The sequence below is a fragment of the Talpa occidentalis genome, unplaced genomic scaffold (assembly GCF_014898055.3).
Source record: "Talpa occidentalis isolate TD23 unplaced genomic scaffold, MPIMG_talOcc4v2.1 talOcc4.14, whole genome shotgun sequence".
Taxonomy (NCBI): Eukaryota; Metazoa; Chordata; class Mammalia; order Eulipotyphla; family Talpidae; genus Talpa; species Talpa occidentalis.
In genome coordinates, this window is record NW_023601433.1 from 58,620,318 (window position 1) to 58,692,406 (window position 72,089).

The following is a 72,089-nucleotide window of genomic DNA, read 5'->3' on the forward strand; positions in this document are numbered from 1 at the left end:
TACGTAAGCCTGATAGATCCCCTGGGTTAGGGTGACAAACCTTTAACCATATTACAGATGGATTTGAATCAGCTGTTCATCTTAAATTCAATAAACATGTATTTAGTAATCCTAAATAACATTTTGAAAAAAGGCATAGTTTCTGCTATCAGATACCAATGTATGTATTACCAAATACCATTGCTAAATAGCAACATTACAACTTTCTGAAGTGATTACCAAAATAATTTTTCATTAACATTACATTCATTAAAATTTCATTCTCTACACATTTAATTTTATAATATTTTTTCACTGTTTTCAATGTTATTAAAGACAGAGTTTATAAGTCAATAATCCAAAAATAGCAAAAAGAGATAGCTGAAGTTTCAACATAACTATATTCTATACTTAAATAACAAATCATTGTATATCTATGGGTAGATACAAATTACAATTATGTCAAGTAAGTGTGTAAGAGCATGTTATGTTTCTCACCACTTTATTTCATTCAACTATTACGTATTTTAGGTCCTATGAAAATGAGATAATTTTTGTTGGCTATCATTGGTCAAATGGGTAATCATAGAGGGATGTTGGAAAAACTATTACTAATTTATTTTTTATTATTTTGGGGATATTTATTTACTATTTGGGGGGTTATAATTTTTTAATTGAGGTAGCATTGGTTTATAGCACTGCATGTGCCTTATATGTACAGGCTCACACTTGTTCAGATATATATTACCGCATCAGCAAAGCAGCCATAATCCTCCTCCATAGTCCATTTGGGTCCCTCCTCTTTTGATACCCAGCTCAGCCTCCCACTGTATTAGTCCCAGTTCTTCATTCATATTTTCATGTATTTGTTTGTTTTTTGGTTTAGTTTTATCTTTTTCCCTTTTTTTGTTTCTTTATATCCCACATGAGTGAAATCATGTAGTATCTATCTTTCTCTTATTGATTTATTTCACTTAACATAATGCCCTTCAGTTCCATCCATGTTGTTCCAAATGGCAAGAGTTCATTTTTCTTTTTTTTTTTTTAATAGAGGCATGCTTTATTTATTTATTTGTTTGTTTGTTTGTTTGTTTGTTTATACATGCACTGAGTACAGTCAGAAGTGCGGGAGGGTGAGAGAATTCACCAGAGCCAGAGCGGGGAGCAGAGCAGGCAGAAGGACCGAAGCACACTGCTGAGGGGAGCAGCGGGCGGCAGGAGAGGTCTGCGCGCCATGTGGGACCCTCCTGTGGTGGCCGGGGAGCAGCCGGGGATCGAACCGGCGCTGCAGAGGCCGCGGGCAGCCTTGCAACCCAGCACTCAACTGCTGTGCCACTGGTGAGGTCCAAGAGTTCATTTTTCTATAGCTGAGTAGTGTTCATTGTATATACGCATACTGCATTTTCTTTATCTACCCATTTGTCATTGGGCATGTAGGCTATTTCCATAACTTGGCTATTGTAAATAATGTTGCAATTAATGTTTTCCTTCAAGTTAGTGTCTTTGCATTTTGTGGGTACTTAGGAGTGGTATTAGTGGATCATATAGTATAACTGTTTTTAATAATTATTAGTGTTATTTCATAGGTTTGTTAGCAAGATAGAATGGTGTCATCTAGATGTTATGTCAGAATTTTACAGGCTATACTATTTTAAACATGCTGGGCTACACTGTTCCAAGGGTTCTTGGTTTCCTATCATTAGCTTATAAAAAATGCCTAATGCATATGCTTTGATTTGCTTGGTATGTCAAGTATAATTTAATCACTTTATCATGTCATAAAAAAGGCCTATGTACCACTATTAACTGAAGTGAGAAATTCTTAATTTTCTAAAATTGGTATCTCCAATATATTGATGAATTCATATTGATTTTCTCTTTATAGATAGTAAACAGTGATTCTTCAGAATATTAATTTTTGTCCTACATATTAGTACTTTTACCAAGTCACTTGAACAAGGAATTTCATGTTTTATATTCTACAGACACATTATCATCCTTATCATAATTGTTACTTCACTCTAGCATTCATTCATTCATCATTTATTCATTTTCAAATTCATTGATTTACTCACACATTCAGAAACATTTTTTTTTTAATTTCTCTGCATACCAAACACCATTCACAACACTGAAAATACAAACCTGGAGCAGATACACATGATCTCTTTCTTCATGAAGTTTATAGTCCACTTTGAAAAACATTATTTAATTCCAGATTTAGAATAGGTGCTATGAATGAGGATGAGAGAAAGTATATGGTATAGTTGACCATATTTATTCTTGAACCACCTACTTTCCTCTCTCCTATGATATTAATTCTCTTCTCCCTTTTCTTTTGCATTTTGAATGATTCTCTGGCTTCTTGACTAGATAATCCTCTCACAATCTATTAAAACATTAAACTTGCCCTGAGTGCTGTTCCAGAATCAATTTAAAGAAATCTGTTCCCCTTCTCAATGTATACTCTCCATGGCTAATCTCATGCATTTCCCTGGGCCTACATTCCGACCATACCCCACAATCCTCAGATCCTTACATCCATATATCCAACTGCTGACTTGCCATTTCCTATGTGTTTTTTCCATTGTTGTTTTTTCCATTGTTGTTTCAAATCCCAGATCTCTAAAAATTGAATTAAAATCTTTTCTCAAATACTTATATTTCTTTTGTATACCCCATCTCTGTATTCCAAATTCTTTTTTGAATCGTGTGCCTTAAAACATAGTGTGTCTGCAAAAGAATTACTGGTTATTAGCCAGAAAGTCAAGTAAGCATCCTAAAAAATATAATAATCAGCTCAAATCATTCGTCAGACAGTGGCACAACTAGTAAAGTTATATTTTTTTGTGTGTATGATGGTTATTAAAATGATAGGAAACCAAAATTGCCAAAGTATTATGATTTGGGTACATTTGTCAAATGCCATTTACTTTGAGTAGGTTATAATACATAAGTTAATTTTTTTTATTTAGAAATCAGTCCCAGTTTGCAGTCCTATAGCTGCTTATGCCATCACAAACATGAAGTCATGAATCATAGGAGATTGTGAATCCTATATTTCAAGTCAGGATATATTGCATAAATTAAAGAAGCTACTATTTACTTGGAAGTTTTGCAAGACCTAGTCAGTTTTTTAAAGTAATAGGTAAATTGAGTTTGTAAGTCTTCTTATTTCCATATTAAGGAAGACTATTAGCAAAGCTTATCCTATTTGATTGATATTAATATAGATTTTTTTAAAGATTTATTTATTTATAAGAATGGGGGTACAGGCCAGAGGTGCGGGGGGGTGAGAGAATTCACCAGAGACAGAGCGGGGAGCAGAACAGGCAGACTTACTGAAAACACTGCTGAGGGGCATAGCAGGTGAGACAGGAGAGATCTAATGCGCCATGTGGGAATCTCCCTGGCGGGCTGGGAACCAAACCCATACTGCAGAGCTGCGGACAACTTCACAGCATTGTGCTCAAACCGCTGCACCACCGGGGAAGGCCCAGATAGTAACATAGATCTTAAAAATGTGTGGCAATTGAAAAAGTTCAATACAAAAATAAGTAAACTTAGAATAAATTCTATAGCATTTCTGGGTTGTAAAATATGTAAAACAAAGAATCTGAGCAAAGATTACAAGATCCTTCTGAAAAGTAATCATCATTAAAAAGAATAACTATAAGAAAGAAAATATCAAAATCAACAAACAACTATGAACCAGAGACACTCTATGGGGGGTGGGGGGTGGGGAAAGGAGGGATTGGGTTCCAAAAAAGGGGGTTGTAATTGTAAGGGGAATATAAAAATAAAATTTAAATAATAATAAAAAAATGACTTATGTTGCAAAAAAAAAAAAAAAAAATCTGTCATTGGAGGGGGCATTCTTGGTGCACTAGGGGTTAAGTCTCAGCACTGCCACTACTCTGGCCTGACTTCAACTCCTGGCCAGGGAGCTAATCTACATGGCACAGCAGCAGACCTCTCCACCTCTCCTATCTTGCCCGCTGTTCCCCTTAGCAGTATATTTCAGTCAGTCTGCCTGTTCTGCTCCTCATTCTGTCACTGGTGAATTCTCTCACCCCTTGCACCTCTAGGCTATGCCCCAGTTCTTGTATGCAAATAAAATAAAATAAAATAAATATAAAAAATTAAAATCTGTCATTGGAAAGCTTACACCACACACCATTAAAAAAAAAATGCATTGCCCCTTTCTCACCAACAAAGTCAATTCTGTGACTTCTTGCTACTTTCTCATCGAAGACTAATGTCTTCATGTACTTGCCACAATAGTCCCTTTGGCAAATGAAAACATTTATGATGGTATTAAGTTTTAATACCAGAAGAGTAGTACATATAACTTTAACGAAGAAAGGATACAGATTCCATCTACCACATTAAAGTTTGGATTTTCTTATTTACTGACTTATTTGTTTTACATTGTCAAAGAAAATTTAATGCTTGGGAAGATTTAGACTTATACTACTGTCTACATTGTTAAAAAATGCATTAAGTCAATTTTTTCTTGCATATATGTAGCATATTGGAAATGATTCTAAATAGAATCATTTCAAAACTTTATGATATTTACCTGAGATTCTAATTGGGGCTACACGAAATAAATATCTCCCTCCACCTACACACCCTTTCCTGTATTAATATGGAATGTGATGCTGGATTTTTGCCAAGAAAGCTTTTGAAAGAGACAGATATTTACCTTGAGTCATAATACCTAACAACATCTATGGTAGACATTTAGAACAGAGTTCAGTTTCAGAAAAAAATATTTTTCCTAATTTATAGAGTTAAGTAAGATATTATTTTTTTTCTAATATGAAAGCCAGTTTTTAATTTTGAAACACATTTCTTCATTGTGCAGAAGATACCCTACTGAATGGGGGAAAGTATTTGTACACTCTATGTCTGATAAGATGTTAATATCCAAAATATATAAAGAACTCATATAACTCAAAACAAAACAAACACACGTACACACACACATAGCCTGATTAAAAGGTGGACAGAAGATTTAAAAAGACTCTTTTCCAAAGAAGACATAAAAATAGCCAAGAGGCAGATGGAAAGATGTTCACCCTCTTTTATTAAGAGGGAAATGCAAATCAAATCAAAACGATACCATCTTGCTCCTCTGAGAATGAGTGTTTTTCAAATGATAGAAACAACAAATGCTATGTGTCTTTTGGGTAGATCCCTAGGAGTGGAATTGCTGGGTCATATGGTAGCTCCATTTTTAGTAGACTGAGGAACCTCCAGGCAGCTTTCCATTGTGGCTGGACCAGTTTGCACTCCCACCAGCAATGTAGGAGAGGTCCTTTTTCTCCACATCCTTGCCAACATTTGTTGTTGCTTCTTTTTTTGATATGTGCCATTCTTACTGGTGTAAGGTGGTACCTCAGTGTGGTTTTGATTTGTAAACATTGATTGAAAAGAACACCTGTACACCTATGTTTATTGCAGCACTATTTACAATAGGTAAAACCTGGAAACAACTCAAATGCCCAAAAACAGATGACTGGATCAAGATGTGGTATTTATACACAATGGAATATTATTCAGCAATCAAAAAAGATAAACTCATGTCATTCGCAGCAACATGGATGGAGCTAGAAGGAATTAGGTTCAGTGAAATAAGCCAGAAGGAAAAAGAAAAAAATATCAGATGGTTTCACTTATAACAGGAATATAGGGGAACCAAATAAGACATCTGTGTAAAAAAAAATAGTAACAGTACAAAACACAACAAAGCAAAACAGACAATTACAAATCAGAGACATCCTGCAGGGGAGGAGGAGGGAGAGGCATCAGAGGGAGGGAGGAAGGAGGACAGGGGACTGTGGTGATGGTGCAGAGGTGCCTTGGGGAAGGAAATTCTATGGGGACTCAACCTGAGGGGGTGGGGGGAAGAAACTATTGTTTAAAAAAATTATTTTTTTTTAAAAAGAAACAAGTGTTAGAGAGGATGTGGTAAGAAGGGAACCCTTATACACTGCTGATGGGAATGTAAGTTGGTGCAGTCTTTATGGAAAGCAGTATGAGGACTCCTCAAAAATTAAAAATAGAAATTCCATATGATGTAGTTATCTCACGTCTAGGTATTTACCCCTTAAATGCAAAAACACTAATTTGAAGAGATGTATGTATTCCCATGTTTATTTTTTTCCATTTTTTGCAGGTTTTTAAAATAACATTTTTTTAAAGATAAAATGTGCACAATAGCAAACTGTAAAGCATAAAAAGATAAGAACAAAGTCACCCATTATAACAAACACTTTAGTGTGACATGTCCTTCCAGGTCCTGTGAGTCTATCTACATAGCTAAGCATCCATTTTTTTATGTAATTAAGAACACACAGTTATGTACCATGCTTTTTCACATACCATGAATATTTACCATTTCAAAGTTCCAAAGCTATAGGAGTTTTATGGTAACTATGAGTATACCACACCAACTCAATCTGGAGGGGGGGAAAAAAAAGTAATCTCCTGTGTTTCTTGGCAACAACAATTTCATAAAAGACAAAAATGGCAATAGGCTTCTAAATAAAGATATTGGCAGAATTACAATTAAAATACTGCTTTCTTTTAATGTTCAATTAAAAATGAGACATAAGGCAACAGAGTACACAAAGTATAATGCTTCCAAGGCAATTCACTATCCAATGAAATATACTATGAAATATCAGCAAGGAAATATGTTTTCACTGAACTACTTAATGTTTTCTTATAGCACTGCCAAGACATGCATGTACATCAATGGTTGGTATCAAGTGTAAATAGAAACTAATTTGCATATATCCCCTCCCTCTATATTTCCTTCTGTCTCTATTGTCAACTTAATGAACAAATCCTGACATGCACTGCTCAGAGATGGTTTAACAAGAGCACCTCCTCAAGTTTCTATTATAACAAAAAGATATTTACAAACTGGTTAATTCATTAGCTCTAGCACTCCCATGTTTATTGTGGCATTATTGACAATAGCCAAGAACAGGAAGCAACATAGATGATGTCTATTACAGATGAATAAAAAAAGGTGTGGTAGATACAGTAGACAAATAGATGGTGGTAGATGGATAGATGACAGATTGATGATAGGAAGATATATATGATAGATACAGATAGATATTACAGGTATACACATACATAAACACACACACACACACACGGAGTTATAGTCAGCTATAAAAGTAAAATGAAATCATTCCATTTGCTACAACATGAATGGACCTAACAGTTATTATACTTAGTGAAATAAGCCAGATGGAGAAAGACAAACACTCATGATTTCATTTGTATGTAGTATGTAGAGAAAACAAACAGATAAACTAAATTTAAGGAAAAATAAATTTTAAGACTATAAGGCTAATTAAGATTACTAGTAGGGAAGGCAGAGGGGAATGAGTAAACTGGGTACAAAGGGACAATTATAAGATGAAGGATAAAATTGGACTTTTAGTGGTGATCTTGATGTAGCATGTACACCTGAAACATATAATATTACAATACTATGTTATTTCAGAACAAAATAAAAAGTAGAATAAATGCTGTAAACAGCTAGATATTTTTTACCTTTCTATTTTCTATATGTGTGTCTAAAGTTTAAGGAAGTAAACAAAGCAAAATGCTAAAACTTTTTAAAACTTTATGTAAACCATTTTTTTTCTATTTTTCCGTATGTTCCAAGTTTAGTACGAGAATAAAATGTTACTTAATCAGCCTAAAAAAGGGAAAAAAATAGAAAACAGCTTTTCAATGTTTTATTCTTCCTCACATCAATGTTTTAAAGATGCTCAGATACTCACTATTCCACACCACCACAGGCAAAATGTTTTGAAAGAACCAAAACAATTTTCAAAGCAGGTTTTATGACTAGAAAGTTAATACTAATCTGCTTATATAAGTTTTTAAACCAAATATTAAAATATTAATTTGCACTTTGATTCTCAACAATTATAGAAATGGATAGGTAACCTAAATAAATTGATTGAAATACAGTGCAGTTATGAGTTGATATTGCAGGAAAATAATTTATATGCACTTAATGATTGGTGAATCCCATTTCCTATAGTTTTCACTTCATGAATGAGTAATTAATATAATCAAACTGGGTCTAAAATTTTAGCAGGGTTAAGCAGAAAAATGCCAGAATTTAGCAGTTAAAATAATGCCATCTTATAGACTTCATAATTATTTTTCATTGTTCCTATCATGGACTAAAATTTATGTCTATACAATTAAAAGTGTTGTAATTAGGTTATCTTTACTGGGAAAATCCATATTAAAATTGAAGCCAGTGAAGACTTGTTAGGAACTTTAAGATATGGAAGTTTAAAAGACAAAGACAATTAAAAGGGCATTTTCTTCTTATCACCAGCTAAAATATGAGGTATAAGAACGGTGTTAGAAATTTCTATATTTAAATATAGGTAATATACATTTACATTATGACATATAATCACACACAAATTTTTGATTGTTGAATATGATACACACACATACACACACACACTCGACGTTCTCAGAAGTCTTTTAAATTATTTATTCCTTTAAAAAGTACTGAATCCTCACAGCCTAACAAATCCCTGCAGCTTCTGTCAGGATGAGAAATAAGGGTCAGAGATTTTGTTTCCTATGAGTGGATCTCATGTCATGTGTTAATGCTTCAAATAGTGGGCCACATATGAAATCTATAGCCATTAACTGAAGAGTCAAAGGAGACTGTTTTGTATGTCACATTTTTAATCCATATTATTTAGCATATTTATCATGCTATTATACTGCAACAATAACATACTTTATTTGTAATTTCCTAAGAGAAGTTAAAGGAGACTTGTATAAGAAATAGCTCACTATTTGTGACTATTCTTCTCTTAGTTACGATAATTCAAATGATTTATTCCACATGATACTTTCAGGAGCAAAAATTATTAATGTGAATGTATTTTTAAGTCTATTCCTAAATATAACTTTTACTATTGACCCAGTTTGTTTATCTACCCTCTACCCAGTTAGCTTCTCTGTACAACATTGACACTATTACCTAAATAGCACAGCACTATATTATTTTTAAATTTATGCTTATCTAGCTTTTTAAACATCCTTGCCTATTTTTTCACAATAACATCCTTGCCTATTTTTTCACAATTTCCCCTCAAGTGTGGTCACCATAGTTTTCCCACTACCAAAGTTCCCACAGTCCTCCACAATGAACTATTGCCCACTTTTGTTTTTTGGCATTTTCCCAAAGTTTTAGAAAAACCTTCCATCTTGTGCTCTAGCTGTCATTCTACAAAATGTTACAAAGGCAGAAGAACTGGCTAAGCAAGTATTTGGAGTCAAAGTGGGAATCTACACACTTTGGAGGTAGGGGGGTGCAGTGAATAAATTGGAACATTTCTTTGTCTTCAACTGAATTAATAAGGAAGTGGTTTGGGAGCATTGCACCAACTAGTGCTCTTTCTTTGGACTATTTCCATTAAAAAGGAATAGAACACATACAATAAAATGAAAATATCAGTTAAAGTGACCATAAGTTATATAGGATAGTGAGAGAGAGAAATTTACAAGTGACCCAGATCTGAAAAATAGAGATTGCGCAGTTATTAAAGACCAAGTGAAATAAAGGAAATTGGAGGGAAATCTGTCCCGAGAAGTAGATTAGGAAAAGTATGGTGTCCATTTAGATAGGGGTCTATTAAATTAGCTTCATAGGTCTGAGGGAAGTCAATAGAAAAAGATCTAGAGAGAAATGTGGTTAACTCAAAGGTTTAACAAACAGATAAAGCTGATCCAATCTCTAGTAGAAACTTATGAATCAATCCACAATTTCTTTCTACAGATAAGTCCAATTCTGGATTTTGACATAACATTGCAAACAATACCAATCCCCTAGGACAACTTTGGTTTTGTATTGTTTACAAATAATCACATACAATTATGGAGTTTAATTAACTAACTCCTTCTTATGTGCAGTACCTGGTACTGAAACATGAGGACACAATAATGAATAAGATGGAGCCTCATCTGTAATAGGTTGCATCTATACGAGAAGACAGATACATAAATTGATTATTTCAATGCAATAGGGTCAGTATAGGTAGATGGAAACATCTCTCTCATCTCCATAAAGAGCATTCATTCCCAAACACACAGGAATCTAGCATCTTTGTAGCTTTTTGTTTCCTCCTTTCTTACCTCCAATTAAAAAGTCATTCATCTGTGTTTTCAACCTTACATCTCTACTTCTTTCTGTCCCCCACTGCAATAACACTGCATCCATGGTTTGACCTACCAGAACAGATTCCTGGTTATTTAGCTTCCAAGCCTGCTGCTATTGCAACTACTTCTCCCCATTGCACCAAGAGAAAGTTCCTTAAAATGTGAACTGGACCTTGTGGTTCCCCACATGTCTCCTCCCCTCTATAGAGGGCTCCCATAGTGACTGGAATAAAATCCAGACTCTTAATCATGTCCTATAAAGTGAGGCATAAGTGGCCTCTAGCATCTACTCCCTTATGTTGTGACTCCGTGCTCTGCTTTCCCATACTGTATCCATCTCCAGCCCTGGAGGACTGGTAATTTCCATAGTTGAGGTAAAATCAGAAACACTTTCCCAGATATACATACAGGTGGTGACCTAGTGTCTGGAAGTCCTTGAGAAAAACAATGCTCTAGTTGGAACATTGTCTTGTGATTTTGTGATCTGAGTGATCTGTCTCTGTGCTCCCTTGGGATGTTCAAACCTTTTAATAGGATTATGAATTTTTCTAGAATTCTACAAGCATTTTACCATGAATACTTTAGCCTTAAGACTTTAAATTTGTATTTATGTGACCCTTTAACCTGAGCCATATGCTTCATGTTTATTTTCATTTTATTGGAAATGACAAGCTCTAAAATAAAGTAAAACTTCACAAATGTTAACTTCATTTATTTAAATTTTTATCATTTTTATCTTTTCTCCCTGCCTAAAGAAAAAAATCATAAAAAATCATAAAAATTAATTTTTTTCATTAGAAACATTTGAATGTCAATGGCCATTAAGTTTTCCTTGGCACAATTGGCATGATATGCTTTACAAATGTATTACACTTACAAATGTTTTATAAAACACCCCCACCTTCATGGCCTTCTATATTCTATACTCACAATGTCTTTTCTATATTTTGAGACTGTTTTATGGCTCCTATTTTGACTGTTTATTGCTTTGCAGAACTTTCCACTGGGAATAAATATCTTTTTGAAACTATGTTTTCTACTTTCACATTATCAGTGAAAATTTGCAAAGGCCATGCAATACCATGCCATTAAAGAAAGAGAAAAAAAAAAACAAGAAAAATGCTCAAGGATATTGATTTGGTTTTCTTAGTCATATTTGTCCCATAGCTCCTTAACTACCCTTGATAGGATGATACTTGTTTTGCTATTTCCTTTAAAAAGTTAAAAAAAAAAAGCTACATATTTTAAAGAGAAGATCTTTATTAATTACCAGGACCCATAAATAAAAAGATTCTATATACTGATGAAGCCATTTCATAACAAAAACAAGCAAACATAAACAAACAAAAAACCCAAAACCCACATACTTGGAAAATGGTTCCAGAGTACTATAGATCACAGGTTAAATGTGAGACTACAAATAAATGTCCTTATGGGATGTTTAGCTGCCTTGGCATTGTATATTAGGCATACCTTCCTAGCATCTTGCATCAAAAAATTTATTTGGTGTGGCTGTCCTTACACTACACTCTGAATTATTTCCATAATTCAGGCAATATACAATATAACAATAAGCCAGTCCACATACTATCATAAACAGATGTGTGACCCATAAACAGAAATGTTCTTCATATCCCAGACATCATTATGATATAGGTTCATGTCTAAAGATTTGGCCTCAATTATATTAATGATACTGTGCCAAGGAATCTGTTATATTAAGTAGATTCATTTTGGATTAGGACAAATGCATACTAACACTATTTGATTTTTATCATGGAAAATGTGGCATGTGTTTAGAAATTAGAATTCAATCAGTTGGGAAAAGTCAAAGAGTTTTTATGCTTTTATCTGCACCACAGTCATTTTTCCTTCAATAATTTCATTATTTAATTGCAGGATTAAGTTATTCACATAGAAATTTGACTTTATTGATTATATGTTTTCAAGTTATAATCTGTAATGGACTATTTATTTTTACTCCACAGCTTGGGATTAGATATGCTTTGACATGGATTTATAGTACCAGGCATGGATTCCTGACTTTTTCAAATTGGTTAGCCTGAAAAATCTCAATGAGTGTCATAAAAATTTCCATGAACAAAGTACTTCTTCTCCATTTGCATTTTTTAAATAATATTTAAATAATGTAACATTGATTTAAAACATTATACATGATTCAGAAGTACAGGAGCTCACGCTCCAGGTGTATTTCCACACAGACCATAACTTCTCATTATAAGAAAGACATGGAAGTTAAAAGGAATAGTGTGAGAGAATGCACCAAAGAGCAGAGAGGAGACAACACACTTTTTTAAAATCATTATTTAAAATTAACTTGTTAGTCATTTATATATCTGTATAACTTGGGGATTACATTTTCACTCTTCCACATGTACACAAACTTCTTTCACCACCCTGACCCCAAAACCTCCCGGGCCAGTGCCCTATCTTCAAATAAGGGAAGATTTGAGACCCCTTGGATAAAACACATTCATTTCTAAACAGCATTTGCCCACATGATTTGACCAGAATAACAAGGCAGAAATACCTAGCTAGAAGAATGGGAGATGATCATGAACTCTCTCCCTGAAAGGACTTTGGCTCCTGGTAGAAATAGTCAAAATTAAAAGGGAACTGCCCACAGTGGATTATTGTGATCACAGAGAACAAGCCTTTACATAGGAGTGGCTTTCTATTATTGAAGAGAATGCTTTCTCTGCTTTTCACTCTCATTCCCCTAATTTGTTATTCAAGATCCAGTATCTTGTTGATATGTGGGTTTGAGGTAAGGTTCCAGGAGTCTTGGTCACACAGCAGAATCATATTACCACAGAGAGATAAAGATCAGTCCAAGTCTGTGTGTCAGCTTCTATGGTTCTGTTATCTTTCTAACTGTGGAAAGGTGTGTTAGACCCACACAAATAGAGTCAAAGAGAATAAAATTATAATGTTAGAAATTTGCCAACTCTAAGGATAGTTTAAGTGGAATAAGGAAAAGATTTAGTCCTATTTAAAATTCTCCCTGAAATTTAGTAAATTTTAAATATATCTTGTGTGTAAGAAAATACATCTGTGGGCAGGTATTAGAAATTTTCAGTTTCCACTTCATACTCTGATAGAAGAATTAAGATTTTGAATTCAATTTTCAAAAGACCACCTTGTGACTCAGGGAAAAACATTTAGATTCTCAGTGTTTTGGGTCTGCAATTTCTAAATTAGACTGGATAAGGATTGAAGCCTAGCAACTAAACTACCATGTCCAATAATGTAGGGACTGGTGTTCAGATTCATAATATATGTTGTTAATAAACTAAGACTTTTCTCATCCGATTCATACATCCATCATATTTTCAACTTCCAAGGCAAGAGACCACAGAGTGCGTAAAATATCACTGACAGGGAGGAGGAGTTGGAGGCTGTATATAGAAAATATGGGTTGCACATTTTCTTTCCTATTTCTTAAATATATATTCCTATTGCTTAAATATATATATATATATATATATATTTATATTTACCACAATATTATCTATACATATTATTTTGGTGAAGTGCTTTACTTTTTCTCACAACATTATTTTTTGGACAGTATTTTATTTCTTCCTTCAGGTGTAGTCCCTGCAGCTTTCCTACCACCACAGCACCCATGATCCATCACCACAGTCCCTTGTGCTCTTCCATCCCCCGTCTGCCCTGCAGGGCGTCTCAGATCTACATGGTCAGCTTGCAAGTTTTGTCTTGTTTCTGGCCCTTTGTTTGTTTTCTCTATGTCTCACATATAAGTGAAACCACCTGATTTTTATCTTTTTCCTTCTGACTTATTTCGCTTAGCATAATCCCTTCAAGCTCCATCCATGATGCCACAAAAAACATGAGCTTATCTTTTTGATTGCTCAGAAGTTTTGGCTACTAGGGCAGCACATATACTAAAACTGGAATGATACAGAGATGGTTTCATTTTTTCATCTCTACTTAACCTTATAATTTAATAGAAAGGGCTTTGAACCCACAATAGTTATAAAGCATATTATCATTGTCTACTCACACAGTTTATATAAATGAATGGCTATACAGTGATTAATATTGTTATTTGAAAAGATATTAGATGGGCATTCAATAATAACACAAACCATATTGTTGAAGATAAGACTTATTTCCTTGGGGATTTTAGTATTTCACCTCTGTTTTATCACTTCTTACAATTTACAATAACTGTTTCATTATTTGTACTGTCTATCAACCTGGAGCTCTTAGAGGCCAGGGCCTGTTTTTTGTTTTTTGTTTGTTTGTTTGTTTGTTTTTTTGGTAATCCTAGGCCTTTACATAGTATCTAGTATAGAGTAGGTGCTCAAATAACACTGAGTGGTTGAAAAGATAAAATCAAAATAAAGATCAGAGTTATTTAATGTTTTGAACAGCTTTTTTAAATAATGCCATAATGCCATACTTTCATTTAAAGAAGCAATCTTTTCACATATCACTTGACTTCCCAGTTTCAGAAGTACAGACATCAAAATACTAGGTAAAAGGTAAATTCTAATTTACCTAATTTGTGTAAGTAAATTACACAAATTTGTGTAAATTCTAATCTGTGTAAGTTAGAAAGTAAATAGTTATCTTACAGAGAGCCTGCTCTATCAAGATTTCTGACCTAACTTGAAAGGCAAAGTTGCTACATATATTTAGATTAATTGTTGACAGGCAAACCAAGTACAGGAGGTTTGAACTGATTATTATTGCTTAACATTGTGTGCTAACATTGGTTTTGGTACCCCTAAGACCTCCCACCCCCAGTTTTGGCTATCATGGAAGGACAGAGTTATTGAATTCCAAGTATTTAAGTATATGTACAAAATCTAGGGAAAGCATACAATTGTAGCATCTGCTCTCGAAAAGCAGTAGCTCCAAAGAGTTAGCAGAGAAACAAAGAGCTAATTCTTTACTATTCTGCTCACTTACAAATAAAGCCCTAACTTCTCATCTTTGTAATTAAGAAGTTTTAAAATTTCACCCCTCTTTAACTTTCATGCTAACCCAATTCTATTGCCTAAAAACCCATTTTCAAATTAAATTATTTGCTGTACCTATACCTAAATTTCCAAGTTTAGAGCTGTTTGGCTTTATCTGTTTGGTGTGGAATTCTTTACTGTTTTCACCTGGCCAAACTTTTCTCATTTTTCTTAAATCAGCAACAACTTCATTCCCACTAGCCCTCATGAAAGAAATCTGCTCCCATCTGAATATAGAAAACATTCTGTATGTTCTTCTCTATTAGCATGAACATGCTCTGCACTTCATTATCACCTGCCTAATCTAGAGTACATCTTCCTGATGTGGCAGTAACTCTTTGAGGCAGGTAGCAACTATTTGTAAATTAAACAAGGGCTCCCAAGCTATGCTGATTTATGTGTATGATTGTTATATGACAATATTGTTATACAAATAATTGTTATTTAATTGTAATATAATAGTTATATAATTATATATCCTATAAACAATATATTAGTAAACATATAGTAATATATAATGGAGATATTAGAAATCGTCAAGGAATAATTGAAAATACATTTAAAAACTAATATAGAATGAGAATATTGTAACATTTAAAGATATAACACAAAAATTAAAGCAAATGCAAATATGTAATTATTGCTGTAGCTCAATAGTAGAAATACCCATAATTATGTAATAAAAATGGCAATAAAGAAAGATAAGAAGATAAATGTCCATTACATAGAGATAAATGATGAATAAATAAGGAAGTCCAGAAGACTTCATGAAAAATAAGTCTTCAGTGACTTTATACATAAAAGGCATTGCTTTTAATCTTACGTACAGTATTCACCACCAGCACAGTTTATACAAACTTTGAGAACAATGTAACTAAGTACATAGTAGATTGTTAATTTTATCACACAAAGAACTAACCAGAATGGTAGGTTTTAGTACAATAATTTTTTCCAACGGGAATTTCCTCCTTGTTTCTATTATTGTTTTTGGTTTTGACTCCTGCTAAAAATTATAATGTTCTTACTACATATCATTTCATAAGTATTAGTACATTATTTATGTCATTTATTAAATATTTAATTATTTTTCTAGAATATGCTCAATATGCTGAATATTCATAGATTTAAAATTAACCAAGTTGGTTTTGTAGAGAAAAAAGATCAATGCAAAATAGTTGTATAATATTTTTATAGCTATGCCTTGTGCAAGATCACCAAGATATACTGAATTTTTTGAAGGGAAGTAAGATGATAAGATAGTGAGCTAGAAAAGTCAACAACTTAAAAATGTCTTTTGAGTAATAGAAATATGCAAGTCTCTCTAACCAACATACAGGGGTTACAGAAGAAATTCCAGTTATGTACTAAAGTTTACATATTTTCAAATGTAAAAGTACAGATGAATGCTATTAATAAGTGTGCTTTATCTTGTTCCATCAGAAACATAATATCTTATCATAGAAACCATGTTAAAATTCATAACCATTTTGTGTTACTTTCACAATGCTCAAATAGATCACACTTTTAAAAAATAACAGTCTTTAAAATCAGTTTTTTAAAAAGATGAAGTTTGGTGATGTACTTGAATTATTTATTCTTAGCTTTTCAGAAAATTGTGATAAAATATTTGATATATTTATCTGAAATTCTTAGGCAATTTCAATCTAGAAATCCAATACAACACAAATATTATTATGTGTGTTAAATATACATATACTCACATACAGCCAAAAAATATGTAAGGAGTTGGCAATTTTGTGGGAAACAGACAAAGAATGTAAAAATGCAACATGGATGCTTCATCTGAAAAAGCCTATGGAAAAGTACATCACTTAAATTATTGGACATTTTTGTCAGCCTAGTCAAATATGTATTTAAAAGCATTTGTTTAATGCTTTTAATTTTTTAGTAACTTTTAAAATTAAGGTAACACTGGTTTACAAAGTCCACTGAGCTCCCTCCTCTTTTTCCTCTCCAACTCCTGGCTTATCCCTTGGCATTCTCAATTGTACAGTAAGATTTCTAGGGTTTTTTTTTTTTGTTGTTGTTGTTGGGCATTGTCTGACTCTTTGTTTTGTTACTCTATATTCTGTTTATGAGTTTAAATAAATGTCTTATTGTTCCATTTTGATAGGGTATATATGAAAGCATAAAACTCCATTTACATATATCTTGTTCATTCCTGCCACAGTAATGAAGATTTATCTTTTAAGGAATTTAAAAGTTAGATAGCTAATAGACTTTATTATCGTCTGTTAGTATGTCCTCATGGACTGAACCAACAACAAACTTAAAATACTGATTGTACTTTAGGAATAGCACCAAAAATATTTTTCATCACACCTTTTATTTAATATAATTTCAAATATCTATAAATAGGGCAACTTCTTTGAATTATTAAAAAAATAAAAAAAGCATTTTACTCACACAAAAAGGGGAGAAAAGGCAGACAGACAACCTAAAAGTTAATATGTGGGGTTTAATTCTGTAACGAGACCATGGCAGAAAGCAAAAGAACTTTGCATGTCCTAGAATTTTCTGGATTGTTTATGTTTCGTGTGTAAAGGCTATACTCTGCTGTTTCCACAGTGAATTCAGAGTTTCTGTGAGCCTGAACTATGATTTTGAATAATAATTACATTAAATTGTATAAGAAGAATAGTGCAGTAGATTGAACCACGGGGTCTCTCTGTTTTAACTCTTACTTTTCTTTCCATGAAAACCATGAGACTATGAATTGAACCATCTATTTAAGAACCCATGAGATCATGAAGCAACACAAATCCACATCAAACTCTCAGCCACAAGCATACTGAAACCTGGGAGTAAATAAAAATGTATAGAAGTGACTGATCATCTTTCCATATTGTGTACACTCACAGTTCTATCCATTCAGTCATGTACCCAACAAAGTTCAAGGAGAAACAACTCTCTAAACCCTGGGAGATCTACTCAACTTTCCTATTTGTGGGGGAACCTCATAAGTCTATGCGAAAACATATTTTCAATACCAGATGGAGAATGCAAACAATAGCAACCACTTCTGAGATGTGTCCTGTATGGACAGAGAAATCACTGAGCTGGAATTAAATAGTAAACATACACCTGTGTATCTGTGAATGATTTTACATACATATAACTTCTAAAATCTCTAAGGTAAATCTGCATGGTTCAATTAAAAAGAAAAGAGGAAAAGGGGAGCATAAGATGAAGAAAGGGAGGAGAGGGAAGGAGAAGTGAGGAGAGAAATGTAAGTGATTTGATCTTGACCTTGATTGTAATTATTTCCTCGGATATGAAACACGTGAGTGCAATTTATTTATTAGGTAGAGTGAAAGAAAGAGTAAGAGATACTGACTAAGCTGAAGAAATATATGGTGCATAGATGTAGGCTGAAAAATGAGTTTATCAGTTGACAGGACAATGTCAAGGATGATGGGGTTTGCTTGGTCAAAGCCTGTTACCAGGTCTGAGTCACCAGTGAAGGCACAGTCACTATAGACTTGTTTCCTTCTCTAATTTTCAAAAGAGGAGGAAGAAGCAGGTGCTCAAATTGACACATCTCTTCATTGTTTCTTTTACTTTCAGACAAGTAATTTCAGTGTATTTGGGGGAATTCTTGTATTCTTAGGAATTTGCTATTCACCAACTTGAATAAATTAATGAGCTTACTGCTCAAATGCTCCTCTCATTTTTCCCTTTCCACATAGAAGGGCTATCCAAAGTTATTAAATCACCTTAAACGTATGGTAAACAGTATTTTTTCTTAGATTTATCAAGCCCTACTAGTTTGGTTCAGGTTCATATTCCCAGATCCTGGACTTACCTATACTCAATTGCTTGACAAATATTTCGGTGCCTATTTTTTCTATTGTTCATGCATTAAATTGGTTTCTTCAAACAAATGATAAGTGCTTTGTGCTTTTTAAATCAAATTTCATTGATTGACCACACATTTGTATAACTATATAATTTTGGGAATACAATTTCGCACCTCCACATTTGCACATGATTCGCTAACCCACTATTAAAATCCAGTGCCACCACCTTATCACATAACACACTTTTTCCTCTTCTCCTTTGTCTCACCCCTCCCCTTTGGTAAGGACTCTATTTTTCACAGCATCTCAGAGTTATTTTTCTTGTGTTTTTTCCAATTTGGGTTTTCATTATCATTTATATTCTATAAGTGGTTGAAACCATTCAGTAAGCATCTTTACTCTCTGACTTTAAACTATTTGAAACTCAAAATCATATCTTAAACTCCAATTTTTTGCAATTCAGTTTGACAACTGACTACTGAACATCCACAGTTTCTGAGTCTTGCCATTATTGCTGACTATAACTACTTTACATAGATAAACAAATGATTTTGCTTTATTTCCCATAATTCCTAACCACAACGTTTCCTTGGCATTTTGCAAATGTACTGGAGAGAAATGTTTGCCTAATTCATACAGCAAATTGCCATACTAAGTTCTCTTTGATGTCTTAATAATCAATCTTCGATGGATCATAATAAAATACACCCTAAAGAAGCTTCCCCAGATAAGAGGTAATGATATGAGCGACCTTAACTCTCAAACTATTCTTAAACATCACATGTCTAATAGGAGTATCTGCTGGGAACATTAGGAAATGAACAAAGATAAGCTTTGCTATTCCAGATCCAGATTAATGGCTATACCGACAAAGAACATCTGAGTATATGAGTTATTGCTGTTATATTTTATATGAATATTTTTCCTCTTTATAACATTTTCTGCATAAAGTATGGATTTTCTAACTTTTCAATATATTTTTCTAGTATGGGTTTAGAGTTATATCTTGTTAGCCAAGCTACCAAAGTCATCCTTATGTCATAGACTATCTTAACTAGTCAAATAATGAATAGGGAGATGAAAAATAAAGAAGACGATCAACTTTAGCTGCAATTATTTTTTCGGAAAGCAGTCAAATTTTGTTTCTATCCAACAAATATGTGTCCACAGTCTCTGACAAACTGGTACTATCTATCAGGCTATATATAAAAAAAAAGTATATGTATCAGGTTCTGTATAACAGCAAAGTATGTAGCCACGCAGTCTGGGTTTCTATCCAGACAATCAATTACTTACTGTGTGACATTGGGAAGACTGCCTTAATCTCTCTGTGTCATTCTCTCACCTGAAAAGAAACATTAGGCAACTTTAATTACTTTATGTGCACATAAAGATTATAGCTTGCTTGGCTCAAATTGAATGCTACAATGCATTTTCTAATATTATTGTCATTTACACAGACCTATTAAATTATCTTCCTGAAATGGGTTAATAACAGATTCTCAAGAAAGTCTTTAAGAAAATAGATTTGTCTTGATTTCAAATGTAGAAATTCATGGCATCCTTGTTGACTAGCTAATTATCACATTCTGGCTCGAAATATGTCTTGGTTTTCAGTGATGAGGCTGAGAAAATTTGTCAGTGACTTAGTTATCAGGATTATATGATAGATACATGTCCTTCAAACTTGATTTTCTTTTCTGTTCTACATTATAGATTAAATTGATAACATATTTGATCCATGAAAGAAAGCATTTCATTTTGCTTTGGCTCACAAGCTTTATTTTTTTTAATATATATGAATGTAAGAATGATATTAGTTGGTTGACATTTAAAGGCCCTATTTGATATTAGCATAAAAGAATAAATTTTATTAAGGGCATTATATTTCTATAGGTTAAACCAGATAATTAAAAGTAAAATAAAAATTACATTGAATTATATATTGGCTTCAATTGTAACATTTTATATTTCTTCCACAAAGCACCATATTGTTGGCATCGAATTAAAATTTCATCTAGGGTAAATACATCATTTTCTTTTATCTTACTTCCTGAGACAGTTTCCCAGGTAATTATAGGCATTAAGACATCAGGAGGTAGGATGATTCAATAATGACTGTGCCTTGTACACAAAAATTGATGCTGACTTCTTAAGAGAACAATGGTTTATACATATATATACATAATTATTTAGGTATAATATCTTAATCATATGTAAAATCATACATATATACTGTCTTAATTCTTCATGTCTCAATGGCCTACATATAGAAAGTGTGAAATATTTTAAATATCATCAATTATAGGAAAACAATTTTTTTTAAGAGTCGCTCTCCCTTTTTTTTTTTTAAGATTTATTTATTTTTATTCATTTATTTATACAAGCATTGGGTACAGTCAGAAGCGAGGGAGGGTGAGAAAATTCACCAGAGCCAGAGCGGGGAGCAGAGCAGGCAGAAGGACCGATGTACACTGCTGAGGGGAGCAGCAGGTGGCAGGAGAGGTCTGCGCGCCATGCGGGACCCTCCTCTGGTGGCTGGGGAGGAGCCAGGGATCGAACCGGCGCTGCAGAGGCTGGGGGCATCTTCGCAACCCAGCGCTCAACCGCCGCGCCACCGGGGAGGCCCGGAAAACAATTTTTTTAACCCACCTTTAGTAAATATGAACTGATGTCAATGTGATTTGCTCTAATTTCATCTTATTTATGAAGGATCACTTCATCTATATGTGTTACATGTAAATACATTTTTCTGAAATGCTTCTAACTGAATACACATTCCCTGAATGTTTGTCTTTTTATATTTATTGCAATTTTATGAGTACTTAGGACACATGCTTCCAATTTCGTTGGAACAATATGGATTTTTTGAGGTTAAATGATGTGTCTATGGCCATATATGCTCAGAAGTGCTGGGCAAAGTTATCATTAACACTTATCATTATCATTTCAACAGAGTTTCATGTATTATTTATGAATATGATCATTTCATATCTTTTGTCCATGACACGAAGACTCTACTAAGTGAATCACAAAGAATAGATCTTTATTTTCTACATTGAATAATATAATTAGAATAGGAAACAGAGAATATATATTGGTATAATTTTTGTAAAACACAAACATTTTAAAATAAATTTTATTTTATTAAAATTTCAAAAACACACTAGCAAAATGATATGTATTTGTTGATAGAGCAATCAAATATTTATGTAAAATGATGTTCATTACAACTTACTAAGAGCAAAATATTATATTCACATTCAAATGAATAGTTGCATGGAAGTTCACAATATTCTAAGTATAAACTCTTTACAAAAACATGTAAAATATTTATATTTTAATAACATATATAAATTATATATGAATGTGTGTGTAAATGTGTGTACAGAATCAGACCAAATATTTGGCAGTGAATATCTAGGAGTGAGTTGACTAGTAGAAGACAGAGGATACAGAAAACTTTACATCTTTGGTGTACATGCTGTATAGTGTTTGGATTTCCACAAATATTCACATATTATAATTGAACAGAAATAAAAATCCAAACACAAAAATACTTACGTATATTAGATAATGTAATTTTCAGGGTTGTGATACCTTGAAAAAAAGTCAGATTGACTTTTCCATGTGAATACTCTGTATCACGTGAATGGGAGTACACAATGGGGAGCTCTGACCAGTATAAGGTCATCTCTATGCTAAATTCCATAATCAATGAAACAAATACTACATTCTAGTTACAACAAAAAATGTAACTCATAGCATTTGGGAGACAGTGCCAGATACACAGTCAACCAATCTCAGGTTCATTTCATCCTCAGAACTTCATCTCCATTTTCCTGAGACTTTAAATTGAATAATGGACTGACTGTGTGTGAACAAAATGCATGCATTTCTTTTATATGTTTTAAATAGCAATGCAATCTGGGGAGACCCTGGTGAAGGAGCAGGGGGGCAGGACAGCAGCCGGGGAATGAGTGTTGTATGAGATAGGGACTTAATGAGATAAGAGAATATGTATTTTTGTGAAGGGAAAAAACTTCATAACATTTTTCATATGAAACATACACAAGAATAATGGAATAGATTATATCTTATGAAATGTGGCCTACAGTAAGTTACTGTTGCATGTCTTCCTTCCATAGAAAAGGAATGAATTGGAGACATTCACTTATAATGAAAATTGTCTGTATTTTTCTCAATTGAGAGAGTTCATTGAGACTTCATAGAGTAGGTTTATTACATATTACATGGGAAGGAAAAAACACATTTTTTGTTCCAATAACAATCTTTTATCAGACACAACAATGCACCTCCACAGCATTTGTATCAAAAAGAAGCTGCTGCAGATCGAAATTGTCAAAGTGGAGTTGCTTTTCAAAGTATCCTGTAGCAGCAGCTTTCAGCAAATGAAGCAAGGGCAAATTTGGGGGGAGAATGAAGCATTTCCTTCTTCCACCACCTACTATGGTGCAGCTTCTCTTGTTTGTTTGTTTGTGTTGCTGTTACTGCTCCCCTTCTGCTCCCACCCGCACCACCAATAGTTGATGAAAAAGAAGGAAAAGGACAGAGAAAAAAATTGCAAACATTCTGCTTTTAGTGGTCATGCTCGGGAGGCGTTGAAAAAAATAGTAGTCAGCAGATACATAATGATATGACAGATGCTGCCCATTAACTATTATTCTGTAGTAGCAAGAATCCTGGAAGTTAACATTTTATTGCAACCTGTCATCTCACCCACATTTTCAAGTTGGCCTCAAGTTTTCTAGGCTCCACTTCTCAAACAATTCTCATGTTTCTTCTTTTGAGTTGCTCTATACAATTCTGCAAATGGCTTATAAAAACTTTTTTTTTTTTCATAAAAACTGTCCTGTCAACTTTTCCCAACACTTCACCTCAAAAAATACCCAGAAATGGGATGGTGTTTCTTTTAAAACCATCCCTTCACTGATGTTGAAACTTAGTTTACATTGATTCCTCCTTGGTAATATTAACATATTATAGATTTCAGTTTATTTGCATACTTTTGTTTGTTGACAGAATTACTATGAAGTATTCTCTGCATTATTACCTTTGCCTAAGAAATATTTTCTGATTTCCTTTTTGTTCAGGGATTCTCTAGGAGACCTGGTTCAAATGCAAGCACTTGAAAAGTTATTTTGCTGTTTACTTTTGATATCTGGGATTACATTCATACCACATGGATTGTAAATGCTCTACTTAGTAGAATTTATTGAAATATACTTGAAGCTAGTTACATGAACAATTCTTATAGATCTTCCCTAGCTCTCAGAATGTATTTTCTTTGTTTCTTTGGAGTCATGCTTCATATGTAAATATTTATTATATTGCATTTATTGGTTGTATTATTTAAATCTTCTGTGCCCTCACCGGTTTTTTAAAATTGTTCTTTGATTAAAAAAACATGCATCTTTCTCTCTAATTTCAAAGTTAAATTCTCCATATATCACTAGGATAGCTTTCAGGTGCATTTTGCTTTATGTTCAATGCAGAAGAGTGTATGATTTCATTGTCATGGTGAGTCGTGGTTATTATTGGTCCTGTTTAATGCTTTCAGGCATGAGTTCTACTGTATCCCTTTAATATTCTGCCAGTCAATATATATTATCTACATTTTCTAATATAACTTATACAAATCCTTACTTAAAACTTTGATGGGGACTTCTGTTACAGAAAATTGACTTAATTGTTATCTTGGATTAGAGCACACTGAAATTATCTTTTTTTAATAATCAATAAATCAACAAAAACTACAAAACTAGCAGACAAAATAAAAATTCCTTTCCCTCAACATTTACGTGTTCTTCCTACTTGTCTCCGCACAAGAAAGCATGATACTAAATCTGTATTTTTTTTTCCCTTGCTTCCCTTTCTACATACTGGTAATATATTAATATGTACTGCTTAAAGATATTTTTTAAAAAATATGTATTTTTACATTTATAAAAAGATATATATTGTGTTTTAGAAATATGTGGTTTATATTGCTAAAATTCATCTCTTTTTTTTGCTGCTTTAGTTTATTTATTTTGTTGTATAATATTCTATTTAGTAAATGTCCCACAGTTTGTTATTCTCCTGTGTGGGGTAATTGTATTGGTCTTTTTTTTCCTTGCTATTTGAGCAATACTAATGCATTCTCGTACACATTAATAATTGATCTTGAACATTTAAATAAGCATGGGATTTCTTGATGGTGATGTGAAATTTTAACTTTAGAAATACCATAACCACACATTTTCCAAAAGGACTACAAATTTTCACATCTGTGTACTGCATTCTCTTTAACACTAGGTATTATAAAATTTGTTTGTCTTCCCAAACACAAAGGGTTAAACATTTAATATATTATGGTCTTGATTTGCATATCTATGGGTATTAATTAAAATATTTTCTATATTCATTGTCTGTATGTATTTTCATCTCCTATGATAACATGTCTCTTCCCAATTATTTTTAGATTATTTGCACACTGTTTATTGTTCTCTTCAAATAAATTTATATATTTCAGTTGGATCTATCAGCTACCTTTCGTTACTGGAACTCTTAACTAGGTTGAAATTTTCCTTGTCCTATTAATTGTTGCTGATTCCCTCATCATCCACATAGGTCAGGCCATTTGCCTTTGTCCAGCAGGGGAATGACATCATGTGGTAGAAAGCATAACCGTTTTGATAGCTATGGACTGATGAAGAAGTAACTGGGAAAACATCTCCTCTGTGCTTTGTTATGGAAATGAGGATTCTTAACTTTCACATTCTCCTGGAGCAAGTGTCTGTCTTTGCCCAAAAAACAAACAAAAGAACAACACACATGGGAGTGATTCGGTCAATCAGTGTTCATTCCTCTGTGGTTTTGCTGTGATCAGGAAATTCAGAGTCCCACACATGATAACACAGCTAATGTGTTGGGGAAATGAGACTCTTCACTAGGAAGACCAGCCATCTTAGAGGTTGCCATAAAGTTCCCTGTGCTACCGGTAAAACTAAGTTAGGGAGGAAATAAGATTTCAATGTTCCTCAGAATGTTATGGAAAAACCTCAAAACTTAATTGGGAGGGTTAAAAAACACTAGATTTTCATGAAACAAAAGGAAAATTTACTACTTTCCTCTTATGCCAACTCATCATTATTTCACTTACATCTTTTCTTCATTCCAGGTCTGGCCTCTTAAGAATGCAAATTCTCTTTACATTTTATCTTTGTCCTATAATACCGATTCCTTAAGGCCAAGAGTTTTATCTGTGAATATATTATATACAAGACTGATCACAGAGCTAGGGCTAATTAGTGGTTTTATATCATCATTATCATTACCATTTTAAGTGTAGGTGTATATCAAGCTGACAATTCAAATTTATTGGGTAAATAAATGGAGAATATTTATTCATTTTACAAAGGAGTTCTGCCCAAGGCTTATTAAATCAAACATTCTTTAAAATTGCATCAATGTGGCATAGTCCTTTTCAGGAATAAGCATAATTTTATAAGGTACAAAATGCATTCTAAACCAGAGGAAAAAGGAATAAAAGTTTCCTTGCTGTATTTCCCTTATAAACACACATCCAAGTAGGATGTGGCTATGCTGCCTCTTGAGCATTCTCCCACCTTCACAATTTGATGGATCAAGAAACTTCACCCATCAGCAGCAACACTCACAGGCTGGTTTCCTACTCTGATATGCATCCTTATTTTGCTGTAATTACTTGAAATTAAATAAAAAATGCTTTTCAATGATGAAAATCTTAAGGTATAAATTATAGATTGGGAAACATTGTATCTGAATTCAGAGTACTGAAGATAACATATTTTTCTTTCAGCAAAATATTTTTTCTTCTTATTTAGTTTTATCCTTGAGATTTTCTAGTCTCCCTTTTACATCCATTGTCATAAGAGATCCTAGATAATTCTTGACTGGATTTGGAAATTCCCATTGTGGTTTCTTCCGTTGATGTTGTTTTTGTGGTTTTCAAAATTTAGCAATCATTTGATCAAACATAGACACCTTCTATTGCAACAAGCACAATTATATTGTATTATTAAGAAAAAAAAAAACACCACTAATCATAAATGTGAGTTACCAGTGATTCTAAGATATACCTATTTCATAGATGTTGAATTGTGAAGATATGTGTGATATACAACCAATGAACTATGGAATTAAATATCTTTTGACTTGACTTGGGACATCTTTCATGTGTATAGGGAACAAAGTTAATCCTGAGAATCTATGTCCTTGGAAATTATATTTCCACTTCTTGATAATAGTGTTGGATTTTTTAAAATAGCAACTTCTCTCTTTTTCCATTTTTCAAGCCAGCCCTTACTAGGCCTCAGAATTACTCAAAGGCTAAACTGTCACCTTAGTCCAGACTGCAGTAACAGAAATACTACAGACTGGGTGACTTATGAACAATAGAACTTAACTTACAGTATAAACAACATTCTATCAGAGACTGGAATTTGGTACTCAGGGTGCCATCATGGTTAGATTCTGATATGGGTCCCCTTCCAGATTCTAGACTTCCAACTACTCCTTATATATCCTCACATGGCAGAGAGAGGAAACCAGCTCACTTGTGAGCCTTTTGAAAGCACCAGCGCACTCATGAGGTGTCACCTCATCTAACTCAGTTACTTCCCATAGGTCCCACCTCTTATACCATCACACTTGGGTAAAGTGTTTTAACATATGAATTTGGGGGATGAGGGAACACAAAAATTCAGGCTATAACAATGGACAGCAATCATTAGATCAAATTTAGACACTTTCTATTGCAACAAGCACACTTTTGTCATTAAGGAAAAAAAAAAACACCACATAATCATAAATATGAGATTCCACTGATTCTTCATAGAAGCCTAGGATTTTCTGTGAATCATTTTAGTTCTTCTAGCATGCAAGTTGGAAAGCACTGTGTACTTTACCTAGGCTGCTCTTCAGAGAGTCACTTATTGCCCACAGCCCTCTATTTGCTCTTCCCCTCAAGTCAAATCAAAGCTATTGTGGCTTTTTCACCTCAGTTCCTACATTGTTGACCTGCATTCGCACATCGGGATCAACTCTTCTCTAGAGTAGCACTTGAAACTTCCAACACTCCCAGCAATGCCTGGTCATGCATTTGTAGATTTCAAATAACCAGAAGACACAAGGCCAGCATAATCTGAATAATGCTTGGCCCACACCCACCAATGTGGGATTCTGAACTAATGACAGGACTCCACATTAATAAGATACATAAAAATCTCACTGCTTTACACACTTTCAGATTCTCAGATCAAGTCTCCTAGAATAATATGCAATGTTTTATGTTTAGTGTGGATTCAAAACTCAACTGCCAATAAATAATATGCTTGCACAAGCTGAGCTGATATGACATATGTACTTCATTGTTGTAATATAACTGTGCCTCTTCTCCTTATTTTCTATCCTGGCCTCTATGACACGAGGTAGAAAAAATAAAAAAGAAACACTGGCAACTGAAGCAATTATTCCTTTGTTCCTCATTCCAGGATCAATAGACTGGGACATTTAGTGAACATGAGTTTCATTGAAAACGATGTTTGTCACTCTCATTTGGAACTCATAAAATGTAGTAGAAGGAATATGTGATTTAGTGCTGGAAGCCCTGGTTTGAGACTGGGAATTATCACTTACTAGTTGTAAAGCCTTAGATGAGCCTTCTAATCTCCTTGAGACTCAGTCTCTCCTTTATAAAATTAAAGTCAATAACTTCCTTATATGTGTCATTCTAGTATGAAGGAGGATCAAAACAAAAACAGAACAGTAAAGATTAAAAAATTACTGCGAACTTTAAAATAATATGCATGTGCAGAGGAAAAGGAATAATCATTTAAATAGAAACCACCTATTTGAATAATTATTTAAATAGAAACATCACATGATGTCCATTCTCAACACCCTTTCTCCCAACTTTTGAATTTACCAACCTTCATGTGGGTAGTAGAGCATGGACACATCAGATTCAAACAGTAGCCCTGAGAAGCTAAGTCTAAGTTAGAAATGGATGTTAAAAATGGTGGAAATGCCTGGATGTACAATTCAGACCTGAAGCTTGCAGTTCAAGACTGAGATGAAATAAGTGTCCTTCCTCCATGCACATCCCTGCCACCACTCTTAATTGTGAAATCCACTTCAATCTTATGTTTTCTGTAACTAGAACAGTAAAATCACACTGTTCCTGCATGAAGTGATCTCACATCTAATACAGGATCATTGTATGTTTGTACTCATTTTCATCCACATTTTTCTGTAAAATCTATTTGTACGTAGGAAATGCCCACTCTTCCATTGAGTGATTGCTTAGGGATGGTTTATCCTATTTGTGTTATATACACAGGAAAACTTGAATTTTATAAACTAAAAGAGAATCTGCTGTTTGGGTAAGAAATCTGTTCAACTAAATACAGATTTTATACCTTCTTTTAAATTCCAAACTGAGCTCTTCCTTCTCAATTTTTCAAAAGCCAAGAAGCACTGATTTTGAACAAACCTGTGAATGCAGCACATATCTCTATTATTAAAGGCAAACAGCACCTTCCTATTACAATAGGAATATGAGCCATCAGCTCTCAATCTGATCTGGTCCTAATTCAATTAAATCATTACATTCTTGTCTTTCACTGATTTTTCCGGCCAACAGAAAACCATGGAATGAATGTGTTAAATGGCCATTTTTAAATAGTGTGTGCATTTATGGGGGGGGGACACAATTTAATGCTAAAAAGGAGAATAAATTGCTGATCTCTCTCTCTTTTTTTTTTTTTTTTAACAAATGGCTGGGAGGGTTGTAATGTATTAGATTTTTTTTCCAGAGGTAATCTTAGATGTGGAGTGAATGAAGTGAAGTCTGTTATCAATCCATAACATCTGCCGCAGTGTCAAGTGATGAAATGGGCGACCCCAGAGCCCAAGACAGCTGGGACGGCTTTCTTAATGCAGGAGGGTATTGTGCAAACAAACAGACACTGATACGGTCTATGGTTGTCACAATTATTCAGGCTGGTGATACATCTTCCCGTATTAGCTGCTCGAGCAGTCCTATTTCTTTTAAAAGTAAACTACTGTATAACAATCACTACCCTGGCCTGTGAGTCAGTGGGTACAAATAGAATAAATACCCTGGAAATAAAAAATAAATATAAATTAAAATTTATCACCAGAGCAATAACCTGAAAACCAGATACAAGATGAAACAAAACGAGACAAAACACAGAGCAAAAGCAGGGGAAGGGAAATGCAAACAAAAACCAAGGCACTAATTAAAAAAATGAATTAATTAACAATTTTCTTTGAGCTTGATAGTATTAGGAGTTCAAGTGAAAGATAGAATTTTAATTTTAATTCATGCTTCTTCACAGGTTTATGTTCAGCATGATGGGAATAAGTATTAAAAATGGTAACGCCTAAGTTTTAGGCATGGAAAAGATTCTACAAAATTTAGAAAAGTAATATTTCCAGAATTCATTATTATTTACATACATTTATATCTGAAGGAGCTACTGAGTGTAATTACAAATGGAATTTTGATTTCATCTAGTCAAGCTTTTGGTGGATAAGGAAATATTTTGAATCTAACTGGAAATTTTGCAGACTGCTTATGACTTTGAGTTCAGGTATTATGCAATGCAGCTTCAAATACAGATCCTGGTTTTTGAATAAACAATCTAGAACCAACTGCAAAAATAGTTACATTTGAGTTCTCTTCACTTGCATTAAGACTCATAGAAAAACTGTTTTCATGAGATTTTAAATCCCATCAAGTCTCATCTAATTGGGCAGATGTGAAAATTAGTAAAAGAGGTAAGGATTTTCCTTGCAGACCTTTTATTTTTAGTTCTGTGATATTCCACATCACATTACATTGTGTCTTTCTGTTACCAATTTACCTCTGGTAGAATTAGAGGTAAGCCAGTTTCAGTTTTTGTTAAAAAGATGTATACCTGAAAACCAAATAAAAGTGTAAAATTATATACAAGTTACTGATGTTTGACAGAGATACATTGGTTCTTAAAAATCAAGATAACAATCCTCAAATATCCATATATATTTTACTCAAAAATTTTCTAGGTATATACTAATGAATTTTGTAGCATATGTTCATTCATGAAAAAGTCAAGCTCAAGTATCAAAAAAGCTCCAAAGTGCCAAAATCGGTGCTTCTATAAGGAATAGTTCAAACCTTATTCATCATTGTATCTGTCTGAACACATGACACTAAGCTTGGCAAACAGTGCATATCACTGAATGCTGCTTCAGTTGATGTATATTTTGTTAGCTTTGAAGATGCCAAAATAAACTCAATTATGTCAGAAGTAGATATAAATGAGAATACTTCCTCTCTGACAGTGGGACATTTTTGTTAACTCATTCATTCATTCAGCAAACATTTGCTGAGCATATCCTACATGACTCGCTTAATTCAAAATGTTAAGGATAAAACAGTGAATAAGACAAATAGTCGCTGCCCTTAGGAAGCTTACATTTTCTCAGATGGTGTCAACTTCGTAATCATGAGTATTACAAAGAGAAACTCAGTAAGCCATATCTATTTATATAAAAGAAACTAAACCTAGTTCAGAAGGTAGTGTGAAACCATAGATGATTCCCTAAGGAACTGACCCTAAAGATAAGGTCCATAAAGAAGGCAGGACTTAAAAATGCAAAGGGCCAGGACACAGGATTTAATTCTAGACAGAGAGAAAAGCAAAAACAAGAAAGAAGATGGCAGATTCACAAATAAAAAAAAAAAATCAGCTGTAACTGAAGAATAAAGGTATAGAAATACAGGAGAACAAGGAGACAAGACACATGGAGAGAGGAGTGGTTATATAACATCAAACTAAAAAGACAGACCTGTCATCATGCCCAGGGACTTAAAAATAGGAGTAATAGTCAAGATACATGATAATCACTAGAGCATAGTTACCAGTCATTTAGAGATAATCCCTACATGGAACTCAAATTTGAAACACCCCCCCCCAAAAAAAAGGATCAGCGTGGCAGTGATTGCTATATATATGAGTGTAGATTACAGAACAAAAGTTTGGGTCCCTAAATGATAATCTAGAGGCAAATAGCCTAACTGGTCTGGTCTCATTACCTCAAAACTGTTTTGCGTGCAACAAATATACACTTAGCATGTTTAAAACACTGTATCGGTGGGTCTCTTTGATAAGGGGACTTAGCTTTACCCAAACTAAGTAACATATAGTCATCTATAGGGCATGCATAAATGTGTTTATCCAGTAAAGATCTTGTCTATCTTATGTACACTACTATTCTCTGTGCTTTAAACATTACCAGTGGGGTTGGGCATTCAATAAAACTTTCTCAAATAAATGAATGAATGCTGAGTCATTGGAAATCAATTGTGTACAAAAAACTATGCTGGATCCTATTGTGGGACAACTTTAGGGATATTAGATGAGGTTCCTTAAGTCATAAAGCCTTAGACTGTAGTAGGGAAAAATACATATTTTACAAACTGTCATAATAATACATATGAGAAAAATCACAAGTACTGCAAATACAAGAAAGAGAAGGAGTTTGTTATCTATGTGGTGAATCCACCACAGTCTTCTCTGAACATGTAATAAATGAATTGGACATTGCAGAAAACATTGTATATCAGCAAGTCAAATTCAAGAGTCAAGAGGAAGTTCATGGCTGATAAACAAAACAGCATATTCAAAGATATTGAGATGGACACATTCAAGATAGTAAGTAATATTGAAATTGTAAATATTTTCCCCAAAACATTTATAATGGATGTTTCTTTATCATCTGTGATACACAGATGTGGTTCCATTTTGTGGATCACTCTACAGGAGGACTGAATCTACTAATCTTTAATTTTTTGTTTAATTGTACTTATTTTTTTTATCATTATCATTATCTGAGGTAATATTGGGGCACCCCATATGGTATTACCAGCATAGTACACCCACTCCCAACTCACCCATAATCTACCCTTGTACTCCCTCCCTCTTTATTCTTTCTCCACCTACAGCCCCCCCCCGCCCCCCATCAACTCCCTCTCCTTGGTGCTTTAGTTATGTATCCACTATCATGGGTTAGTTTTTCAGCTTATGTTTATTTTTGAAGTCCTTTCTGATCATAATGGTAGAAGTGATAGAATTCCATAATTTAGCATCTTTCTCAAATAATGATTTATTTAAAAGTTCCAGAAGGAGATATCCACAGATTACTATAGATGTTGATGAGTATAAAGTTAGAAAACAAGATGCTCAGGATTTAGGTTTAATTTTTTTAACTAACTTAACTGATTATTTGAATGGTTGTGTTGAGATGCCTATGTTTATCACCCTCTTGAGTTTGCTGTCCAGTTGCATTTTAGGATAGAAGACGGTAAGATGATGGAACAGATACATTAATGCAAGTGATGCCTGTTAAGTTGTGAGAGGTCCAGTGCTAAATGAAGGTGATACAAAAATAAAATATAGTCCTGGATTCTGAGAAAACATCATCTGTATATAGAGTTGTTCCACTAGAAATAATTTTTTACTGAGCTATTTACACACAAATCAATGTGTAGAGATCTTTCATCCTAGAAAGGTCTAATATAAACCAAAAACTCTTAATTTAACAAGTTCCAAGTTCTATACATATTTTATATTTCTTTTGTGTAGAAGCTTTCAAAAGTATAATTTGCAGAATTTGGGAAATTAACATTAACAGAAAATATTGTCAATTGGTTTCTCTCAACTTCTCTCCCTCCCTCCCTTACTGTTAACTCCCTTACTTTCTTTCTTATGCTTTGAATCCTATACTTCTTTTGTGGAAAGGCTAAGTGATATTTTTGAAAAAGAGATCCTCAAGACCAAAACATTCTAGAAGTTTCTTTTATATTTGTAATATTTTAATGATATACTACTTTTTTGACTGATACTTTGTTTTATTTTTTTAAAGAGCTATTTGTTTATGCACATAAGAACTGGGGCATAGGCCAGAGGTGTGGGGAATGAGAGGATTCACTAGAGATAGTGGGGAACAGAACAGGCAGACCAACTGAAATACACTGCTGAGAGGAGCTATGGGAGAGTCAGGAGAGGTCTGCTGCGCCATGTGGGTATCCCCCTGGCCAGGGAGCGAACTCATGCAGCAGTGGCTATGGACAGCTCCGTAGGTTGCGTCCTAACCCCTTGCACCACCAGGGAGGCCCCTAATATGTTACTTTTTTTTTTACATACTAATGCCTTACATCATAAAACATATAATTCATTTTAAATGCCTTTTCAAATGGACTGGATGAAAATGAAATTTGTTATGTCAAAGTATCTCAACTAGGCTTGATAATTTTTAAAAGACAAATTTAGCTTTTTATATTTTTTATTCATATCACTGAACTTCTTTATCAAGTTTTATTGAAAAATAACTGATATACATCCTAAGTGTAAAGCATATGGTATGATGGTTTCATTTACATATTGTGAAATGATTGCCACAATAAATTCAGCTAATATCCACTATCTCATATAGATAGAACAAAAAAAAAAGAGAGGAAAAAAATTCTCCCTGTGATTACCACTCTTAAGATATCCTATCTGTTACAAGGTAACATTAAATTGTAGTCATCATGTTGTAAATTACATCTTATTTATCTTATAACTGGAAGGTTGTACCTTTTGACCACTTTTCTCCAATTCCCCCTCCCTCACTTTCTGCCTGTATTAACCATGTTGGTTCTCTTTATCTACAAATTTTGAATTTGCTTTTTTAAGTTTCCACATATAAGTGCAATAATACATTGCTTATCTTTCTTTGTTTGACCCATTTAAGTTATAGTATAAGGCCCTCAAGTTCCAGGCATGTTGTTGCAAGAAGTCGGATTTCCTTGTTGTGTTTTTTTGTTGATAGCTGAATAATATTCCATTGTATATGTATGCCACAACCTCTTTATACATTCATCCATCAATGTTCACTTAAGTTGTTTCCACATCTTGACTATTATAAATAATGCTTCTGTGGACATGATTTGTTGTTTTTGTTTCCTTCTAATATGTTCTCAGAAGGGGATTTTTAGAGCACATGTCAGTTCTATTTTTAATTTTCCGAGAATCCTCCATATTGTTTTTTTTTTTTTAAGATTTATTTATTTATATAAGCACTGGGTACAGTCAGAAGCATGGGAGGGTGAGAGAATTCACCAGAGCCAGAGCAGGGAGCAGAACAGGCAGAAGGACCAAAGTATACTGCTGAGGGGAGCAGCGGGCGTGGCAGGAGAGGTCTGCGCATCATGTGGGACCCTCGCCCGTGGCCGGGGATTGAACCTGTGCTGCAGAGGTTGCGGGGCAGCCCAGTGCTCAATTTGCAGCCCAGCGCTCAACTGCTGCGCCACCGGGGAGGCCCCATTTTTTTTATAGTACTGCACCATATATGATTTAGAGGTACAGGTTCATATCTCTTTAGCTGAGTTACTACACCATACTCACCACTGAAATACGGGCAGTCCTTTACCATTGTCCATTGTGCTATTTTTCAAATTGTGATTGAGAATCATTGAGTGGTTAAACCAATTCTGTAGATTAAACCTACTTTTATTTTCAGTGAAAGTCAACTTATTATAATAAAACAGAACAGTGTGAAAAATATCAGACTGCATTACCCAGAGAAAGTGTAAGCTTTGCTTTGTGAAACATTTTTAACATGATTGTGTATTCTGAGTTAGGATATAAATCTTGAGAAACAATGATTTCATAATCATGCCTCATTTAGGCCCTGGTAACTGATGGTAGATGGAGAATAGAATTACTTTTCCTATACAGAGTTAGCATAGCAATGTAACTGCTACAAATGTCAATCACATGTTAAAGGTCTCCTCCTGGGTGTGCAATGATAATGGAAGCCACAATGTAGTTGCTATTCTTTGAAGTGGCTTAGGTAGGTGATTTCTCCACTGATGTTTTTTTAAATACATGACCAACTCTGCCACTGTCTGAAATATATTTATTTATATTTATTGCTTGAAACTGAGCATAAATTTGCCTTTTTTCTCCCAAGGAAAAAAGAGACCAAACTGTATTGGTAAGAGAGTGAAGTCTATTTTGTTCCATCTATTGTCATGAAATATTTCATGGTGCCATCTAAATGGGTTGTTTTTTCAGCCTTTTATCATGGACAATTTTGTCAACATCAATAATTAGTTATTCAGAGCATTCAGCTTTTGCTGGAATTAAGCAAACTCTCAGTTAAACACCTGTTTTAAACACTGAGGTCAAACTCTATATACAAACAGGTTCTCCAACCAAAATCTGCTCTTCTCTCTTTGGTTGGCTTTAACTAAAAGTTGCCTTAACTATATTCTTATTTTTTCTGAATACATTTGTGGTTTGAAAATAATTTTGTCTATTTAAAAAGTTATTTTGAGGCAGAAAAGAAGTGAGATTCCTACTTTTTTTTTCTGTCTCATCAATTGCCCTCATATTTCATTGTTAGACATAATTATAACATCATTTAGGTCTCAATAAAATGCCCACATTTCTAAGTCATGATAACAATCCACTGATAAAGTATTTTGATTAGTCACAGACAGCTTTTGTAGATGTCAGCTTGTATTCACTGCTGGCATCTTTTAAGCAATTCAGTTCTTCAGTAACTTCATGTACTTCTTCAGTTAATTACCACTCTTACTGTCAGCCCAGAGATTGAGTTGAGCTGATATATGTCACTCCCCTTTTAGGATGCTAAAGATGATTCCACAAATTCTGAAGGTAGAAGTTGTGATGCTTGTAGAAGTGTCTATAGCTATTTCCTATTTGCATGAGGAAGGCCAGATAGTCACATACTTTCTACTTTGTTTAGAGATCCTCAGTCCCCTTTACCAAAAACTTTGTCTCCATCAAACTAACATAGCTACAAATGGAAACCTATGAGAAATTTACTCCTGAAAATTGGACATTTTTTGCAGGAATTACCCAAGAATAAAATTACTTCAAAAAAGATTAGCATTCATTAATCATTATCATCTCAAGAAGATTGTGTTCCTTTTCTTTAAAGAGTAAAACATGTTTATAGGAAGAGGAAGGTCTCGACTCCTATTCTAGATGGGCCATTTTCTAGGTATGGTACCGGTAAAGTCACCTACTTTTCCCATCCACTCTTACTCAAGAGTAAATTGGACAGATAGAAGACAGGTGCAGAAAGAGAAACAGTATTGTGTTGGGAAAAAGAACACAGACCCTGGAACAACACTGTCTGGGTTCAGATCGCACCAAACCACGGCTGAGTGAATGACCTCACTGTGCTCACCACCTCATCTGTAATAAGGGAATTATAATGATAGAAAATAACTATGAATAGGTGATTGTAAAGGACAAATGCATTAATACATGGGAGGCACTTAGAACAGTACTGAGCACAGAGTAAACACAACAGAACTACTGGAGATTACTGATTCTGCTTTGGAAGCTGAAAATGCAACAATCATGTAGTAGACCTTATGACACTTGGACATTCACAGTGTCCTGTGAAAATGAAGCCTTCCTCGTAAGTTTTGATGGAACATGTATGAAGGGAATAGGTCCAATACATGACAAGAACATCTAGGTGATAATATAATGGGGGCACTCTGAGTTCCTGAAAGTAGCAAAAAATAGTTCAGTAAAGAGCAAGGATTTGCACTACAATGGCAGAGAGGGCTGAGAAAATGTTGAGAAGTATATACACTTGACAATTTTGAAATTTCAAATTTGAGTTGGCTCACATTTTAGTTGCTGCTTTCTCATATGTAATGAACAATGCATCAGGCCATAATGAAAACACTTTTGAAGACTGAAAGATTTTCAACACCTTACGTGTATATTTATCTTCTTGAGTCACATTTTAGCCTACTCCATCCTACCAGGAATAGTTCTGATAAATGAAGCCTGTAAATCATATGCATTTTTTAAAATAACCTACCAGAAATTATACAAATAAATTTAAGTTTTTCTTCAAAGCAAATACCTTCATTTAATAACTAAAAATTATTATAAATTGATGGTAAGCAAAAAATATAACTTATAACACTGCCATTGATCCAAATATTTTTAGAAATTTTACTTGAATTACTTTGAGTTAGTTTTGAGTGACATGAAGAAATCAGTCCTATTAATTTTATAGTTACGCTTCTTCATTGCATATTTACCAGTTGGATTTCCTATCCTGAGGGTTTCTAGGATGAAATTAAGACAACCAACCTAATTCCTTTTACACCTGTTATAAAAGCACCTTATTTCCCCCAAAGAATTTATTTAAATCAATGATCAAACAACTCTTTCTGTACAGGTTCACATAATGAAAAGTTCAGGTTTTGTGGACCATCCTACCTCTGTCATAATTACTCAGCTTGGCAGCTGGAGCTTGAAAGCAGTCAGAGACAACATATAAATGGATGGGCATAGTGATGTTCCAATAAAACTCTGTTTACAAAAAGAGGTGGTGGGCAGAGTTTAGCCTTTTGGTTGCAGTATTCAGCCTCTGATTTGACCCCTCAGATATTGATGAGAACAACTCTCTTTTTGTTCAGAATAAGGACTGAAGGATGATATAACGTAGTACTAGGCACATGGCAGACAATCAACTCACCTTTTTACTCTCCTAGTGGTTGCAACATATTGGAATCACATGAGCATGGACCCAGAAGATCGTTCAAGTTTTGGCAGCAACTAGCTGTGCAATTCTCTAAGCATCGTATCTCTCATTTGTGAAATAGGACCATCTTTTATCACTGTATGGGACACTAGAAATCGTAAGTATGGCAGAGTATGAAAATTCTGGCCACAGAGAAGGTACCAAAACAATGACAATGTTTCAAACTCTCTCTAAAGATTTCCATTTCAAAAGGTTGTCTGAAATCTTTATATCCCAAACAGCAGATAGATCACTCTTGTTATTTCTCCTCAACAGTAGCATATTTTGGAATTCTCAATTGTTTATTTGCTAGAAATTAAGTAGCATTTCTTTCTCGGGCCTCACAGAACTTTAGAACTGAAACCAACTGTCAAGATCAGCCATCATTCTCATTTTACAGATAAAGAAACTGAGCCTCCTAGAGATTAAATGACATTCCTAAAGTCACTTAGCAACTCAGGAGAAGGGTTCAGACCAGGACTCCATGCACATGATTCTCTGTCCAGCATTTTCATACTATAAAACTCACCCTACTTCAGTGGTTTTCATACTCAGTGAGGCTGGAAGGAAGTTCTGCCCTCTGGGCCATCTGGCTATGCAAATACACACTTCCTACCGCAGAGGACAAGATGTGGCCAATCACAGAGAAGAAAGTTCAGTGAAAGGAGAGGATTTCTCTTTGCACCCCTACTTTATCAAGTCAGACATTTAAAAGATAGACTGGCTGACCTCCATTGCTTGAGACAGGTTTCAGTGACATCACGGAATGTGTGCACTTGCATTCTGTAGGGCTGCACCCTATAGAGCCCATGACACTCTACACACTGTTCTTCCCTGCTGATATAACTTAGAAAATGTCACTGCACAAACCATGTGGCATATATGGCATTTGGAACACATTGAACAATGGTATGACATTTTGAGCTGCTGAAAGCCGAGCCACATGGTGTCTATACTGTCCGGATCGTAAATAACATCCCTCTCTTGTTCTGCCCTCCCCTATTGATTCTCAACCCTCCTTTCTTCTATTACTAACTGAAAAAATATTTTCTTCCTTCCTAAATGAAGTTCCTTGACTGGAATTTCATTAACATGAAATCCCATCTTCTTCATAGCATTTGAATACATTCTCTTTTTGTTTTGCTTCTCTCTTTTTTTATCACTACTTTTCCTATAAAGATAAATGTATGAATTGAGGAGCTCTTCATATAATTTTCCAAACAAAGAAAACTCCTTTTACTAGGATTAGAATCTTTACCATTTACACACACAAGCACACACACACACACATGCATACACGTCATATATGACATGTTTTTGTCATTGCCAGTATTCTCTAAAAGTTTATTATATATGCTACACATGCTAAGGGCCATCTCTGTAAGAGATTTTGGGAGAATGATTTTAAAAATGTTGTGTCTGTACATTTTCTTATTGCTAGGCAATTTAATTAAACTGGTAAAATTTAGCTTCCTTGCTAATTGAAATGGCTGTTAAAGTGCAGTTTTAAAGTATATTTATTTTTACAAGTATTTAATTTTATGCCAATTTGCTTTCTGGCCATCTTTCACATTGGTTTTTCTTTGGATTAAAATAATCTGGCAATTACATACCTCATAAAAATCATATGTATAGTCATGTATATTTGTAAGGAGCAATGAATATACTTTCCCTTTCTCATTTATGCTTTAAAGAATCTTTAGTATTCTAAGCACAACTGTTAATTGATGAGTGATTGAGGAATCAGTAGACTAAGGAACCATGTAGACCCTATATTAGTTATACATCACAGCATATTTTCCCTCTATATCTGTCTGAAAATTTCAAGTTAGAAAGTATGCAGATGATATTGAATCACTTGTGGTATGGCCAAGCTGCCACTTCATCACAGACTCTCATCCCAACACCACATTTTCCATTAGGATGTTTCCATCAGGATCAAGTTCCTCTTCAGGGATAAGAACTGCTCATCTTGTCTTCCTGTTCTTCATAAAGGCAGCTTGAAAGAGCCCATAATCAGCAGAGTTATCAGTAGCTGATTTAGTTCCTTCTAAATGTATTGGTAAAAGAAAGACCTGGGGGTCATTTTAGCCACTCATTCCTGATACTCCCTGTCGCAACATGCTCCCCCATCTCTGTACTAGAGTACTTAATATGCATGTATCCGGTACCAGTTCAAATAAATTGAGCAGTTTCAAGATTGTACTCTGCCCTAGAATTCAAAATCAAGATTTTAATTATGTGTAACAGAGTACAGAATGAAAAAGCAGACCACTTACTGAGTTAAATCAGTAAAACATCAACAATAAAAATACATTACTTAAAGCATCCAAATAATAAAGTTGGAAGATTTGGGGTTTGATTATCAATAATAATTCAATTGAAATTGACTCTGTAAAACTTTTAAGCATACAAGAATACAAAGTACAAGAATAATTAATTTTCAGGAATTTGTTCATTATCTAAAGTTATTTTCCCCACTGTACTTTAAACTATAATCTTAAAATTGTCTGCAATCCAAATCTATGAAACCCCAGCTATTTAGTGCCAATAGCTACATTTTAATACTTTTTGCTGTATTAATTTGTGAAAAATCATCTCTTATTTGCAATTTATGCAGCATTTTGCTTTGTTTCATTAATCTGTGTTAAAACATATTAAACACTTATTTTAGTGTAAATTCTTCTATGTTGAGGTATAATTTTATATGAAAATACTTGTATATCAACTCTTGATCTAAAATAAAACTACATGCATTTACATTTATGCTAAAGTTTTGGAAGCACTTTGGAATTCAACTAGAATGATAGAGATTTAAAAACAGGAAATTTTGGAAAATAAATCTTACTATTAATAGTTCATGAAAGCCCTAATCTAATGCTGTAAAGGATGATGGCATGAAGCAAAGGCAAGCAGCTATTGCAATTTAAAATTATATTTCCATTAGCACTTTGTAAAGAATCTGTTTTTATCTGACTTGCTAATAAGACAAAAGTTTCTGAAAGAGCAGACTTTGAAAATATTTGTGAAACAATAAAGAAGTAAAAGAAAAAAGAACAATCTGAAAGTCAATAGGTGCTAAAAAGAAAAAAAAAGTGAACATTATAAAACACCTTTTCAAAGGACTTCTAATGTACAATATTTAAATACAAACAGTAACTAGTGTTACACCAGCTGCTCTCAGGTTTGCAAAATATATCAAAGTACAGCATATTGGAATGAGTCCTGAGTTTCCATTTACTTTATCTATCCAGACACATCAATTCTTTTTACTCCAGCCTGATAAAGTGGAACTGCAGCAGACAAATGAGCTAGTGGAGCTGACATAATGTGTTTGTCACAAAGAAGCGCTGGATAAAAAAGCATGACTTTGATCCTCAATGAGGTTACTATTTTACAGTACCATGAATTTAATTCTAACTTGATGCCTTAAGTCACCGTCCACTCTTTATTGGCCAAAGTTTATTCCCATCTCATCAACAACTTAACTCCTACCATCCTCATACAAGTAAAACTCTAACCTAAAACCCCAAAAGAAAAAAAAAAAGATGGAAATTTACAAGCAAAGGTTTACTAATAATCTTTGTAACATGATAAAAACTACCCTGAGTTAGATATTAGAGCTTAACTAGCAGGCTAATAACTACTGTTCATAAACCCAAGGTGTGAGGTGGTAATTTTAATGGAAGCTTGATTTGTACTTCAATGATGATACATAAAAGATGACAGAAAATTATTGCTTTGTGAATTACATAAATATATAAATGTGATTTTTGAACATTTCAGACATGAAAAAGCTATTCATTTTTCATAAACACTTGAATATATTCAAGATTAAACTTTTGGTTTGAGTTCTGAATGACATGAAACATTTCTCTATTTCATCACTGGGCTCCTTTATCCAAGTAAATTAATTCAGCAGCTTTTCTTTAGCCCATCAGACAAATAAAAATGCCATAGGTGGAATCTATCATTGGTGGAGAGGCATAGGGAAATACAGAACTATGGGCTCCTAGTGACCAGTCTTCCCTGCAGATGAGTAAACACTGACTTGAACACTTGCAATAGGGAGCAAGAGTCTCTCTCTGACACACAGTATTGCAGCTTCACAGATTTCTTTCTTTTTATTTTTTTATAGTTTGTGGATCATTAGCCCAACAAATGAAGAAATGAAATGTGATAAATAAAAATTGGTACTGTGAATGCAAATCAATAAATTAATCCCAGTCTGGCCATAAAGTACATGTTAACATAATGGGATGCAAGCAGGAGAAAAATATTGTCCCTGCCAGAAATCTTTAACAATCAAATGTTTGGCAGAAATGTTATAAAAAATTTATAACACTGTCAAAGTTCTACCTTGGGTTAATTGCTACTAAGATAATTGAAATTTATGCCTGTTCATGCTCTTTTAATTAATATTTTTATGGTATTTTTGAAGATTAAGTATTAATGATAGACAGAGATTTAAAACACACATTTTCATCTTTTCCCACAATATCTTGAATTACAGTCACACTTTTGGCCATCAAAATAAGAAAAAAAAAAACCCTGTACTCTGTAAATCCATGCACAATCTCAGTTTCTTCATCTTTGGACAAACTTATATTAACAAGGATACAGAGGGAATTGGACTAAATTTACTATGGAGAGGAGACTTAACAGCTCTGAGACAAAAAAGTCTGGACATGTAAAAAATGTCATTTCATTCTTGCTTTTTCTGAAGGAACAACTGGTAAGCTTTGGTTAGCTGAGAATTACTTTAAAGTTGAATTTATATGCCACACCATGAGCAAGGGATGCCACCATTCCCCACAGACATTACCAGCTTGCAAACTGATGTCGAGGACCAAGATGACCACTAGTACATATCCAAGTGCCCCAGAGTAAGTCCTAGAAGGCACCAAAGATGGAGGTGAGAGGTAACCAGGTACTAAACACCTGTGCTTTCTGAGCGCCCCGCAGCATTTTGACCAAAGATGTTGTGATTGCCCATGGGGTAGAACAATGAAGCAACAAAGCCAGTAAGAGCTGAAGCAAGTTGAAAGATGATTCAGGATAACAAGCTTCATGCTAGGTTCATGCTCTAGGGGACCGTACTAATGCCCAAATTTCTGTCTGACTGGGTGAGCGGGGCCCTATCAAATGGATTACTCCCAGCTTTTCATGCTGTGTCATCTCTGTCCCCTCTCAAGCAGCAAAAACATTCTCTTGGTAAAGGCTATGGTCAGTAAATAAAGCTTCTCTGGGACTATAGCTGGTGAAATTGCTCTTAAAATTTTAACACAACACTGTGGTGTTAATTATCAAGTAGCAATAATCAAACTACTGTGCTCATAAAACTTGATCTGTCAGTATTATTGTACTTTTGTAAAATATGGAATTGAAATCAAGAAAGAGTATAAAACTTTTTTATAGTCACTCAGTAAGTGGCAGAATTAGGACACAGGTCTCTTATACAGGTTTCAGTGTATTTCTAATGTACCCCACTGTCCCACTGCCACTGCCATTGTCATATTTGATAGTTATCAGTAATGACAAATTACTAGACATAGAGTTAGTGAGGTTGATAGAATACAAACCGCAAAGGGAACCTGAAAATGGTAGAGAAACTTAGTTCTCTTTATGGTTATGTTACTGGTGAGACTCAACACAGCAAAATAACAAATCTCAGATATGAAAAGTTAAGAGAAGCTACTTGCTCATTTCACTCATTTTCTTACAAGTAGAATACTGCATGATTAGAAACATCCTTTTTAAAAAATTGAGAAGTTTGTGGACTTATCAAATAAGAAAATAACATCTATGTTTTTTTCAATTTATTTATGTAGTCATTGAGAATTATAATTAGACTTAGATTAAATTAATGGCTCTTCAAAAGATAACTGAAAATAAAAAGTACTCACCTGTTAAAGCTTCAAGTCCAGGGAAACGTGTATTAAATAAATGCGTCTTTGAATTCATTTAACTGTTTTAAAGTGAAGCCTGACATCCTGTGGTGTCCCCAAATAATACCTGTTTATTTGAAAATAGAAATTTTTAATTTGATTGTTATGCTTGGATTGACAATTCTCCACATATGATTAGAAAACATTTCCTAGAATGCAGTCACAGTAGTTAGCAATTACGGGGATTAATATGTTGAACCTTAATTCTATGAGTCAGATTATATTGATAATTGTGATCAGAGTTTATCTAGGCAATTAAAAGTAAGGTCCCTTTTCTAATACTATCCTCAAAGCTTATGTGAAGGGAATGCTTTACAGATACAATTGTCACCCAGTAAAATACTTTACTGTATTAGTTACAAAACTCAGTATTCATAGGTTTCCCAGCACGGTCCACACTGACATAAGTGATTCCAGTGAGGGTTCACCATTGTCATTCAGGTTCCCAAATCAGAAAAGATGGTGCACTGTAGTTGTGGTGTCACTAATGAGGCATGAATGATGAGAAGTGCCTTGTAAACAAAGGCATAGGCATTGTATAAAGACCCTGGAAGAATCAGGCCTGCATCAGTGTCAGTCTTATATGAATAAATAGAAATGGCAGGTGCCTGACTCTGCACCCAGATGACATCAAACTCTACAGCAAAGTACACTCTATATTCAGCCAAAGCATTCTGATTGCCATTTCACACCAATAATGAGATACGTACAGTAAATATCCATTCTAATTTTCCTTGAAGATAATGTTATGCTACAAACAACATCACTTTCAGCCTATTCAATATACTTCTTTGTTGTATTCTCTTCTTAAGATTCTTTCATAGGATTATGTATCAGAAACATATCAACATCTTACACTAAAATCAATAGGTGCAATTTAAAGTTTTTTAAAATGTTGAACTATCATGAAATATGCCTACTTTCGAAATCTGCTAATTATACATAGAATTTCATTGAAAACAGAGATTATCACACAGGGTTAGTTCTCACGTGCTTGACTACTTAACAGGGCAGGCTGTCATAAATCCTTAGGGATTTCCTTTAAGAAAAGATGCGTTGATTATTAAAAAAAAAAAATTGTGGCAGACAGTGACATCTTGTGGAAGAAGCAATCATGAAAAATAAGGTTTTTTTTTTTTTTTTCTAAAAATTCATATAAAAGCAAACTTTACCACATAAATGTATTAGGTTAGCAATTTTTTTTCTTTCTTGAATTGGTTAATTATATGTGCTTAGAAATGATGTTTATGTGGAGGTTAGGTTTCAAGGCAAGCTCACAAAACCCTACCTACCTTGCAATGAGATTATGAAATGTGGTTTGATTTCAAAAACCTTAATTATAGAGTCTTAGAGCTGAATCGCATTTTGTTCCTATCTGGCCCTGTAACATATGAGGAAACTGAGGCCCCAAGTCATTAGGAAACTTCACAACAGTCAGGGCTGTATAATGATAATTTAAGGCTAGAATGAATACCTCAGATTCTTTAGGACATATTCTACTGTATGATGAATAGCTCATCCTGGAGGATTTTGCAATTATGTGGCATTTAAACCCCATAGATAGCAATGTTTCTTTGATAAAATGAAGTCAAAGTTCCAGAGTGTAATGCTGACATTTTGAGTCTGTGGTCTTATCTGACATTGCATCCTGGGTAGAGACAGTAAATTTCTCTCATCAATTCAACTAATGCTAGGAAAAAGGTTCCATTTCTTATTCACTGGTGGTGATTCCCACAGAAGCTGGCTAAAGCCAAGTGGGAATTAGAAGAATTTAAAGGGAAAATGAAATGAATTTTCCTTCTGTGAAGAGTGTGGTAACTAAGGTTTCATCAAGTTAGAAACACACAGATTGTGTTTGCCACCTGGCCATCTGTTCTCTGAAGATGGCATCCAGGAAAACAAAAGAGAACACACTTCTGGAGGAATTGACCCATTGAGTATCGATTGCTCCACTATGATGTTTGGACTTTTCTAAGCAAATGCCAATTTTTTTTTTGATGGCTCAGGTGAATCAAAAAATATTCCCATACTCTAACAAGTCATTGGGTATGAAAAAGATCGTATCTTAATTTTAACATATCCTTTCTTTCCCCAAAACTCCATTGTATTTCCACAACTTGTTTTATTCTGACTTGGACATCATCAATCTGGAACAATCATTTTACCAAAATTCTCACCGTTCTCTTATTTTCCAAATTCAATTATTAAATCCCATTGAAGTCTTATACTCTGTTTTCCTCTTAAAGTAACAGTCATTATCAATATACATATTTGATACAATCACTCCAATGGTGCATTTTCTCAAAGATGGTGCCAAAAGTAATGTTATTGGGCTCCCCACCAAACCAAGATGAAGCCAAAGCAAAAGACTTGAAAGCCACAAAAGCAGTGATAAAAGGTACCCACAGTATAAAATAAAAGAAGATCCACACATCACCCACTTTCCAGTAGCCTAAGATGTGATGGCTCTGAAGGCCCCAAATGCCCTTGGAAGAGCACCCCAGGAGAAACAAGTTCGACCACTATGCCATTTTCAAATCCCTCTGACCACCAAGTAAGTCATAGAAATCTAGATGATAACAACAAACTTCTCTTCACTGTGGATTCAGGGCCAATAAGTCCCCTACCAATATACTCTACGACACTGGCGTGGCCAACATCAACACCCTGATCAGACCTGCAGGGAAGAGGAAGGCATGTGTTTGACTGGCTCTTGACTATGGTGTTGCAAGCGACAACAAAATTGGGATCATCTATACTGAGTCCTACTAGCTAATTCTAAATATATGTTTTTTTACCATTAAAAACAAATCCCAATGACAATTTCAAAGAAATAAAGCAAACATTATTGAAATTTGTATGGACCACAAAAGATCCAAAATAGCTAAAGTAATTCTAAAAAACAGAAGAGAGGTATTATGCTCCCACACTTCAAACTATACTACAAAGAGTATGTTATTTGAATAAAAAAATAAACCCATAACTCAATGGAAGAGAACTGAGAGCTGACAGTTAATTTACAAGAAAGGAGGCAAGAATATAAATGGAGGAAGCAAAGCCTCTTAAACACAAAGTATAGGGAAAACGGGAGAGCTATGTGCAAAAGAATGAAACTGTACCATACCATAAACAAGAATTATTCATAATGGATCAAAATTTTGGACATTAGATTTGAAATTATAAAATACATACAAGAAAACACTCCATGACATGGTTTCATGGATGGCTTTGGGGGTTTTATTATAATTGCAAGGGAAATAAAAGGAAATAATAAATAAACATAAATAAACAATGAATAACTAATTAAATAAATAGGACTTCATTGAATTTAAAAGATTCTGCTCAGCTAAAGAAAAAAAAATCATTAAATAAAAAGACACCCTACTGATTGGGAGAAAATATTTACACATGATATATATCCAAGATGTACAAGGGGCTAATATCCAAGTTGTGCAAGAACTCAATAAAAAGAAAACAAAAAACATAATAATAATAATAATAATAATAAATGACAAAAGTGCTAAATAAAACTTCATCAGAGAAGACATATAGATGGTCATTAGGCACTTCATCACTTATTGTTAGGGAACTTTACCCCTATGTTTATTGCAGCACTATTTATAATAGATAAAATCTGGAAACAACACAAATGCCCAAAAATAGATGACTGGATCAAGAAGATGTGGTATTTATACACAATGGAATATTACTCAGCAATCAAAAAGATAAACTCATGCCATTCACAGCAACGTGTATGGAACTAGAAGGATTTATGCTCAGTGAAATAAGTCAGAATGAAAAAGAAAAATATCGGATGGTTTCACTTATAGGAGGAATATAGGGGAATCAAATAAGACATCAGTGGAAAAATAACAATAACAATACAAAACACAACAAAACAAAAACAGACAATTATAAACCAGAGACATCCTACAGGGAGGAGGAGAGAAAGGGATCAGAGGGAGGGAGGAGCACAGGGGACTGAGGTGATGGTGCACAGGTGCATTGGTGAAGGACTACACCTGAGAGGGGGCGGGAAGCAAATATTGTTTAAAAAGGAACAATGATGTAAAAAAATAAATTAAAAATAATTGATTTTTAAATAAAAAAAAAAACACAAAGAGATAATACCACAAACCCATAAGAATGGCTCATATCAAGAAGACCAGAAATAATGTATTGGATGTTGAAAAAAAGGAAATCTCTTACACTGTTGGTAGGAGTGTAGACTGGTCAAGCCACTATGAAAAACAGTAGGGAAATTTCTCAAAATATTAAAGGTAGATCTGCTATATGATTCAGCAATTCCTCTCTGGTATCTATACAAATAATACACAAATCCTAATTCAAAGGGATATATACACCCTTATGGTCAATACAGACCTATTTATAGTAGCCAAGGTATGGAAACAACCTAAGTGTTCAATAAGATTAAGAAGATATGCTGTATATACACAATGAAATATACTCAATTACAAAACCAAACAAACCAAGTCATGAAATCTTGCCATTTGGGTGAAACTGGAGGGGATGATACTAAGCAAAATTAATCAGACGATGAAAGACAATGCTGGGTGATTTCACTCATATGTGGAATATTGAGAAACAAAACAAAAGAACAAAATTAACCAAAACAAACCTTGAAATATTACCAGAATGGGGTGGGGAGCAAAGGATGAAGGGTTTCCCGTGCACTTTAGTGGAAGATTATGAGCGCTTTGGTGATAGACAGGTTGTAATACATGTGAAGAAGTGTGAACTTAATACTTCTAAAATTCATACAAGGTTCAAACCAACATCACTTCAATACAAACAGTTTAATTAATATATGCAAAATAAAATAGAAAATTGGCTTTTAATTTTCTATTCAAAGGGTTTTCTAGGATCATGACCACATTCAGTAACTCACATATGGTGAATGAATGTGTGACAACGGTAAGACACTCTCTTTCCAGGGCTTTCCATTGCATTAGGCAAGGCTTTGCTGCATCTGCACCTTAGTTTAACTTCTCTCTTTGCCTAATACCTGTTTACTCCTCTTCTTTGTAAGTAGTAAAATTTTTGTGGAAGAGTTCAATCCACAGTTGAAAATTCACAGAGCAACCATTAAAACCAGATTTAAATGTGGCCTGTACTGGTCTGCTTAGGAACCAAATCCTGCATACCTGAACAACTCGCCTCACCTTTACAAGTTTAGACTTGCACATGCTCCTAATTCAATCTTATTTCTGTACGGAGGGAATTTACAGAAATATGTTTTCAGGTGACTCAGGTTTAGGCCAGTCTGACTACTTACCAGGGCTGCTCTGTCCTCAATACTTAGCTCTAACAAGTAAATGTTTGTTTTTTTTTTTTCCACCCCATAACAGCTTTCTGACCTTTGCAAAACAAGGGCAATATTTTAAGTCCATGTTGTGTTCCAACATGATGGATTACTATTTTATACATGTGAGACCAATATTTCTCTAGTATTGTTGTCCTGTATGCTTAATGTTGTTATTCCTTAGGACAGAATTACTGTTGTCAATTCCAGGGAGGTTGGAATCCATAAACCAGGTCCAGCCATCCCACAGCTGAACTCATACCATATTCATATTGTTTCTTTTGAATTCTGATCTCCCATTGCCCTGAAGCATTCACCTTGGACTTCCTTCATCTAGGATTTCCCCTACTATCAGCCTGACTTCAAGTCATCCATAAAATTCAACTAGATTAATTCCATTTTCCCATTCACTGATGGATGCATTCATGATAAGGTGCTGCTACTTCCCACCCTGTGCCACCCCAAATCTGACAAGCACTCTCCCTTCACTTTCGTTCTTCTCTTTTTCACCACTAAAAGAATACATTTCTCTCTCAGTGACCACACTATAACTTGGCCAACATATTTCTTTTAAAGGCTGTTGTGATGTTTTTTGCTTTGCATTTCCATAGAGCGGCAGAGACCTCTACTGGATATTCAGGTTAAACTCCTAAAATGTTCATAAGGGGTTTTATTCTGAATCCTGAATGCAAAACTGAAAATTCATAGAAAATAAAAAGAAAATAAAGAAAGGGTAGATCACAGGTAAATGGACAATTTCTAGATAATATAAACAAATGTACACCCTGGGGAAAAAAAATGAATGCTTACTCAATTTCCCTTTTTTTGATACAATAAAATTTAAACTTACAGTGAGAATTACTAATGAAGTTTTTGATGCATAGCAGATGGCTATAAGAGTCAATTTTTAAAAATTTCAAGAACAAAATATACTTCAGCCAGTATTGGGTATTCCAATTAGGTGAGTTCTTTCTTGAGATTTAGCTATTGATAATTTAAAAATTAAAAAGAATAAAAAAAATATTCCTGAAGGGCCTCCCTGGTGGTGCAGGCGGTTGAGTGCAGTGCTGTGAAGCTGTCCACAGCCTCTGCAGTGCCGGTTCGATCCTGGCTGGCCATGGAGATACCATATGGCGCGGCAGACCTCTCCTGTCTCTCCAGCCCGCTGCTCCCCTCAGCAGTGTATTTCAGTCAGTCTGCCTGTTCTGTTCCCCACTCTGTCTCTGGTGAATCCTCTCACCCTCCCGCATATCTGGCCTGTACCCCGGTTCTTGTATAAATAAATAAATCCTTGAAAAAAAAAAGACCTTAAAAAATATTCCTGGATCTATGGATATCTTCTCTGCCTTCAGATTTTAATACAAACTAGTAAGTGGTGCTGTAAGATCCTGTACTTGAAGTAGCACTTTATGTAGGGGTGGGAGGAGGGGGAGAGGGTAAGAGAGAGAGAAGGGGTGGGGAACCGCTTTAAAAACAGCAGGAACACTGGAGTACCTGAAATGTGCTGAGTGTCAGATTCACATAGTGAGTTTAAAGTTGGTATCCAGGGCCTCTGTGGTGGCCTAGGGGTTAAGTCTCAGTACTATCACCTCTATGGCCTGAGTTTGGGCAGCAGACCTCTTCTGTCTCGCCCGCTCTCCCCTTAGCAGTGTATTTCAGTAAATCCACCTGTTCTGCTCCCCACTTTGTCTGTTGAGTTATTTCACTCCCCGCACCTCTGGCCTACACCCCAGTTCTTCTACACACACACACACACACACACACACATACACACACAAATAAAGTTATCCAGTCTTGTTGTCTAGGTAGGTATCTAGTTTAACTCTACCCCTTACTTACTATGGTGTACTCATTCTTAGAATAGGGATCAGGGATATTAAATGACATAAGATAAATGAAACATGGAAAAAGAGGAATACTTATTTAGAACCCCAACCAAAATAAAATCATAGTCAATATAATAATACTGGAGCCTATTCAAACTTTTATCACAAATCAGTTGGATATAGGACAAAACGGAGAGGTATAGCTGTCACTTTTGATTTGACTGTTATTTATATGATATTTATTTATTCAAACAATAGTTTTGATTTCAAAGAAAAGGACTGATTACCTTCCATGTTGCCCAGGGCAAGGTGTAAGCTGGTTCTCTGGGATAATTCAAATTTCTGAACCACATTTGACTGCTAAAATAAATTCTGTCTAAAAATCTAGAGAGATCTATAAAGAACAGGGAACTGGATTAAAAAAAATATATAGTACTTAATAATGACCAGTATAAGCAGAACTTTGTGAGATGGCTACTATGCTTTTCCCAAAAGTCTTCATGAATATAATACTGGAACAGACTGTTTCAAAGATAAATAACACTGAACATTTCATTAAAACAGTACTCCATTTCCATATAACTTCATAACACTGAAAGCTATCCCATATTCTATCCACATAAGTGTGTCTGAGTTTTGCAAAACAAATTATTATCTACACAGTACAGGGGTAAATGCTGAGATTGGAACTGGGCTTTAATTACTCTTATTCTGTCTTGTCTGCTACACCTCATTGCTTGATTCGATAGAGAAACACTCAGATAAAGCTACCAATTAAGGGACTAAGGCCCTGTAAAACAGTTTCTCCAATCAATGTGGGGGTGGGGAGAAGTGGACAGACAAGCTGCTCCATTTGCCCTTTGACAAATGCCCACTGATTCTCAGTTCAATCAAATCTAGTCCCAGGGAAAAAGATAGCAAGAACAACTATGGTGCAATAAATGGGAAGGCACAGAACTGCCAACAGGAAGTAAAAACCGGGGATAATTGTTTTTATATTGACTAGAAATATACTTGCTTTGACATCTTCCTGATTGTGTCAAGATGAGGATTTGCAGCTGAACTTGGGATTGACTAGTCACAGGATGGTTTTCAGAGCCTCTATTCCCATCTGTAGATTATTTCTTGGTGTGCCAATATTTATTCTGTTGCTGGAGGAATTTCTTGTAGCTAGTTGTCTCCGTTTGATGCTTATCAGGAAGGATTTGGGCCAGCCTTGTACTTGCAGGGCTCAGGAGAGTAACTTTCATCTTTCTGCTCTCAGACAAGCCATCACAGAGCACATCCAGGACTGCTCATTGCAAAGGTTTCTGTTCTTCACACTGTCTCGTTTTTGGCAGTTGAGATATAACCTGCAAGGGAAACTCAAAAGATTATTTGAAGACATCAATGCTCTCTAATATTGAGGTATTTACTGTTGAAGCCTAACAATCTTGTGGAAAAAGAGTGACTGTCATGCTTTTGACACTCTTAACCCTTTAAGACTGAATGTAAGCATAATGCAAAATAGTTTATGCAACTTTCTAGTAAGTCCCAAGACTGGAAAATCGGAGCAGAGCTTGGTAAAGACCTCCAGAAACAGGAATCCAAATGATGAATTGTGAAACTGCATTTCATCAATATATCAAATGATTGCTAACAGAGTTGGACCCTGTACATTAATTATTAGAATTAGCATTGTGTAGTGGCAACAGACTTGTAGTGCAAAACTGTTTGGATCTGTTTGTTCTCTGCTATTTATTAGATGAATGATTTAACTTCAATTTAAGAATCTGAAAATTGAAATGGAATGTTATTATTATAAGCCAAGGCCTTGTCCTTAATCCTTCCACACTATATTTAAGAAGATAAACCATTGTGACTATTTTACAGGTCCAGTAGTTGATAAGAGGATGAGAGCTATATATTTAAATGCTAGGCCTATATAAATGCTAAACATATGTAATTAGATTACACTGTACTTCAAAAAAACATTTTTCATTCATTTAGCAAATATTGGTTAGGCACTTATTAAACTTTTAGGTACCTAATTCAACAATTAGGTACTGTACGGAACACTAAGATATTGTGAGAAAATAGATCAAACTTGTGACTTCATGGAGTATAAAATGTACAAAGGGAAAGATAATTCTGTCTAAGAAATTACCTGTTGAATTCTTCGTTTAGAAAAAATTGTTTCTCTATTTTCAGAGGTTCTCAATACACTGAATGAGAAGAAACACATTAGATTCTGAGAGGACCTTTGGAATTTTTAAAGGCATAGACTGCATCTCCAGAATTCAGAATGATATTTAGAGGAAAGTTGGCCAGTTAAACAATACTGCCAATATGACCTCATAGCAATTATTACTCTCTGGTAATGTAACTGGTAATGACCTCATAGCAATTAGATAATTAGATAATTAGATAAGCAATTATTACTCTCTGGTAATGTAACAAAGTTTGCCCTGCAGACACAAATCTGCTCAATGAAATGCATATTAACTGAGAATATGTGGATCTATTCATCTAAGATAGTAAATTATGATAAATGTAAAAAAGTCCAATAAAATGGGATAAGTTCCAAATTTCCTTTCATTTAATTTTGCTAACAAGGCAAAAAAAAAAAAAAGTATTTGAAACTTAAAAACACTTGGGTCAAAATTTTTCTCTAATATTCTTTCTGGTACTTTTGTCAGAGTCTCCCTTTTGTAATCAAGAGCATATTCTTGATTGAAAATGTCTCTGGCTTCTTTTGAGATGAACTAAAAGAATTTACATGTGAATCATTCAGAAACACTAATGCAATTCTGCAGAAGACCTTTATAACTATACCTTTTCTTGACTTTTATGGAATAAAGAGACTTATAAAATTCATATTCCAAGGAAATCAATGCAATATTTTCAAGCAACCATTCACCATTCAACCATTCACCATTCTTTTTAGTCAAGCTTAATCATTCTTTTTTATCTCCTTTCTTACTTTCCCTGTGAATCTATGCATTTCATTTGTTAGGTAAGACTGAAGTTAGGAGAAATTGAAAGACACTACTAGGAATAACTATTGGTTCCTTTAAATGCTTCCAATTTTCTTTGTCAAAATCTAAATTATGGCTTTTCTAAAGAAAGGAGTTTTAGATTTTCCCTTTACATTGATATGAATTGGTCACAACAATTCTTTGCCGAGAATAAACATGCCTTACTATTCTGTGCCATGGGGTGCATCTATGCGTTCAACATGTGCCATTTACTCAAAACTCAGTGTATATATTTTATTCTATAAAACATAGACTATATTAACCCTTTGTCTTGAAAAAAACATTGCTCTTTAATGTTCTAAGTAAAATCAGATGTTTAAAAATGTACATTTATTATCCAAAAGTTATATTGTGAAGACTGGTAGCTTAATAAATATTGCTCTTTAATTTATCAACTAAGCAATACAGGGTTTTATGTTCAGTTTCTTTTAGCCATACAAGGGCGCACAAGAAGCAATTACCCCCCACCTTCAAATCTTTCCATACATGGCTTTTTCACTTAATTTCATGTTTTTTTTTTTAAATTATAAATAACATCTTTTTAAACTCTTGTATTACTTCAATAGTAAGAACAAGGAATAAATAAACCTGGAGGTGACACAGAACTTTCTCTTGCTCTGGATATCATCAAACCTTTCAGCCCTCTGAGTCACTCAAGAAAGGAACGTGTCTGAACCATATGCAATGTGTCATATATTCTGTCTCCAAAATATATAGAGACACACAAATTGTTGTATATTTGTCTTAGCGGCAGGAGATGTGAGTAGTTATTACTTGCCCATTATCTTAGAGGTGATATCCATTCATACCCAAGCCCACTGAGCATTTAAAACCTGTTTTAACTGACAGGTCTTTGAAATTTCATGCTGTTGTCTGCCACCTTCTGGAATGTATCTACTAAATTAGGTTTTCCAGGGCACTCACCACTTTCTACTCATCAAGTGCAATTAGCATAAAGTTCTGGGGAGAGTGATACAGTGTAATATTCCTTAGCATGGTAACATGCTCAAGATTGCCAAGACCATATTGTGACAGAGTGCAAGAGTTAACATAGCCAAATGGAAAAGAGTTAATTCACAATGCTCTGCAAAGTACAGTGCTTGTTCTTTTTTGCAGGTGGGAATGAAGAACTCATTCACCTGAGCAATTAATTGCATGTGAAGTATTATGAGCTGTATGGAATAGAGTAACTAGTTGTAGTGAGGGCTATCACCTCTAGTGGTTCCGGGTAGCCTACCATCATTGGCCAAATTCTAATTGCTTTTAATAGGGTCCAGATAGTATATTAAATGGGAATATTATAAGCATCATCATCCCAGATTGTATCACTTATTTTTGTGTAATGCTGATAACTGATGCAATAAACTATGTCTTTGGAGATGTAAAATCACTTCTATTTAGAGTGGGATGGGTACAGGGCTTATTTGTGGACATCCATTTGGTTATATTAAAATAATGTTTTAAACTTTTTTTTGTTATTCAACTTTTTACTCATCTTCACTTATTTACTTTTTATCCAGGCTAATTAAGCTACATACAAGGAAGCTACCCAACAGAAATGAAATAAAAAGGATAATGATGAATATAAACCAATGACAAATCATGTTAAAATATGGTATAAGGAAGTTAAGGTTTAGTAAAAATACAGTTAAGATCAATAATGTATAATGTAGAATCCAGAAGAAATGCACACACTTAGAGTAATAAGCACAGGAAAATAACACAGCAGACCAAATTCATGCGAGCAAGGTAATAACTTATGTTTAGAATTCTAAGATGAACTGGGAAAGGGAGACTAATGAAAAGCAGCACATCTGGAGCCAGAATACCACAAACCATGCAACAAGCAGACCCTCAAGGATAAGACTGTGCACATAAATAATCTCAGATTAGTAAACGGCTCTGTCAAAATATGTCAGCAGCAGTTTTGTGACCAAATCAGGGACATAGAACAACCTAGAGTCATGGTTAGATGGAAAGTCAGGGATTCAGTTCTAAATGTAAGATGTTGCAAACTTGGGAGCAAGTTGACGGCTAGGCAAAGAGTAAGAACAGAATCAACTCAGGAGAAGTGTGTGTGAGTGTGTGTGTGCATGCACGCACACACACGTGCATGCAACCATGTGTGGAGCAGAGTAGAATGCATATTGCAGAAATAAGGAATAGAGCCCATGAATGAAAATTAGAATTGCAGATGAGTTATCTAAATAGTAATCTAAAAATAATGATGTTTCTATTCTTTTTTCATTAAAGAGGAGGTAATTTTCCCATCAAGAATAAAACTTTAGGGCCTCCCCGGTGGCGCAGCGGTTGAGCGCTGGGTTGCGAAGCTGCCCGCGGGCTCTGCGGCGCCGGTTCGATCCCCGGCTGCTCCCCGGCCACTGGAGGAGGGTCCCACATGGCGCGCAGACCTCTCCTGCCGCCCGCTGCTCCCCTCAGCAGTGTACTTGGGTCCTTCTGCCTGCTCTGCTCCCTGCTCTGGCTCTGGTGAATTCTCTCACCCTCCCATGCTTCTGACTATACCCAGTGCTTGTATAAATAAATAAATAAATAAATAAATAAATAAATAAATAAATAAATAAATAAATCTTAAAAAAAAAAAGAATAAAACTTTATACTAAAGAGAGATTTTTCTTTCTATAATAATCAAATATATGTTTCATATGATACATGTTCACAAAAGTTAGCTTATCCATGATTTTCCCATTCAGGAAAATACATAATCTCTCCTTCTTGAATATAATCAGGAGATTGAGAGTAGTTGCCAGAGGCTTATATATACCTCATTAACTTCTTCATCCAATGACATTTGTCAAGTCAGACAAATCCTCCTATTTAGAAATAAGAAGCTTGACATGTGATAGGATGACAGCAATATGTGCTTATTAAACAGCATTTCACAAAAATGGTGAATTGATAGTTCCCTAATGTCATGAAACTCCATATTTCCTATGAATTTCCTTCTCAGAATACAGAGAAATTAAATTTTCTTGCTTTCTTGCTTTTATTTTTTTTAGCAAGTGTGTAGCTGATGATCTAGCTCAGGGATCCATGGTAAAAAAAACAATCAATTGATTAGAAGATTTTGCAAATTAGGCACCTGTGTATCTTCTAGAATGTACAATTTAGGTTGCTTCTAGAGCAAGGTAAAAATACAAAGAAAAATAACACTGGCCATCTCAAATGCAGCATCACTGAACAACCTATTTTCTGCTGTCAACCACGTGGGAGGTCTGGGAGCAGTCTTGGAGACAGCACGTCTTCACAAAGAGAGGTGCCAACTAGATAGAAGTATTTCTTTTATTTTATTATCTTGGTCCAGGTTCCAAGTGCATGACTTCAATAATAGAAGCAGAATAACCCTTCTTGGAAAACGGTGAATCAAAATATCTAAGATTCAATAAGCTCAGTTTCCAGAGTCTTTAGAGGTAGAAGTTTATGTTTACAGTGTTATCACAATAGCTCCAAGATGATAAAGTAACTATAAAAACTCTTAATGTTAGAGCTGCATTTATAGTTTTTAATCCTTTGGTGACATAATAAAGGATAGTGAAATTAGTTACCATTGTCTTCTTCCTCTCTACACTTTGATTATTCCAGCATTGAAGATGAATGTTTTATCATCTACACAGAATATAGATGGATTTATTTTACTTAATATGAGATTATCTTGACGTAGGATTTAAACTTCACAAGTATTCTGAATATTCATGTTTGTATATTCCTTGTCAATATGTATTTTTTCATTATGAAATGGGTTATTAGTAGCAAATAGTTCATAGATATATTAATATTAAATGAGCACAGTGCTTAGAAGATAATAAAAATATATAACTGTGAGATAAAAAAATGAAATAAAATTTTTTCCTTTATTTTCCTGTAGTACTCTATTTTATTGTTGTCATGCTCACAATTAAAGATTAGCCAAATAGATCTTAAAATACTTTCAGGAATTTTGGTAAAATACTAACTAAACATAAACTTCCGCAAAAACACCAAGATATTTGAATAACATACCACCTCAACTTTTGGCATCATAAAGCAATTCTTTCTGAATAATTTCAGTAATCTTCACTCTTGCAAATACATTCTAAGATTTAATAATCAGTTTTATATGTTGGCTTGCATCTGACTTGTGTGTTTATTAAGTCCTAATTCTCCTTCTCTCTTCAATTTTATTTTGCTACAATGAATGTTTGACACATTTTTCCCCTAAGAAATCATTATTGGTGAAAAAATACTTGATTCCCTACAAGTATTTGATGTTTTTAACCTCCTACTTCATTGATAATTTGGAGGAATAAAATTTCCCATTTTAAATGGCTTTTCTTATAATTAAAAAAAGTCAATTAACTTGTTATAGGCGGATTTTCAGTTGAGAAATCTGATGCTGACTATTCTGATATTTCCCCTACATTTTTTGAGTTCAGAAGTTATAGCAATATATGTGTAGGTAATGTTCTTCATATTTTTTTATTTTCCTTCACTTTTAGTTTATAGAAATTGTCCTGCAGTATATTTTTGATTTAACTGTATTTACACAATTCCTCCCATTCCACTGTTCCTGTCAGTCATCTGAGACACGTGGATCAGGTCATTTGGGGATAATAAGCTGACTAATTTGATCAAAAAAGGCATTCTATGATTACACTCATCCATAAAATAAAAGCAAAATGGGTAAATACCTGTAGAAATATTACAAGTATTATATATATTTTCCATAATAAACATAATAATATGAATCTTACAATCCTTCTTTGAAAATTGGGTGAGATAAACTGTGTGATGGAGTTTTGCAATATATAATAATGTACACTGCACTGCACCAGAATATTCTAATTTAGTTATGTATACTTAAAATATGGCAGTTCCTTCTTTTCTCCACTAGATGGCGGTGAAGTATATCAGCTTATCAAGATGCTTAACCTTATATAAATGCTAAAAATAAGCCTAAAACTAAGTCATTATTATTTAACATGGCTTCAATGAGCCAGAAGGCAAACTGCAAAAGACTTTATAAAAAAATTTTGACTGTCCATGGGAAATAACATAATAGTTCTGAGCTTAATTGCTTCTCAAATGCATCCATTCTCTCCTTCAAAAACTGGGTGTTCAAATGTTTATCTCTCCTTTTAAAAAGTAGCTTATTAACTTAAAATTTACATGTCATGAATTTCACCCAGTTAATGTATTTATTTTATTTACAGAGCTGTTCAATTATGACAATAATCTAATTTTATATTATTTTTATCAGTTCCAAAATAATCTTTGTACTAATTGACAGTCACTTCCCATTGTTCATTCCATTAATTCATTCCTTCCTCCATTCAAACCCCAACTCAGGACAACTACTAATCAACTTTCCTTCTTGATAGCATTTCCTATTTAGACAACTGTCCATTCTTTTTTTTTTTTTTAAGATTTAGTTTATTTATTTATTCATACAAGAACTGTGGTCTAGGCCAGAGGTGCAGAGAGTCAGAGGATCCATCAGAGACAGAGTAGGGAACAGAACAGGCAGATCTACTGAAATACACTGCTGAGGGGAGCAGGGGGGTCTGCTGAGGGGAGCAGTAGAGGTCTGCTGCACCATGTGAGTAGCTCCCTGACCAGGGATTGAACTCATGCCACAGCAGTTGGCCATAGCTTGATAGCACTGAGACTTTCACCCCTGTGCCACCAAGGAGGCTCCAGATTTCCAATTTTTAACCAGAGTGTATGGAGTTGACTCTCTTTTACATAAACCAATATATGACAAGAATATGATTAGTGTGAGTTCTCACTCACTTATTCATTATACACACCTATAAAACATTTCTGCACTGATTCTTTGCCAAAGTTGTAGACTTTTTGTCTTATTGAAACTCAGTATAAACTCCTTTGAATTATAAGAAGAAACCATACAGCTAGGTTCTGAATTCTTATTAATTATGTGTTTCGGACAGGTAGACTCCAATGCAAATTTGTGCTCCAAACAACTGTACTAATAATAATCAATATTTATTGAAAACATAGTATACACTTAGTAATGGTCTAAGAACTTCATGTGTTAACATATTTTAATGTGTAGCCAAATTTTAATACAATGATATGAATCTGAGAATGCTTCTTTGAATGAAATAATGTTAATGAGTTTTGAAAGTTGTAATAAATATTCCCATTCTTTAATTTTAACAATGATAAAACTGAGGTACATGTTTAACCTATCTAGGAACTAGAAGAGTCTATAATTCAAATTCTGGTCATTTGTTTCAAAGTCTCAAAATACAATAATATAAACTCATGTAATTTCATGAAGTATATAGTGTGTCATTTTTACTAAGTGTTGCAATTTAAATCTTAGTATGCCAACTGAAATATTGTAGATACTCAATAAATATTTTTAGAATAAATACATATTTTTATTTTATAAACATTCAATTTTGAAGAATGCTGCAATTTATCTTATTTTTATCTCTTATTTCTCACAGCACTCTTTCTCAGAACTATCTGGGAGCTCAGTGGGGAACAATGGTTGCCTTAAATGGGAAATTTGGAAAGTTATTTTATGTTTAAATTCCTTGAAAAAATTATTTCTTTACACAAAACATAATTAGATTGCAAAAAAGGACTATTGACTAGTTTCTCTAACCAGTACATGTTCTTCTGAAATGCTTAAGATATATCTTAGTGCTCAAAGTCTCAGAAGGGAGAAATCAGAAAACAGTTAAAATGCAGCATGACAGTCCCAACTTACTTGCCAAGAGAGGGAACATTCCAATAGGGAAGAGAAGGTGAACTATGGCATATGGATTTGAAAGTCTTTCTAAAAATAATGCCACCTGAACAGAATTATGAAAGACAAAGAGAAGTCACTTTAAGGATGGTAAGAGATTTCAAGGTCACTTAGATTTATAACATCTGTGAAGACTCAAGAATAGCTGAAGCATAGTTTGGGAGTGGGTTTTAGCAAAGCATAGAGATGTAACTGAGGTTGGAAAGACAGAATAATCCAGGTCATGGTGGGCTTTTTATGCTATGATTATATCAACAAAGAACTCATCTATAGACTTCAAACAGAGGAGAGATGTAATCAAATGCATTTTTCAGAAAGACTGTCTAGGTGGCAGTTTGGAGAATAAAATGAAGGAACTGATGGTGGAAGTATGGCTAATCAAGGTATTGTTGTATTTCGAGGAGAAAACATCAAGATTTGAACCAAAATATAAACTTGGAGAAATAATTCTGACTCAGAAGAAAGATTGTAAGTATGATTAACTCAATTTTATGACTCATTCAATATGAGATAAGAAAGAAAATGGGGAATCACAGCTAACAGCCAAAGGTTTTACTTATTCAACTGGGCAGAAAGTGATAGCATTTACTGATATGGGGAATGCAAAAGAAGGAACAGGTTATAGAAGTACTGAGTGGAATAAATTTGAGGTTCCAATGGGATATCCAAGTGGAGAAATCCTATTAGAAATTTGATATAAGGCTAGGGCAGCAGAAGATAAATTTGAGCTAAATATAAACTTCTCAGAGATATTAGCATATAGACTATAACAGAATCAATGAGTATATAAAGCCTGTTTGAATATTTTTGTCCACCCATCATTCTGGAAAACTCCTTGACATTATATAAATCTTGGTTCTATTGTTCCCTCTACTGTGAAGTCCCTCATGCATCTTTCAGCAGGCACAGATCCAAAATTGTATGATGTCCATCCAATTTGACATTCTCCAGACAGCAGTCATCACTTCAATTGGACCTGTTCAGTTATGTATGTATGTGTCTAGCTTTTTGTATTTGTTTTTACAGATTTTATTTATTTATACAAGCACTGGGGTATAGGCCAGAGGTGCAGGAGGGTGAGAGAATTCACCAGAGACAGAGAGGGGAGCAGAACAGGCAGACTGATGAAATACACTGCTGAGGGGAGTAGTGGGCACAACAGGAGAGGTCTGCTGTACCATGTGGGTATCTCCCTGGCCAGCTGGGAATTGAACTGGCACTGTAGAGGCTGCAGACAGCTTTACAGTGCTGCACTCAACCCGCTGCACCACTGGGGAGGCCTGCTTTTTGTATTTGTATCTCCAAGACTTTTTAAGCTTAGCAATGTTTCAAGCACATAGTGTATTCAGAAAACAAATCTAGAACTAATCTTTCTGAATCAACTCTAGATGTTTGTCATTTATTAGTATGATAAAATGTAACACTGTGAAAGTTAGAGTCCACATTCTATATTTTTGGCACATGAACTTGTATGATGCCCTAAATAGTGTAAAATATCTTGTTTTAAAATCAGTAGTCCCTAAAATCCTGAGATATCTAAACTGTCAAAGGAAATCAGCAGCTTTTGAATACTGAATGAAAATGTTTATGTCAACAATTGATTTTCTTACTTGCCCCTTTACATTTTGTTTTTTGTGGATTATTATAAGGCTCTCAGGCACTGTTTCCAATAATTTGAAATAATGTTAGTATAATTGCTTAGATCATTGTTTATTATCACATCTTTCTATTGAGAAATCTTTGCAATAAACTAAGTCCTTAAAATATTGCCAGCTGCTCCTGAAATATAGCACTTAGGAGGCCTCATGATATATTAACTGTTTTATGGTTGCTGGCAAGAATTCAGAATAAACTAGATGTAATTTTAATAAGGAGTTGAGAGACTTAATCATTTTTATTTGCTGTATTAGGAAAGACTAATGATTATGAACTGAACTGACAACTGTGATATTTAATATAGCAAATATTAGAAGAATTATTTTAAAATTCCCTTACATAAGGAAATCTCTACAGTTACTTAAGAAGTATGTTGTGAGTTGAGAGGCCCCAATTTATCTGACACTCTTGCCATTTGCATTGAAAAACTGCTTTGAAATTCTTAGATGTTAATTTTCAAGTTACAAGTTTCAGATATTTCATATCACAGTAGCTATATGATGTATTTACTTTAGTAATGGTCCTTTAAACTCACTCAGATTATTTGTGTTTTTGTTACATATTTTTCTTTCTTGTCCTCTTAGGGTAGATGAAATATCAAACATACTTAATTCTCTCTATCTTTTTCAATACTGCTGACAGTGTATCTGCATGGTAACATGATTTTGTATATTCTGTCAATTTGCAGTAAGGTTCATGTTTTCATGTCACTCCTATATCACCTATGGACAATGTTCCCCCTATGAAGTAGTAATAGTAGAGGTGAGGGGATCAGAAATAATATACAACACTTTTCTGCATCTTTAAGGTGTTTGTCTGAGGCCAGGCAGGAAACAACTGGACTGCTCATATATAATTACTAGAAATCTATTCAAAAATGTTTGGTAGGATTTAAGGAAGTTGGTTTTGATGATGAACTATCCAGGGAAGCCATTATGATCTCTGAACAGAGAGGTACAAGTGGAGGAAGTAGTAACTGCAGAAGATGGATTCATTTTTGGAGCTATGGCTCAGCAGCAGAGGAACTGGGGAAGTAATTACCCCAACTTCCTTTTTCCCCCATCCCTTGTTCTGCTGACACAATTGACTGAATCCAAGCTGATTACAAACTAGCTTTGTAATCAACCTGATGATAAAGTAGCTTCAATGATGTAATGCACTGATGCTTTAATAAATTATTATGCGACTTTTTATTTATACCCATTTGCTATTTTAAAAATACATAAATATCTACTATTAAGACAAAAGGAAATATCTCCATAAATCAAAGTGCTGTCAGATTGAGCCTAAGTTGCATTTTTTTTTTTTTTAACAATTAGGTCTCATGAAGGTGAAGTGAAGTGACACTCAACCTCTACTAGCATCATCACACCATCTTCGTCAATGTTTAAACACATCATTGCTAAAATAATTTAATATAAAACATAGTCATTAAAAAGTCAAATTATTCAAGAATATATCAATACTAAGCATGGTCAAAATATTTTGCTAAATAAAAATATGATGTAGGGAACAGTATATAAATATGGAACATCTATGTTGTATAAAGAAAAATGAAAGGTACATACACTGCCCTGACTGAAATTGTTTAGCAGAATCAAAAACATTTGCTATTATACATTCTAGTATTCACATGGATATATTATCCTTTCCCCTTGATTGTAGGCAAGACTATAATTTGCTTCGAATTAATAGAATATTACAAAGGTGATGATACATCACTTTCATGCTTATATGGCTATTTGACACACTTGGGTGGACTTTAGGATTTAACGACAGACTCCAGTACAAAGAAATTAATTCTGCCAACAAGTTTAATAAGTTTGGAAGAGGTTCCTTCCCAGTCAAGTCTCTCAATGAGAATACAGCCCAGTGGTGTCATTGCAGCCTTGAGAGGAATAAGCAGAGGACATAGCTAAGCAGTTCCTGGACTGTTGTCCCATAAAAACCGAGATGATGAATGTGTGTGGATAAGCTGCTAAGTTTGTAGTTATTTGCTACATAACAGTATATAATACTCATAGGCACCTTAGAGCTGGTTTTATAGAATGGTCCATATAGGGAGAGATTCAACTCCATATCAATACATACAATTATATCCATCTGTAGTAAGACATCCAATTTGGGAATGTCAGAAAGAATCCCATCTATATTTATTGTTTTCTAGGGCCACCTTAACTATAAGATGATAACTATTATTATTGTCACTTACTGAAGAAAAAACTGATTAACTGAGCTTTTGCTGTGCCAATAATAAACAATTCAAAATAACTGTTTTGCCTGTAGAGAGTGGAGGGTTTCTTTTGTTTATAATGTTTAGTGTTGGGAAGATACAGGACCCAAAGGCAGATGTCTGACTTATTTAAGAGAAACTGAGTTAAAGATCAAAGTTTATACTGCACAAGAAATCCCAGACAGTTAAATAGATTAGCCTGCTTCAATTCATGGAGAAGATATGCTTCCTCTCTGTGTACAAACCCCAAGGAAAGCTTATCCTGTTAGGGGAAAATCTACTGAAGGAATGAACTTCTCCTCTTCCACATCACATGGAAAGAACAAATTCTTTTACACATAGAAAAGACTGAGACTCTATGGAAACCCCCCCCCACACACACACATACACACGCCCCATACTGGACCCTTTAAATAAGAAACCACAGCCCCAACCCTTATGTCTCATTGTCTGAAAAAAATTATCATTGCTTAATAAGTTCTTCTTTTGCACACAAATAAAATGAAATCATTGTCATCATTATCATTGTCAGTTTTATTAATCACTGGGGGCCTGCTAGTAATTAGAGATAGAGCAGAGCATCCAGGTTGACCTTGAAACCACTGACCACAGATCAGCCTTGCTCTCTTACTTTTTGGGCTTAAATTTGCACTCTGGTGTGGCTGGTAGGACAGGCAGAATCTAGCAATATGGTGGTCAATTAGTCTTCTCTATCTCTTTCACTGTTCTACCTCATCTCACTCTCCCTGTAACTAAATCTTTTTAAAATTTTCTGTTTATCTACTTTGTTTATTCTCCTGAGGGTTTTTTTTTTTTTAAATATTTATTTATTTATTTATACAAGCACTGGGTACAGTCAGAAGCATGGAGGGTGAGAGAATTCACCAGAGCCAGAGCGGGGAACAAAACAGGCAGAATGACGAAATACACTGCTGAGGGGAGCAGCAGGCACAACAGGAGAGGTCTGCGCGCCATGTGGGAACCTTCGCCGGTGGCCAGAGATCGAACCGGCGCTGCAGAGGCTGTGTGCAGATTCTCAGCCCAGCACTCAACCGCCTGTGCCACCAGGGAAGGCCCTCTCCTGAGTTTTTAATCACACAAGTGAGGACTCACAAAACGGGGCACCTCTTTTTTATTTAAAGGATTGCCTGCTAATAATCTATGTCAAAATAAATCCAAGATGAGTTAAGTCTAAACTTAAAAATAACGTTATAAAAAACATCAGAATAAATACAGAATAATATTTTTTTTTATATTGCTTTGGGGAGAAACTTCTTAAGTAACACACAAAATCCGTAAGCCACAAAGATAAAAGACAACTATGACAACATAAAAATATGAAACTTTACATGAAGAAAAGGCTGCAAAGTCAAAAGCCATGTAGGAAGAAATACTGACTACATATTATATAAAGAGCTGGCAGCACACAGAGAATCAAACACTGAGTAGCACAGACAGTCAGGGTCAAGGTCTTCACTAGCAATTCCAGTTCTTTCTGGTTTCCTGAATTCTAGTTCTGGCTTCAGTATCTGTGCTGACCTTCTAATGGTTTTGCAAGACTTTAATTCTCTCTCAAATTCTTTCCTCCTTGAAATACTTAAAGTAGTTTCTATTTGCCTAAATAATCCTGATTGATAAGAGATTTCTCTGAAGGTAGGCTGGGGCTAACATTTATCCTATTTCTTTTCACAACATATTTATAGGATATAAGTACCATTACCATATGCATTAATGGCAGCTGGAAGATTTCACCCTCCACTCTGCTTTCTCTCATTTTTCTGCTAAGCAGGATGACTAAATCCACCCACATTTGCATTTCCGTATTTGTATCCAGCCCCTTCTTTCTCCTGACATTATCTTCTCATATTATGAAAATTATCCAAAGGCTGCTTAGTTTTCTTCTAAGGTCTTTCCTAGGGGAAATTCATTACCATGCTGTCCCCAAAATATAGATCTTGAAAACACTCAGTAACAGAATTTTCAGTTTAATTTCTGTGTCATGCATGTTGGACTTTTTAAATTGTCAAACAAAAGCACATAATTCAAATCATAGCTTTCCACGGTACTTCTTTACTTACCCTAAGTCTGTAATTCCATTTTATTTTTGAGTATTGGAAATGTGATAAGAAAGAGAGAAAAACAGAGAAAAGAAACAGAAAGATGAGAGAGAGAGGGATCCATACCTCTCCATGGTTCCACAGGGGTTGGACAAGTGTACATTCCCACCAATAGGGTATGAGGATTCTTTTTTCTCACACCCTGACCAACATCTGCTATTTCTGATCTTTTTCATATGGGTCATTCTCACTGCTTTGGGGTAGTATCTCATCATTTTGATTTGTTTTTGCCTGATGGTAGGTGATGATGAGCTTTTTTTTTTTATTTTCCTCATGCACCTGTTAGTGTAACTGTATAATCTAAAAAGGGGATGTTTCATGTTCCATGCCCCACTATTGAAGGGTGGAGCTGAACATCTAGCAGAAGCAACAAAGGACTTGGAAGAATTGAGAAGAATATTTGAAGGCAGCACATGTATAAAACAGACACATAAAGAAGAAACCATGCTTGCTTCTTGGCCTTGGACTTGTAGCAGGGACTTGGGGAACATCAGAGAAGACACTTGGAAGAGAAATGGGTGAGAGAGATCTTTGAGGAGGCTGACAATGGCAGCCTGTATCTTGAGTTGTATTTTGATTTTGTTCTTTTCCTTCCAAACTTGACTGCCCCTTTCTGTCCCACTCCTATGGGCTCCCACCAGAAGGTGCTTTAGCCTTGTGGCAAGCTTTTGAGTTCAGTGTCCCCACTTTGGGCCAACCCTGTTTGGCTGGGCATTTACCCATGAGGAGATGGGTAACTTTGGGTGTTTCACTGGGAAACTGTATTCTTCCTCTTCTCTATTGCACACTAATTCTATTCAATTTCTTTTCCATTGAAGATCTCACATACTAATAGTATGTTTTGTCTTTATGTGGCAGATGCCAGAACCTATTTAGAGCATGCAAGGTCTGGGGTTTCCAGGGTGTGCCAAATTCTTCCCACTGACAGTTGGCCATCTGTATGGCTTCTTTGTAGAAGTGCCCATGTAGCTATTCAGTCCATGTTTTGATAGAGTTACCTGGTTTCTTGTAGTTGAGTTGTATGAGTTCTTTGCAAATTTTGGATACTAGCTTTCATGGGATATATGATGCACAACTATTTCTCCTGCTCAGTAGTGTTGTGGCAGCAACACCACAGTGATAAAGAAAGAAAAGAGGAGTCCTTGAGCAGGCTGTAGAATGCAGGATGCTGCTCCATGCAGGATCCTGACCTTTTTTTTAAAGATTTATTTATTTATTTATATATACAAGCACTGAGTATGTAACAGGGTGGTCCCTAGGAAAGAGGTTCCAGGTTCCCTGCCCCACCCAAGGAAGGGTGGAGCTGAGCAGGAAGAGGAGAAGCTGCAGAAGAGACTGAGGAAGGAAGGAAGCAGGATGGAGCCAGGAGACCTGGAGGAGGCGCATGGAGCTAAGAGACACGTGAAGAAACTGCGCTTGTCTTTGGGTTGTGGACTGGGTGACACAGACATGGGTGAGACCCATGGGGAGGTGACAATGGCAGCTTTTATCTTGATGTTGATTTTGCTCTTTTCCTTCCGGGCTTGTCTGGTTGTTTCTGACCCTTTTCTGTGGGTCCCCACAGGAAGATGCTTTAGACTTGTGGCAGGCTTTGGGGCCTTGTTCTGGGCCAATCCCATATGGATGGACTTTTACCCACGAGGGGACGGGTAACTTTGGGTGCTTCATTTAGAAACTAGACTCTTTGCCTTACCTGTATTGTTTCCTAGTTTTATTAAAGTTCCTTCCCATTAAAGTCTCATATGTTTTGTGTTGATGTGGCGGATGGCAGAACCCATTTAGAATAGGCAGGTTTGCGGGGCCTGGGCTACCCCTCTCCCTGTCCTATAACAGATTTGGCAACCACGAAGGGATTTAGGACAGAGCCATCCGTGGTTAGTCAGCTCCATGGGGAAATTGGGCTTCCCCATGGCACTGGCTACCATAAGTGCAAATGTGATTTTTTGGTTTCTCTAGTGTGTTTGTTTCATATGTCCATTTGCTGTTGAAAAACTGGCTTGGGCTTTGTGAAGATTCTGTGTGTTTGTGTGTAATTTGTTTGTAGTGACTTGCTAAGAGATTTTAATTTGTGGAAATTGTTCTGTGCCGGTTTTACTCAAAAGATTAGGCAGTACATTGGACCATGTGGCCAGATCAAAGATGGCGTCTGAGGCCACTTGGCGTGCTCTTGTAAAATTCAGAGGTTCTTGTTGCTAGGACTTTGGAACTTTTTTTTTCTTTCTTTTTGTAATCTCTGCTGTCTCATTAGCATTTCTAAAGGCAATAATGGTTCTTCAGTGGTTTGTTGCTTTGTCTTTGGCTACTTCCTGCTCTCTGCCTGATGGATTTTGCAAGCCAATTGTGGAGTAGTGGTGTTTAAATTAGCAAATGTATGCCTGGGTGTTAAGGAAAGAGTAGCCTTAAGCAGTAACTGGTAATTGCTGGTAGCCTTGATGGATTCTTGGAGATAACTTGAATTTTTGCAAAGTCTGGATCAGAAAAATTAACAAGATTTTGTTTGAGTCTGAAAGGATTTGCTACTGTGAATTTTGTCTACACAATTTGTTTTGGGCATGTTTGCCATTTTGAATACTGGATTTGTTCAATTGCTGGTGTAAGACAAGATTCTAAGTTTCTGCTTCCTACTGAGGAAGGTCTGTTATGGAAAGCACTCTTTAGGGTGCATCATGTAACTGTACCAGGTTTTCATACCTGTGTTGTTGTTGTCCCTCCCTAGTGTGGGGGAGGTGTAATCTGTGCTTAGATGTTTAATCTGCTCTTTCAGCTTCTGTCCCAGAGTGGCTAACAGAAGTAAGGAGATGACTCCTTTTAATTGAAAGTTAATTACTGATAATTTGATTTTGCTTTTTCAGGTTCTATTCCAGGAAACCCAAGGAGTGCCTGCTTGGTGGCTAACAAGAGATGACTCCTTTTGCATAAAAGTTAACTGTTACTTTTATTCTTTCAGTTGCTGTACAGAATACCCCAGGATTGACTTCTAATAAAAAGTCTTCAACACTGAAAACCCTAAGGTGATAAACAAGGTCATGTAACTCTTGTGATTAATAAAACTTTTCCTTCCTATTTCCAAAGTCTTAGGTTTGTAGGATGACAACTGGAAATTTTTCTGCCAGCAACACTCCACATTTTTTTTGGACTTTGACCTTTTTTTTCTGAGCCTATGGAGTAAAACTGCAGTTACATAACATATTCTACGTGGCATAACTAAAAAAAAAAAACTGTCTTTGTCTATATGTTGTATGTCTGTATGTCCTTGTGTCTAACTGTCTTGACCTCCAGTGATTGACATATTGGTATACATGGTGCCCATAGACATTAAAAAAAAAAAAGAGTCTCCAGTTATGAGAAAAACAAAAGGTTATGGTTTGATTGTCAACATTGTGCTACTTAATAAGCCGGTGCCTTCATAGACATTGAATATTGTTGTTTCTGTTAATTTTCTGATATTTATGGCAAAGCTTCCAGAAATCTAAATTCAAGTACAAATTTGTAGCCTGTCATTTGACTGATGCAAGGAAATTTTGTGGAACCTCAGTAGAGCTCCTGAGACACTCCACGAAGTTTCTCCCTTTCCTCCTGGGAAGGCATTACACGAATTTGTTCTATTTGGCTTTTACCTAATGAAGTAAAACTGGAAGGGAAGCATTGTCACTTGGGAAAATGGTAAAACTTTGGTATGTACAAAATGTTAACAGTAGTTTTCTAAATGTGTAAAAAAAAAAAAAAAAAAACCTCTCGGTATCTGGTATGTATGTAAATTGTCAATGGTGATTGTCACCTTGTAATATTGTATAATTCAATTGTTTCACATCTACAGAAATTGTTTCTGGAAATATAGGGAAGAAAGATCTCAACAGATTCCTATTGATGGAACTGTTGAGAGTAAAAAACTTTCCTACAAAGGACTGAATAGACCTGGAAATACACCTGACATTTACTAAGGTTTCTTTGACATAATACTGGAAATTTTTTTTTTTATGCATTCTGTCCTGAATCCACGAAGTTTTTGTTTTGTTTTGTTTTGAGTAACCAGGATCTGCAGAAAGGTTGCAATTATTTTCCAGCAAAGCTAACTTGTCACATTTTCTCTCCCCTTGATACCAACACAGCATACAAATAGTGGTAGTAATTTTGCTACTTATCTTAGAGTCTGTTTTTGCATAACTTACATAGGGATTTTGCCTGTTTTAACAAAAAAATTGGACGTGAGTTTGATTGTGTGGCTTTGTATGGAATTCTTCCGGTAAGTTGAAAAAGAGCTGAACCAAGAAAAGGAGAACCTGTTTACCTTGTTTGTAGGGTTCCAGAGACCTCCAAAGAAGGTGAGGAAGCTTGCCTCCATTGGCAGGACTGGACAACCCGGCCAACGAAAATGCCCTGGTACCCTCGAGAAGAGGAAAGCCCAGGTGGAGTCTGATGAGACCAACTTTATACCTGAAGCCTACATCGACTGGATGCCACCGGTTCGCTCTGAT

The 72,089-nt window shown here is 34.7% G+C and overlaps 1 long non-coding RNA gene across 1 annotated transcript; it reads right to left on the bottom strand.

Moving 5' to 3' along the window:
• Window positions 1–20,349: 20,349 nt before the first annotated feature.
• LOC129145770 (uncharacterized) lies at window positions 20,350–44,728 on the bottom strand. Its single transcript, XR_008551799.1, has 3 exons — window positions 44,626–44,728; window positions 38,675–38,828; window positions 20,350–20,387 (listed from the first exon to the last, which is right to left on the bottom strand). It is a non-coding gene; the product is annotated as an uncharacterized LOC129145770 (long non-coding RNA).
• Window positions 44,729–72,089: the final 27,361 nt, after the last annotated feature.